At 39.1% G+C, this 60,948-nt stretch overlaps 1 protein-coding gene and 1 long non-coding RNA gene across 2 annotated transcripts in view; both read left to right on the top strand.

Moving 5' to 3' along the window:
* Positions 1-2,273: 2,273 nt before the first annotated feature.
* ABCB5 (ATP binding cassette subfamily B member 5) lies at positions 2,274-37,295 on the top strand (the record flags this gene model as incomplete). The annotated part of the gene is made up of 28 exons (XM_082044606.1): positions 2,274-2,325; positions 4,502-4,589; positions 4,706-4,754; positions 5,825-5,978; positions 6,429-6,495; positions 6,730-6,921; positions 7,934-8,105; positions 9,086-9,210; positions 11,554-11,731; positions 12,651-12,764; positions 13,628-13,738; positions 15,417-15,542; positions 16,781-16,984; positions 18,225-18,395; positions 21,496-21,657; positions 22,111-22,344; positions 24,300-24,446; positions 24,889-24,993; positions 25,776-25,853; positions 26,977-27,060; positions 28,989-29,192; positions 30,038-30,138; positions 31,566-31,706; positions 32,205-32,361; positions 34,017-34,214; positions 35,141-35,347; positions 36,412-36,558; positions 37,075-37,295. The coding sequence occupies 28 exons, from the start codon at positions 2,274-2,276 to the stop codon at positions 37,270-37,272; spliced, it is 3,966 nt and encodes a 1,321-aa protein (XP_081900732.1). The 3' UTR covers positions 37,273-37,295.
* Positions 37,296-56,858: 19,563 nt separating this feature from the next.
* The window catches only part of LOC309436611, a 4,685-nt gene continuing 595 nt past the window's right edge, over positions 56,859-60,948 (top strand). Inside the window, exons 1-2 of the long non-coding RNA XR_014183380.1 lie at positions 56,859-57,031; positions 57,514-57,598. This is a non-coding gene — a long non-coding RNA (uncharacterized lncRNA). The remainder of the gene's footprint in view (positions 57,032-57,513; positions 57,599-60,948) is intronic.

Here is a 60,948-nt window from a genome sequence, read left to right as displayed (position 1 = left end):
AATGCTTTGCTGAGGAAATGAGTTCTCATTTCCAGCTTGTGTTTTGTCGTCTTTTAATGGGGTTTCTTGTTTATTTGTTTTTAATAATGTTGTGTTTATGGTTAATGTTTTTTTAAAGTAAATATATCTTCTAGTTGATTCTGTTATGGCTGATGTTAATTAATGAAACTTGACTGTGTTTAATTTTGCTCTTCCTGTCACTAAACACTTTTGGACAGAAGAATAAACACATGGAGGCATAGGTGAATGTTGTCTGTATAGAATAGAATACTCTCAGATGCAGTATTTTCTGAAGTTACACAAATTTTTTTTATATAAAAGAATAAATAGTATTTCGTCTCCAAATCACATTGTGGTACTTCTATTGTAATGCTCCCCCCAAAATTACAAGGGCATTACTGTAAACTACCATTACTTATGTTGCTTCTCTGCCTTCTTTTATTGGTGGGAGTTCTCTATGCTTGACATGAGCACGTTTTAGTCCAGAGCTTTTGATTCTGCAAAAATGTCAGATTGTGCTAGTTTATTTCTTATTTAAGCACAGAGGAGTCAGCTGTAATTAGACTTTGAGTCCATGTTTCTCAGTTGGTTAGATCAGGAATATTTTTCTAGGCCACTATTTCTTGCTCCTTCTTTTGTTCATTTTCTTTTTTAGTTTGTTTGTTTATGGTTTTGGTTTAAGCCCCTTTGGAGATGTTCATTAACCTTCATAGAGTATAACATTACTCCCAAAGGAAGAAACAGGGGGGAAAGAAGGAAACAACTTTCTCCTCAGCACCCCATGCTTCTCTTTTCTGCACTGTCAGTTGCTTGTCCTGTACATTTCACACCCCCTTTTTGGACTCTGTGCAGGAGATCCCTGATGCTTTTTTTTCCAGGCATGAAGAGCACAGAGCAATGGATCTGAATCATAATTGACACTTTATTGCTACTGTGTGTGAATGATAATGAAGCTTTGAAAATTGAAAGTGTCTGTGTTTCAGAGGTACCAAATGCTCTCCAGCTGCCAGTGATCCCAAGTAGGTTGTGTGGGTACCTAGCAGCTCTGGAAGCTGGTCCCAGAATGTTTTTTAGGTTCATACTACCTTCATTTCTTTCCTTTGCTATTGGTGTGCTCTGTCAGCCCCACTCTTATCATCAAATCCAGGAATTTGCTTTCTAAGTGGAATGTCCTTGTGTTTAAAATATTATATGTAACAACAGTTTCTTCTGAAAATGACAGTTAATTGCCTCTTTTAACAAAAACTGAGACATTGTGAGGAGTTGTTCTTGCTCTCATTGAGATGAATAAGAAAAACCTGTTGCCTTTGAGGAAATACTGCATACAGTGAGCCTCGGGGCTGGGACAGTGGGGTATTTCAGCTTGCTGTTCTGTCTCTTCTACTAAAATCTGTAAATGCAGATTCTTTATGGCTACAGAAGCCAAAAAATTTCATAAGTTTTCTAGAATGGAAAACACAGCTCCTAAGGTGCCTTATGCAGGCTTAATGCTGAGTCTGTAATAGAAAGCCTGGGTAATGCTAATGAGATAAAGTACTTTAAAAAGTAATAGGTCTGATATGTAAGAGTTTACATTTAAGGTCTCAGTGGGCAGAAGATGATGATGCCTAACAATGCCTTTTCTTCTGAGATTCTTTCGGGGCATCATAACCAATATGTAAAATATTATCTGAATCCTGTGGGGAAGGTAGAAAAGGAAAGCTTAAATTAGGCCAAGTCCTAAACTTGTTACTTGAGAATAACTTCAGCTGAATAAGTAGTTCAATTGTTTGGGGCTTGGTTTGGGACAATGGCATTTAAGTGGATGAGAAAATAACTAGGAGCTTATTTTTCGTAAATGCTTTCGAAGTATTTAATAAAGGCGTTACTCGAAGCAAATTATACAGATCCCAATATGTACGGGTGGCAAAGCTGAAGATCTGTTATTTTTAGGGTTGTGCAGGAAATCAAATTTGCTTATGTGATTTTTTTTCTAAGGAAAAAAAAAAAAAGCCTCACCACCCTCTGAGTTAATCCAAAACAACAGTCTTACTTTTGCCAAAACAAAACCCCACACAATTTGTGGGGAAGAAGTGGAAATTAAATGAGCAAAATGTGATTCTTAGCTTCTGTAAAAACAATAACAAATCTAGCTACTTTTGATCTCAATGTCATTTAAAAGTGGGAAATTGAAACACTTCTTTTGATAGTATTTATTAGTTCAAATCCACCAGTGCATCTTTACTCTTGGCTGAAACTCACCATATGTAGTGAAGCAATTCCCCCAATTCGAGATGACTTTGCAGGTACCTTTCACAAGTTTGAATTTTTTCACAGGATACTCTGGTACCGGTTTGCAGGGCTGGAACCCTACAGGCTGTTGTTGAGGGCAGGAGCCCACAGATCCAAATCTCTTTGCGGGTCCCTCTTTCTTCTCTTCTCCTGCCCGGCTGCGGCACCGACCTTCACCTGCAAACCGCGGGAGGGAAGGAAGGAGGGGCAGAGGGCGCCCGCTGCTATAAAGCCCAGGGCCGGGGTGCGGGCGGGCCGCCCCGCAGGGACCGGGCGGGACCGGGCCGAGCCAAGCCAAGCCAGCCAAGCCAGCCAAGCCAGCGGCCGGAGCCACCGCGGGGCTGGGGGCACCGGGCACCGTACCTGGGTGGCCGTAGTCACCTAAACGTACGGGCACAGCCTCGGCTGTAAAGGTAAGCTGAAATAACGGGGGGGGGGGAGGTGCGGAAATCAACCACACAGCCAGAAATCTATCAAAAATTATGTTTAAAAATAATAATTATATTTTTTTAATGTCAGGTTGATTATGCCTTTTGTCATCGTTAGCATTCATGTGTGGTTTTTCACCTTTCTTTTCTTTTTTTAACCTGTGCATATGATACATCAAGAAGAAAAGCCTAGGAAAACTTGGCACATTAGTCATTTACTGCCTCTAAAGCTGGTGTACACCATAACGCCTACATACATCTTTAGTCTTTATAATTATAATAGTGTTGTGGCTGTTCAGTAAGTTTTAATCAAACACAAGTTAATGTGGGAAATCCTGTTTTCTGTAATAAATCATCCACAATACTTTGTATACGAGTGATCTACAGATTTAGCCTAAGAGGCTACTAAAATACCCTGCTGATTTAGGTTCCATTGTAATACTTTTCACTGTTCTTAATATCTCATTAAAATTAGTTCTTTATCATGCTGTTATGTATTTCACTTAGTCTTTATATTGAAGTAGGACAACATTGAGATCAAAATATAATGACTTGTGGAAAAGCCCACAAATATTTTAATGTGAACTCTTTAAATATCTACTATTTCTAAATGTTTTGTTGCTTTTTTTTTAATGTATATTTTGATTAATGTGAATTTATCTCACAAGCATACAATAAAGAAAAACAATGAAGGACTATCTTGAAAATCCCACAGAAAAGGACCTCTCCAATGCTGGTAAGCAGCATGTATGAAAGGCATGTGTGTTTGAGGAATGTATTCCACAGCTTCAAATCTGAGGGACATTATAAGACTTTCCTGATTGCCATAGTGGTTTTATAAGAAAAACCACAATGATTTCACCATGAATTAAAGCCACCACCCAGAAAAGGTTTGTGCATGAGTCATTCCACCAAGTTCAATAAAATTCATTTACGCAGGTAAAGCTATATAGGTGGGTCCTTGCCTGGGCATGAAAATGCTCCTAAGATAAGCTCAGTAAGGTGAAAGAGCAATATTGCATTCAAACAATTGTTTAAACCGGTCTTCATAGACAAACTGTCACCAAAAAGAGCATCTGAAAAATTCTATTCATAGTGAGTCAGCATGTAAAGTGAAGGTAAATGTAAACTGGGGATGGCTGATGTGTGTTGCCATTTTGTCCCCGTGCAATTCACAGCTGGCACCCTACTATGATTGCCCATCATTTTCTTTATCTGCTTATGTTCCATTTTAAGCATTTAGAATCATAAACTTTCTGGGATAGGATTCCTCTTTTGTATAGATTGCTAAAACCCCTAAGACATAGGAGGTGGGTTGTGTGGCAACTACTGCAATACAAAGAAGTAATGAGGATGGTTATCACAGGCAAAGACATGATTCTTCAGTTAACTTGCACCTATTCTGTGTTACCTACACCCATTATAACCTTCACTGTAAGCAATTCCACTGATTTCAATAGGACTTCTCCTGTCTTGCACTCTGTTGTGTAGGTCTTTGCAGAATCATTGCTTAATTCTTGCTTTTAGTCTTTGATAGCCTTTCTGTATTAGTATATATTCTAATTATATAAACAAAGTTTGTTTCCATCTTAGAAATGGAGCTGGAAGCTTTTGTCTGGAGAGGAGGAGGTCAACTGAAGAGAAAGGAAGTTTCAGGAAAAATTTAACACGCTGTTCCAAGAACATGGGAAAAACTAAGTTTCAAATCACAGAGCAAAATGCAAAAGAATCAGCAGTGAAAGTTGCAAGAAACTGGTGCAAATTATGGGTTATTATGTTAATGTCTGATTTTTATTTCACAGAATCTGCAAGCAAGGGATACGACAACCCTTCTTTCCAACACGATGAAAATCTTGAAGAAAGTGACCAGTTAAAGCCCAAGAAAAATAAGTAGGTATTCTTTGAACTTAGCACATTGGCCACTGGTGTATTGAGTATGTGGTGGTGGGTGGTTTAATATGGGTTTACTAGAAAAACCTTAATTAGTCTTCTATATTTTTCTCTAGGAAGGAAAATGAGAAGATTGACAAGAAGGCGGTTGGCATTTTTGAACTGGTTAGTGTACTGTTTGATGGTTGGCTTTATTTTTCTTTTTCTTTATTTATGATTGTTAGTTGTGTTTTTTATGAATTGCAATTAATAAGAAATCAAAAACCAGAGAAGATGCCTGACACCTATTCATGCTAGACCTCTGTAAAATTTGGTCTTTTAGATTAAATTCCCACCTCAGTGGACCGGTAGCACTTACAGCGGTTCAACCTTAGTGCTGGAAGAGGATGAAGCTCACCCCTGCTGAGGCTGATCTAGGACGAGTATACAGCATAGACCCTTGCTTTGGCTCTATTTATAAAGGATTTATCCTGTGTTTGACATCTGAGAGTTCTGCTGTCTGAGAGAATGAGTGGTACAATTTTCTGTCAGTTTTCTGTACAACAGCTATTGCCAAATAACTCTTACACAAGGACTTACTTATTCTGGAATTAGAAAGGTTTTATGATTTTCTGGCTTATTCCATGTCCATTTACACTTTGGGAGAGGGTTAGGGCATTCAGGTTTCATATCTGATTTCAGATTAACCACATCTGGGAATAGCTGTTACAGTTTAAATTCACATCCTTGTTTAAGACAAACAGACATTCAAGGATAGACAAGCCTTAAGATACATTCTCTACTAGTAGAAATAACCCAGGTGCTGGTTGATAACTCACTCTTGTTTACATTTCAAGGGCATTATCTTAGTAAATGTGTAACTTATGAGAACACAAAATGTAATATATTGTACAGAGAAGATCATCCCTTAGAAACATGTAGGACATGCACTTTGGTTTTTTGTTTGGTTTTTATGTTTGTTTGTTTTTTTTTTTCCTGCTGAGTTGAGGAAGAAAAATGTGTCCTGTCAATATTTCCTTAGCAGCCCTACTGAATACTGATTTAAAGATGTATGTGACCTACTACAAAACTCTTCTCATGCTTCGAGTTTTCCTTTAGTTGAAGGGTTGTTGCTCCTTAGAATACACAGGCAGAAATAAAGCATGTTCTGTAAGTCTGCTATACTGTCACAAATACATGAACTGTCAGGCATAACAACACTCGTTTGCTTTTTTTCTCTTTTAATGCTCACATAGTTTCACTACGCTGATTGGGTGGACATCCTTTTGATGGTGATTGGTTTGATCGCAGCTGCTATAAATGGTACTGGATTGCCACTTATGATAATTATCTTTGGAGACATGACAAACAGCTTTGTGCTAAGCGGTGTGAGACCAAATGTGTCAGAAGGTAAAAAGTTAAACTTAGACTTCTCTATGTACCAGTTATGTTTCACTACAGGGGCTAAGATATTTCTCCAGACTACACACTGGTGCACATCTGAGCAGGTATATAATGAGGAAAATTCATCCTGTGGCGAATGACCAAATTGTTTTAATCAGTCTTTAATGGCTTTAACAGGACAAAAAGCAGTGCATTGGCTGTGCTCTTTATGAATGAGCTTCAACTTCGATAAAATAGGAAAGAGCATGACCACCTTCTGTATCATCCATTATCAGTTGCTGTAATTACTAGAAGTTTAAAAAAAATAGATGCATATTTGCCGAATGATTTTGTATTTTACAAAACCCAATTCGCAAAATACAAAACATTCCCAAACTGATGACCCTAGATTGCCATGATTTATCTTCAACATATAATACTTTCGCAAATATTACTACTACTTTTTTCCCCACACAGATACTTCAGTAAATAGTTCCAGCTGTCCATCAAGTCCAAGCATAGATATAGAAGCTGAAATGACCAAGTAAGAGTCTTTGCAGTTATGCTGTTAACACAGTATTGGGGGGTTTTCTTTTACTGTATTATCTCTTTGAGCAGAAGCCAAATGTTTGCCTTTTCAAAACAGTTTCCCAATAATGTATCACAGGCTTCAGTATTTACTTTGATGGGGTAAATGAAGACTAATTGTTGCTTTGTGTGTCTAACTTCTCTCACAAAATGCAGTGGGGTCATGTAGCCTTTTGTTCCCTTATCACAGGTTTGCTTACTACTATGTGGGAATTGGATTTGCTGTGTTGGTCCTGAGTATGATCCAAGTGTGGACGTTTTTGATTGCTGCTACGAGGCAGACAGCCAGGATCCGGCAGAAGTTCTTTTTTGCAGTACTCCATCAGGAGATGGCTTGGTTTGATACTACCCAGATAGGAGCCCTGAACACCAGACTGACAGAGTGAGGGCCCTGTTCTGTTCATTTTTGACCTCTCCTCCCTGCACACCATCCCCCCTACCCCCCACCCCCTCCCCCCCCTGCCCAGTATGATGTTTAAAAGAAAACTGCCATTTATCTTCTGTGGAATAGCCCACAGAGTTTGGTTTGTTTTGTTTGTTTGTTTTTTTAAGTATGAAATATTACATCTCTGAGGGAGAAATTCATTATTCTTTTCAGCTTTATTTGTGCAGTTTGTGTGATATGAATTGGAAGGTTTTACTGGGAAATCCCTTGACTTTATAATGTCCACTAAGTGTGTGGCAGACAGTACTAGATAAACAGCTCTGCTGTCTCCAGCTAGTTTACAAACACTGAAAGCTCTGACACTTTATTGAATGGATATGAGCTTGCATTTACATCCAGCCATATCTCAGGCTGGACCCTGTCCAGTCAATTAAACTCTTTGAGGCTTTTCCATAGACTTAAACAGACTGAGGGATGAAGACTGTGTGCCCCAATATGCAATGGGACTGTATGCATGAACACAGACTTTCCTCCTCCTTTCCTCCTCCTTTCCTCCTCCTTTCCTCCTCCTTTCCTCCTCCTTTCCTCCTCCTTTCCTCCTCCTTTCCTCCTCCTTTCCTCCTCCTTTCCTCCTCCTTTCCTCCTCCTTTCCTCCTCCTTTCCTCCTCCTTTCCTCCTCCTTTCCTCCTCCTTTCCTCCTCCTTTCCTCCTCCTTTCCTCCTCCTTTCCTCCTCCTTTCCTCCTCCTGGTGACAGGGCAGAGAAACAGCAGAGAATGATGGAAAATACAGAGAGAGTCCTAAAAAATCGGAGGTTTCTGCTGTGTTTTGGCCACATAAGAGACTAATGGTACCGTTCAGTAGCTGTGGTTAGAAATTTTGCTGTGCCAGTTAGGAAATGGCAAAGCTTCTGACATTAGGCCACACAGCATGAAACGGGGGCAGGGTGGGGGTAGAAAGAAAGGCATTCAAAGCTAACAAATATTTTTTTATTATTATTGTTATTTAAAGTGACATCAACACCATCCACGAAGGCATCGGAGACAAGATCTGTATCTTTGTACAGTTTTTTTCCACATTTCTGACAGGGATTATTATAGGATTCGTCCATGGGTGGAAGCTGACGCTGGTGATTTTGTCAGTCAGCCCTCTGCTTGCTGTGTCAGCAGCAGTTTGGTCAACTGTAAGTGAGTGGGGATCAATAAAAAAATCAAACCAGAAAAACATGACAACTCTTACGCACAGGAAAGGGGGAGGGTATGGGAGAAACCTCATGTGGTTTCTAAGTTGGGAGGTTGGCCCTATGCTTACGTTATGATTTCTGATCCTCCTGTAGATTTTCTCTGGGCTCCAAAGCACACAATTGTATGTCATATTCTTTTGGTACAACTACTCTGTCCTTGTCCCTTGTGATCTGATCTGCATCAGAGCATCTTCCTTGCACAGCAGTTTCATAATGAAGAGCACTGGGGAAGTCCAGGCAGAAGCTTGTGACCCTTATTCTTCTCTCTTAACAAAAATACTTTTTAAACTCTTTCCATCCACATACATGTGATACCACCTCTATTGCAAAAAAGTTTCATTCTGTGTACAGAGTAGACCCTAGGGGACACATACAGCTACTGTGAAATGTCTAGAGAGGTTTCCCTTTCAGATAGGGAAATATTTCCCCCTGTGATCTGTTGTAGCCACATTAATGAGCATGGCTTCTATTCCAGAGTGGTTACTTACATATAATACTGGGGGGTGTTTTACTACTTGTAGTATTTCAAATAATCTAGGAAGAAGAACATTAGAAGTTGTAGCAACTACCTTGCTGACTTCAAAGTCTTCTGGTGCTCTAGTTTCTAGACACCTCAGGCACCACTCAGAACAGCTACAGCACACCTCCCTGACTCCACACATATCACAGTGTAGTCCTTAGGCTGCCCTCAGCTTGGGAGGAAGGTCATCATCTGATGCTTGCGTAGTCTTTCACTTTAATGAGGACACACTGAGAGAGTGATCTGGATTTAGGGGAAATTTGGGGCACAGAGAGGAGCTGACACCCCCTCTTTCCTAAAACCTCATCTTGTGCCTTGACCACTGATCATTCCTATTAATCAGTACAGTGTGCAAACCCTTTTGGTAGGCTGCAATAACATCTGTTTTTCAACTTACCAGCTCCTGGCATCCCTTACTGCTAAAGAGCTGTCTGCTTATGCCAAAGCTGGAGCTGTGGCAGAAGAAATTTTGACAGCAATCAGGACTGTTGTGGCTTTCAATGGACAGCAGAAAGCATTAGCAAAGTAAGTTTTTGAAATAATAATTATATATAAAATAAGTTTGGCTGTGAGTTGGGTTTTTTGTTTGATTTTTCTTTTTGTTTGGAGGGGTAGGGGAATGGTATTCCCCGTAGTGTCACTTTATCCTTTTATTAGTGGACAGCTCCCTTGAAACTAAAGATGTGTAGATACATCTAGTAGTGAATAAAGGCTATTTGGTGTTATCACAGCAACGTAGACTCAAATTTCTCCCCTGACACAGATCCGGAGTTGAATTTAAAGTGAAAGTGGTGGGAAGGTTGTCTTTACCTACTAGTCAAATGCAGCAAAGCATGTGATTAATTGCTTAACTCCTAGAACACGCGTGCTGCTGTTCTGAGCTTTGATTAATGAGTTTACGTTTAAGCTTCACTGGATAACAGTAAAATTAAGTAAAATCACATCACTGGCTTTTATTACTTTAATGATTTGCACATAACACTAGTAGTTGACCTAATCCAGTGTTGGTGGTAGTCACATGTAAAAGGTGAGGTGGATATCACTGACCACAAATTTATTCACATATCATAACCAGTAACATTCAGTATAAAAATACAGGGCATCGACAATACCATGCAGTTGGGAAGGGCAAACTGGAAGACCTGATCCATGGATGTCTTCTATCCTTTTCAGATCTTATGTTTGCCCTGATCTTGTATGAATTTTCTAATGTAATGTTAGCCGTAGCTAAGGGTCCTATAGCCTGCTCCTGCATTTGTTTGCTTCCAAGGGCTGAGCTCGGACTATCTTGTAGCACTATATTCTGCTTACTGGGTTTTGCTCTTAAGTTGCAACAATGTTAAGACCCTTTCTGTTTACACAGTAAAGGCAAAAAAGCCCTAAAATGGCCTAGATCAGTTTTCCCTCCTGCCCCCATCTTCCTCTTGATTCCCGCAACTACAAGTGTCTGAAAATCCAATGGTAGGAGCTGCTTCAAATTACTTTTGGAGGAAGGGGAGGTTGAGATCTGAAGGTGAAATAACTGATACCCAGGTAATTTCATGCCAGTTAAGACCAGTTTTCTTTCTTCTACAGTTGACCAGTCAGCCTCTTCCACATCTTCACCTCCATTTAATGTAAAAAAAAAACAACACAGAACTGTTGCCTTTCATAGGAACATCTTCTAGGGAAAAACTGCTATCAGGAACTGACTAGGACATTTTGCAAACTGTGGATTGTGACTCCTACACAGCTCTTTGAATGATGGCCTCAGAGTCAGGAAAAACAATCTTTCACTGACCAAAAATGTTTATACTTGCAATGGACCTTCAGTCATCTTCTGTTTCTGGCAGTGACTTGGCTTTTCCTCTCTAATCAAGTGATCGTGTGTACTTGTTACAGTGCTTAAATACAGTTCTCATTTCCGTGGAGGACCTGCAACACTGCTGACTCGAAAGTAGGGCTTGATTTTAAGAACATGACCAAGCCAAAACATTTAAATATGTTTGAGTAACAAATACAATGTTGGTAGCATGTGAACAATTTACATGAACAAAATTAATGCCCATTGCATTAAGATTCCTTCACAGCTGACTGAATTCCATGTCTTCCTACTGCAGGGATGTTTGTGTAGAAAATATGTATTAAGAAAAAAGTGCAAGGTGCTGAGCGTGTTGCTGACAAGTAGAAAGATAGACTATTCCTAGGCTATGATTTCCATTATGAGCCTGAGTAAGTGAAAGCTACTAGCTGGAAACTATGAAAGAAAAATATGAACTGTCCTTAGAATAAATAATTCTCTCCCTGAACTTGTCAGTCTTTATAGTGGTTTCCTGTGTCCACTTGATTGCTGTATTGCCATATTAGTAAACTAACTTAAGGGAAAGATTCCTGACTTCCCATAATGGCCAGTAATGAAACAATACTGGTGTCAGAGGGAGCTCTGGCTTCTGTTCACTTACCTGCCTTCATCCATAATGCCTTTTTTAAATGTGGAAGACTAAACCTTAGCTTTGAGGGGTAATACTGATAAAACTTTTTCAATATTTCTTTTCAGGACTAATACAAATAAATGGCTCAAGAGTGGTATCTTGTCTTCCATCATAATAATGAAGTCATGCTACTCAATTGTTTCCTAAATGAGAGTGTTGTCAGCATATGTCAGGGCGGATTTATTCAAGGAATTAGATCCACACTAGTCCTGTATAAAAAAAAAAACACACCAAAAAAACCCACCACCCACACCTGTATTCACTTTCTCTTTCTGGGACTTTAATTACTTTTATGGCAGAAAACCTTTCAAATAAAAAAAAAAAAGGACACTGGGAAATATCAATCAGAATGGTATGTGGTACCTATTAAACTAATGGCTGCCTTATCCACTTTCAGATATGATGCTAACTTAGACATGGCTAGAAGTGTTGGAGTGAAAAAATCCATTACCACAAATACATCTCTGGGTGTTTCACAATTTCTTATCTTTGGATCCTATGCACTTGCATTTTGGTATGGAACTAAGCTCACTGTTGAGGAGAAAGAAAACTATGACATTGGTAACGTGTTAATTGTAAGTACAGAAATGCTGCTTTGAAAAATGCTCTGTAATTTCAAGAAAATAGTTATGCAAGCAGTGCATATAATTATTTCTATTTTCTGCCAAGTTCTGGCTAAATAAGCTGTGAGAGATTCATTTGATATAAAAGAACTGAAAGGAAGGCATTCCTCTTACCCAGATTTTGATATCACAAGTTTGAACAGGGTACCTGAAATTCCCACTCTAATCAACATGGAGGCAAAAGTACCTGCAGACAGTCATTTTCTCACTTGTCTTGGACCCTATTGTGGGGCAGGATGAGCAACATAGAGCTAATGATTAGGGAGCAAAGACAAGTAACCCGGACTGCCAACAAAATTCTAGCTAGGCGTTAGGACTAAACAAATCCCACTGGTGTGCTGAATGTGTATAGGGAAGTCCTCAACATCTCATTTAGCCACAATGTCTTCTCTGAATTTTGTTGTTGTTTACTTGTAAGCATTTAACTATATGTCAAAGTTGATAGTGGTTTTAAGGTATTTAGCTATCTTCTTGCCATCAAAAGTTTGGCTACATGCTTAACTTTCACACTGAAGTGACTTCTAATGTCCTGATTACTCAGTGTGGTTCCTCACAGCACATCAAGTTACTTGTATGTTGGTCCTACAGGTGGGCATATCTGGGAAGCAACAGAGAAAAATATTTATTCTATTTTTAGATTATAGAAAATGCAAGAGCATAAAAAAAAAATAATGTCACAAAAGCATGTGTTTGTAGTTACCATTCACCCCAGGAGAATGGAGAATGGACAGGAGCAAGTGTGAAACGCACTTTTTGCTTTTTGGTTTAATGTTCCTGGAAAGGCTGCACTAGAAAGAGTCGGGGATTTAACAGCCGGGTACTGGTGACTCTAATCACTGTTAACTGTGATGGCTCTATCTGTCTCTTGCAGGTGTTCTTCTCTGTGATTGTCGGAGCCTTCTCTCTGGGCCAGGCAGCTCCCAACCTGGAGAGTGTTGCTAAGGCACGTGGGGCTGCCTATGAAATATATCAGATTATTGACAAGGTAAGTATCTAAGTAGAAAATCCTTTTAACAAGATTTAAGTTTTTCCTTTTTTCCTCAAGAGATGTAATAAAACCACTCGAAAGTCCCTAGACCATAAACTCCATAGATGCCTACTGTTGAAACCCATAATATTTCCATTCCTATTTAAAAAAACCTACCCCTTTATTTTTTACAATGAATGCTGGAAAACCTGGTGTGTGTATCTGAGATTTATGGACGAAGTCTTTCTCTATATTCGACTTGCAACTACAGATGGAAAGTATTATAGTAAGGCACTATAGTATTTTTTTAAAAAAATACCTCTGTAATGTTTCAGCTGAGCTGGGATTTTTGGGGAAGGGAGGAGCTGGTGAAGAGGGTATTAATAGTGCTATTGAAAGCTATGGTAATATAAAGCTGCAGTGCTGATGTTTCCATGAAAAAGGGTTTCCACATTGTTATCTTGATCTTTCCATGTTATGCAGCAATTGGGTATCTGTATATAAAATATTTTAAACAAGTAGCACTAGAAAGTTCATGCAGAAATGGCTACATCATTCTTGATGTGAGTATAAAGCCCTCCTATTTAGATAACTGAGGGCCATGTTTTGGCTGCAATGTAGTACAGCTAGTTTCTGCAATTATAGATTTTCTGCTGTGCATTTTGTTGCATTTGAAAATGTGCTATATTTTCAAAGCAGAATTCACAGTTAGATGTTCCCCTGCATACAGCATCTTGTGAGTAAAACACAGCAGCTCTACAACAGTGTACTTCAGCCTACTTAAGCAGCTAAGAAAATAAAGAAGAGAACAATATATCCAGCTGAAATAGCAGGTCCAAATGTGTAATAACCAGAAATATATTTTAAAAACTTCTCTCTAGAAACGGCTTATAGATAGCAGTTCTAAGGAAGGCTACAAACCAGACAAGCTCATAGGAGAAATTGAATTCAGAAACATCCATTTCAGTTACCCATCCAGACCTGATGTTAAAGTAAGTGTTCATTTCAGATTAATCTACTCTACTGAAATTCTGAAGCCCATGTCAATGTTATTTCTCTAATCTTGTTTTTGTTGCTGAATGCAAAATGCATTCCTATCTTGGGAGACTGTGCACTATTGGGATAAGAATAATGTCCAAAGACAAAGACCTAGCTCTACTGGCACTGGCTACCTACTCACCATTCTCCTCTGCTGGACAAAGCTAATCAGAATGTGTTGCTCCTAGTCTGAATTTGTGTGAACAAGAGCATTGATAAACCACTTAAGATTTTTCAAGATCTCTCATTAAAACTTCCAGACCTTACACAGTTAAACCAGGAAGTTGCTCTTTCCAGCCCTTTGCTTGTTCTGAGCTGCTGTGATATCCCATGTGAAAAATGACCCTTGAGATAGGCTTTACAGCAATATGCCATCAAGTGAATTGAAACATATCATTCTAACTATACATTTGGAAGTCAAATGTTATTTTGGGCAGACATTGAAGTTGCGGTTCAATAATCTCCCCTTTCCAGGCTAAACCAAATCAAAGAGCTCTAAGGAGCCTAGTTATTATCAGTTTTAATCTTGGCAACACCTTACCTGATGAAAGTGAGTTAGAAATAGCCTATTAGGTGGTTGTGACTACTTGCATCTGGAGAAAGTATCAAGAATATAGTTCTTGTTTGATAATGCAGGCACCAGAATATCAGCTTCTTGGAGATAGAAACCCTGCTGGATGCAACACAGGGAGAGGAGAGCAATATTGCAACTATTTTAATTTCTCATTGCAAAAACACGTGTAGGCAAAATTATAAATCAGCCTGGTATAAACACGAAGAATTCCCACAGCAGCCAAATATTTTGGCAACTGCACAGCATTATTCATATATGACATGGACATCTTTTGAGGTAAAACGTTCCTCAACGTGAAAATTGCAACACGGATATCTTAAATTTGTAGCTGCTCCTCAGGTTGTTGAGGCTGTTAAAAATATGGATTGGGATTTATGAAGGGCTTCCCAGCAGTTACCTTCTTAAAACAGCCATTTATATTTTAAAACAAGAAGAAAACATGCTTGTTTCTCAGCAATAATGGTTAGCACCTTAGAAATATTTTTCTGTAAGGCTCATAACTAAGTGTTATGCCACTATCTAAGCACTGTAAAACAAAGGACAGCAAGAGAACCTAAGACTCCAAGCTTGCTACTAGATCACACAAATTGGAGAAAATGAGCTATGAAGTTTAGAGTACTGTGGCTGTGTCTATATTAGTTGATTTGAGTGTGCTTTGGAATTTTCCCAGGCACTGGAATGCAATGGTCTATGCAAGAGAACTCTTAAAATGTTTCTTGGCATGAACTTGGCCTGTTCCAGTTGTCAGTCTTCTCAGATAATTCCCAGGCTTGATTTGGTAGCCAGAAGGATCCAGGGACCATTCCCAAAAGGCAGGTTGTAAGTAGCCATCCTGTTTTGAAGGCTAATACCTTTCACAAGCATAGATGCAGGCTCTGTCATATCAGTGCCCCAGAATATTCCCAGGTACAATTACATTACTGATATTGCCATACCTTCAGACAGCGTTCCTTACTACTACCTTGCTACAATTACCTGGATAGACTTCTCCAATTCAGCTTGTCAAACTAAGATAACTTTTTTGTTCTTTTTTTTTTTTTTCTTTTCCCCTTCCTCAGATCCTCAGAGGTCTAAATTTGAAAGTTCAAGCTGGGAAGACCATTGCTTTAGTTGGTGCCAGTGGTTGTGGAAAAAGCACTACTGTTCAGTTGCTGCAGAGATTCTATGATCCTGTCCAGGGAGAAGTGAGTACCTGCAAGTGAACTGTAAAAAACTGAGAGCTATTAGGATGAGCACAAGATTCCCATATTGACAGAACCTTGATTTTTTTTTTTTTTTTTTTTAATTGAATTTGAGCATATGTCTTCATGGGTCAGCATTTCCACAGATTAAATTTCAAATTAACTATCTTTTTCTGTTTACTTGACTTCAGTACTCTCCTCCTTCTTGCAGTACTATGCCAGTATGGTAAATACCACAAATCTTTGAATAGGAGCACAATCTGAATTTAAAATTATTTTCATCTACAGTTGGCTTTTCAGGTTCAGTAAACTTTTTAAGTAAACAGTGCTCTGCTGTATTTTGCTTCCTTTTCATTAAATATAAACTAAAACATGGAGAGAGTTTTCCTATTTTAAATGGTTGTTTTCTTGGCTCATTTTTCTCTATCTGCTAACGCACAGCAAATTTTCCATTGTTATATATTGTATGTCTGCTCTACGACTAAACACTAGATCCAGTCAGTAAATGCTAAATGAAACTTCCAAAGGGGAAAAAAAAAAAAAATAAGGAAAATAATGTTATTTTTATACCTAATAGTTTAAGAATGCTGCATAGCAGTTGTTGCTGCTAGTTGGAACTAGGTAAACTTTTCAAATATTAAATACTGAACTATCACTATATAATGTATCAAGGCTGCTGTTATCAACACAGTTGTTTCTTAAACTTAGTGTTTCTGTGTCTATTTGTTCTTGCCCTCATGTGTCAGTTTGCTGTTCCTACCCTGTGCTGATGTTAATGTTCATAGGACCATATGATCTAGGTTAAAAATGGCAAATGATCCAGGTTAAAAATAATTTTCCCTACCCATTTAGTCAACTTGGATTATTTATTTGATCTGGCATAAAGCACAGGCACAGAGGCAATTGTGCAGCCACACCTGTGAGGGCAGCAAACTGGCACAGGGGCATAAGAAAAAGGTAAAAAATATGTTCAGAAGCTCAAAAACTCTTAAGCCAGCTTGGACAGTGTGGTTATTGGGAAGGAGGGAGGAAAAAAAGAACAACAACAACAACAACAAACCAAATAACCCCATAATATCTTCAGTTGTAACTTCTCCCCCAGCATAGTTTTCTGCTAAAGACAACATTTTTTAATTTTTTTCTTGTAGCTGATGCTTAAGTCACGTAATAGTAAATAATTAATTTATTATGAACAGAAAGCATTTTTTCAACATTTCTTTGACATATGCTTTTCCTTTCAGATTACCTTAGATGGTCAAGATATTCGGGCACTTAATGTAAAGTGGCTACGAGAAAATATTGGTATTGTGAGCCAGGAGCCTGTTTTGTTTGCAACAACAATAGCCGAGAACATTCGCTATGGCCGAGAAGACATTTCTGATGCTGAAATTGAGCAAGCAGCCAAGGAAGCCAATGCTTTTGACTTTATATCTAAACTTCCTGACGTGAGTTCATGAACTTCTTTTGAGTGTAAGAACGAAAGGTCCAGTTAGGCTGGTGTCCTGTTTCTGAGAGGGATAGCATGGGAATTCAAGTTGTAGTATAACTTCCCAAAATACTCTTACAGCCTCCAGCAGCTTTCAGTTCAGGGGCTTTCTGGACTAGATATTGTCTTTGTTTGGCTGCCCTCAGAGGATTTGTGCCTAAGTCTGGAAAAAATGTGAGTGCCTTAACTCAGGAGAAGGGAAGCTTTACAGCTGTATTATCATCCCAACCCATCTCAGGAGGCATGGGAAGAGTTGGATTTTGGATTTCAGCATCTTCTCTTTAAAAGAGCTTTGTCAGGAGCTGCCTGCATATTCAATAGGAAATTGGGAGCATAACTAAATAAGTACACCCTGAACCACGGCCATTTTTAACAGCTGGGAGCTTGAGCTCTCCTTCTGCCTGAGGTTCACAGCTTTGAACTCTATCCTGGCAGTAGGTGCCTTGCTCCTTTCAGGGTGGGAGCAGAAAGTGAGATCAGTCATTCAAAACATATCCTCAGGAATGGGTGGTATGACCTTCCTTTTGGTCCTGCAGTAAAAAAGATGTGGAAAAAGTTCCTATCTGAGAACCAATTTCAAATTCTGTTACCTCAGAGAGGTGCCCATCTCTCAAGCATGTGCCGTTTCTAATGTGTCAGGCTGTTCCAAGGTTTCTTCCTCCCAGGAAGAGTAATTTGATTATATGTACTCTTAAACAGCTATATAAAGAAAAAAAAAAAAATTACAGTAGACTTTGAGACTTGCCACTTCTGAGTGAGTGACACAGTCAGTAGGACCTGAGTAATGGCTCCAAAGTGGGTGTCTCGGGTTCAGAGGAGGAAACATTAGAGGTCCTGGCAGGTCACTATGATCCCAGACCTACTGGAAAGGTAGGCAGTCCTCAGCAAATGCAGAGATGCATTTTATGGGCTTGCCTTGAGAAAGCCCAGGGTTTGGAGCACTATCTGAGCAAGTAGTAAAGATTAAGACTTTAAAAAATGTTCAGTTTTGAGTTAGACATGTAAAGTATGTGATGGGGTAGGAGGGCTTGGCCAAGGGCTAGATGGCTGAGTATCATTGCATGTTTGCTCTACCCATGCTCATGTCAGACAGAGAAAGCTACCTCTAGTCTAGGAGCTGAGTCCTTATGACTGCACAGAGAAGCAAGGAGTTCATTTGAGTCAATTCACAACTTCTATTTTGTTTTCTGTTTCCTCAGAAATTTAACACAATGGTAGGGGAAAGAGGGGCTCAGTTGAGTGGTGGACAGAAGCAACGAATAGCTATTGCCCGTGCCCTGGCAAAAAATCCCAAGATTCTTCTTCTGGATGAAGCTACATCTGCACTAGATACTCAGAGTGAATCCATAGTGCAAGCAGCTCTTGATAAGGTAGGAGTCATGTTATTGAAGCTACCATAAAAGAATGCAACAGCACTTAAGAAAAATCAACATATGGTTTTCACTGCAAGTTTCTATTGGAATAATGAACACTGGAAAATAAAATTTGGATGGATGATTCAGTTTCAGGGTCTTAACAAGGGATTCAAACAATCAAAAATTTACTCAGTAATCATGCCTATTTGAGGGTTTTTTTAAAACTTATTACTAATTACCAAGATATGGTCATGTGTAACTGTAACTCAGATCTCTTGAGCTCCTTTCCTCAAATCACAATTATTTATTTGCTGGTGAAATATACCTCTTATCAAGGCCAGGTATGAGGACTGAATGATCTTTTTCAGGTAGAATAACAGAAATATATAATATAATGTAATGTAGTGTAATATTCCTAGTATTTATTCTTCATTGAATAGTTGTTTGATAACTTTCAGGAAGCTCTTGGGATTTAACCATTTTCTTTCTCTACAGAGACTAAATGCAAGTCACAGAACAAAAGCAGAGCCAGTTACAAATACTGAGTGTCTGTTCCGCTCTTGCTTTTTATCAACCTCACAGCTCTGGGGTGTGCACTACTGCAAAGGAGAGCTGCCTGAGCTTGTACCTAAGCCTCTGTCCCACCAACTCACAGTCCTTTCCTTGCAGCCCTCCTTCATCAGCAGTTTCTACTAGGACATAGTGGAGCCTAGAGGTTTTGATTAAAAAACAAGTTAATAGCTGGGCTGGAATATTGTTTCATTTGTCTAATAATTAAGCAAAAAATGCTGCCTTTCATTTCAGTAGTTATGAACAAAGAGATGAGTTACAAGCATGGCTCAAGAGAAATACAGAATTTACCACCTTCATTGCCAGTCAGTTTAAATCTGAGGTAAAAAGTAGCTGTTGGCTAAATTCACACAACTGTACTGATATTATTTTTGCATCCGTGTGTATAACAATACTATTAATCTAATCTAATTGGTGTATAGTACTATTGCTGTGAACTTATAGCTCAAGTAGCAATCTTTTAGTGTTTAATTTATCCCTCTTCTGCACCTTCTTTAATTCCATGATCAAATACTAACCTTTTCCAGAAGCTTTTTGCTTCATTTAGTGTATAACATCAAGGGAGATCACTCTGTTAAGGAGTCATTCTTCAACATGTTCCCAGAACACACCAAAATGAGCCCTGAATTGTAACTTATTTGTATTTTCACAGCTTTTTGATGTCCATTAATTTAGTCTCCAAATGGGATTTATAAATTTATTCTCAGCACCCCTGAGTGGAAAAAGTGGTGCTAATATCGTTTATTTATACAGCTGAGGAGCAGAGATAAACAGTGTGCATTTGTGAAGTTATTCTGAGCAGTCCTATGCAGATGTTTGTCAGATATCTTTGCATCTTTTAAAGCATTTTGCTTGCTCTGATTGCAGCTCCCAGCTGCAGTCATGAGGGCTTTGCATATTAGGGTACAGGCATGAAAACAGCAGCAAGATAGATCTCCTGTGACAGGCTTTGAGTGATTGCCATCAGACCCATGAAAACTTGGTGGCAGGTATAGGGAAAGAATTCAAATCTCCATGGAATTATTCGTCTACTGAAACTATCCTTGTCTTCTCCATGCCTGTTCCTTTGCCCATATGATGTACAACTTCTGTAGCAAGTAACTTAGAATCACAGAATGATTTTGGTTGGAAGAGATCATTCTTACAATCACAGAGTCCAATCATAACCTAACTCTGGCATTAAACCATGTCCCGAAGAACCTCATCTATGCGTCTTTTAAACACCTTCAGGAATGGTGACTCAACCACTTCCCTGGGCAGCCTGTTCTAATGCCTGATAATCCTTTGCACAAATAAATTTTTCATAATATCCAATCTAAACATCCCCTGACACAACATGAGGCCATTTCCTCTTGTCCTATTCCTTGCTACTGGGGAGAAGAGACCAACACCCTCCATATTACAACCTCCTTTCAGATAGGTGTAGAGGGTGATAAGGTCTCCCCCTCAACCTCCTCAACCCCAGTACCATCAGTCATTCCTCATAAGACTTGTTCTCTAGATCCCTCGCCAGCTTTGTTGCCGTTCTCTGAATTCTCTCCAGCGCCTCAATGTCTTTCTTGTAGTGAGGGGCCCAAAACTGAACACATGATTTGAGGTGGGGCCTCACCAGTGTCAAGTACAAGGGGACCATCACTTCCCTAGTCCTTCTGGCCACACTGTTCTTGACACATACCAGGCTGCTGTTGGCCTTTTTGGCCACCTTGGCACACTGCAGGTTCTGTAACTGTAGAATATATTTGTTGCGGGACATCTCCTTGGGTTCCTCCCCCTGCCTTCAGGCCACCATCTTCTCCAGGCGCCAGGGAGGTGGGAGGCTGTTCCCTCCAGCAGCCGCAAGCTGGCCTGTGCTCACTTGCTGCATGAGGACTGTGTGCGCCAGTGGTCTGCGTGTGGGAGCTGGAGAGGGACAGAGCATGGAACCCGCAGGCTTCAGCGGTTCTTGCTGCCAATCCCAGCAGGCCCCTGTGGAGAATGTATTAGCTGACAATTTGGGATGTAGCTTATTTCAAAAGACTGGGAGAGAGCTTTATGGAGTAGCTGAAACTCATTTCTGACCCCAGATGTGCTCTGTTCCTCTATGCTTTCCTGCTAAGTCTTGTCAGAAGTCATGCTAATGTTGTACTTCCAAAAATATGCACAGACAGTATATAAAGAAAATATCATTTCTTTATATATTAGCTATCCTAGCATTCTTTTGAGAAAGATCTAACTACATTCTCACTGTGGTTCCTTCCCATGTGTACATACACATGGAAACACTTTATGGGCAAATTTAACTCAAACAGTCCAAGTTTAGTACAAAGTCAAGTAACCTTAATTATAACTTTTAATACCTGCATTAGTAAGATTAACGTGAAAGTGTCCTTAGAGTGTTAAACAAGAGACATGAAACCGGGGGAAAAGTCTTTGTTTTCAGAAGGAGTTATTTCTAAAATTTAGATTTTTTAAAAAATGTGTATTATAAATTCCTAAAATAACTGATTTTTTTTCTGTGTTGTTTTCATGCACGTTTTAATATAAATTACCTTTGTATTTCTGTAAGGCTCGGACTGGCCGTACGACTATTGTGGTTGCTCACAGACTGTCTACCATTAAGACTGCTGACACTATTGCTGGATTTGAGAAAGGTGTCTTGGTTGAACAAGGAACACACAGTGAACTCATGTTGCAGAAGGGACTCTACTATTCTCTTGTAACACAACAGGTAAGGGCAAATTATTTTCTCTTCACAAAGTTGTGAAATGCTGGTATGTTGGAGCCATTTTCTGTCCGTAGGTCCTGCATGTTGTCCAGCTGGCAGCTGCTCAGCCCCTTTAGTCTGGGCACAGACACAGGCTTGGAATTCTAGGGGGTTTGCCTAGAAAAGTGTTTCACATTTATGCAATCCAATATGTCAAAAACGTGAGTAGAAGGTATAGACAACATATTTATGGCATAACCACAGAATTGTTAGATTCCAAGTAGATTCCATAGACTGCTTAAATAAAAAAAAAAATCAGATCCAAATAGTCTACTGACATTACACACTGAAATATATGTGGCCTATAGGCAACAGGGATCAGATGATTGAAACAACAGTACTCATGACAAACAAATTTTACCCTTCCTTCTTCCTGGTCAAAACATCTTGTGACTGTATATCATGAATTCTTACTAGAGTTCTAGCAATAATCTTGAAGATGGTGAGACATCAGAAGAAACTGAAGACACAGGGGCTGAGGAATATGAGGAAAATAACATAAATGATCTTGTGGAGGAGCTTCAAGATAATTTTGAAGAATCGGTGATCCCCGGAAAAGGCAGCATTCGAAGAAGATCCAGCAGACACAAGAGCAAGAGGCGCTCTTCTAAGAAAAAGCCCTCTAGAAAAAAGGAAAAAAAAGAGTTGGAGGTTAGTATTAAAACTATGGTTTAGAATTTTAGTGATAATATGTAAGCATAAACACAAAGCACATGATTTTAATTACTTCTAGAGAGCTGGCTGCCATGCAACCTTTACTCTAGTGCTATTACAGTCAGTACTCACCAGGCTGAGCATTTGCTCTAGGAATATGGGGATAATCATGCATGTCTTACCAAAAACTTCATTTTAACAGTATTGACTTTGTGTGGAGGTAGCTTGTGCTGTTGATTTGTTATGCTTCATAAAATTAAACATATTATTTCAGTGTTACTCATTATTTAATTCTATCTAATTAAAATGACTTGTGAGATTTCATTTGCAGGACTTTTTTTCCTCCTGGTACTCACTGTTGCAAATACTGGTGGATAATGTAATCCCTGGGCTGTGCATACCAAGTTTAAATGCACTTTGGAATATCATATTACCTTTATGTCAAACAAAAAATATCAAAACCGTAACATTTTGAAGTGTCTTCTAAGTAAAGTAGCCATTACTTTCTCTCTCTGTTTGTCTTAGTATATGATTTAAAACATCCTGTTCTGGATATTTTTATTCGCATAAAAGACTTTAGGTGACAAATGTCATATAGAAATAAAAGTCATATAGGAAGTTCAGGTTTTAGAAATAGAACTGTATTTTGTCAAAGCTGAGCAAAACTTGCTCAAGGGCAATCAATAGGACCGCATTTCTAGTAGACTCTGGATCACACCGGACTTTGGGTAGGCAGCTCAATAGAAACTTGATTTTGTTTTTTCCTGTTTTGTACTGCTTGAACTAAAGCAATTCTTTTGCATGAAATATATTGGAAGAGTTGATTGGCATGTTTTGGTGTGTGTTTGTTTTTACCTGACTTCAAGGCACTTGAAGTGAAGAAATAAAATGTAAATTCTGAGGTAAAACCATGGATCCTTTTAAATCTATGGAAGTTAGGATCTCATCTGTAATACAGTATCTGATTATTTAAAATTAATCTGGAAGCTTTTGTGTAATTTGTATCTATTAATATTTATTTTCACTAAAATATAGCTGCCAGCTAATACATATTTCAAATACTACAAAGGAGCTGGATCCATTGCTATTATCACAAAAAAGTTATGCAATTTCAAAAGATACCTTTTGTCTGTTTGTTAATACTGCTTAAGACTTCAGAGAAAGTAGTGGGTATTCATGTTCAAGACTTCAGTATTCATCACATTCACAAAAAATTAAGAAACAAAGCATCCAGGAGTTGTAACTATTTAAGAAAGCTCAGCCCACTTTCAGGATTGAGGCTTAGCCACCTTCATTCAGCATCCAAAACATGGGATAAAATAACCAGGAAGCAAAAGAAACTTCTCTTCCTGCTTAATATTTTGTCTCCCTTCCAATGTTTTCATTTTTTGCTTTTCCAGAACTCCCGCTGTGGAGGTATAGACACTTGAATGAATTGGTAAAGCATTTTTTGGTTCTTTCGAAGGAGGTTCAGGCTGACTCTTTCATGCTTTGGTAATGATGCATAGGCTATAGTTTGCAAAAGAGAAAGATGACCTCTCTACCCAGTAGCATTACTGCCAGCCCACTAGCATTTAGCTGAACCAAAGGGATCTTTTCTATGCTCTGAACAGTGAGACTTTCTGTTCTTTATAAAGATTCAAGTGTTAAAGTTGCTATTCATGGTGAGCATTGAAAGTCCTGTCTGACTTTCAATGACCTGTCCTGGTCCTTCTCCCCTGATGACTTAGCCTTTTGTTACATTTTTCCTCCAAACTTTTACAGTGCAGTTGAAGTTCTGGGACATGAAACAGCAAAGCTGCAGATCTCCTGCATGTTTGCTCACTCTGAGTGCACAGAGAGGGCTTTCAGTAGTTTACCAAGACAGCTCAGTACTCAAAGCCTAATGAACACCCACGGGCTGGGGAATATCATGTTTCCAAGGAAAACTTGCAGCCTTCCCTTTCCTGTAGGAAGAAAAACTCCCTGCTGTGCCTTACTCAAGAATCCTGGCTCTGAACAAGCCTGAGTGGCTGTATGTACTGCTGGGAGTGATTGCTGCTGCCATCTCAGGTGGAGTACATCCTGCATTTGCTGTTATATTTGGAAAAATCATTGGGGTAAGTTTTTTTGCAAATACACATTGCAGTCCTGAGTCTCCCTGATGCTCAGCCAGTTCTCCCTATGTAAGACTCTGGGTGGGATTCATTCATATAAGTGGATCCAAGGAAAATGGGATAAATATTGGTGAAGTGGCCCACTAGAGACAGAACCTGGTGGGACTGTGTGTGACTAGCAGAGGAAAGGAGGAACAATAGCTGGAGCTGGAGGAACGAATTAGGGAGATGTAGGTTAAATGGAAAGCTGGACTGTTTTCTGGCCCTCAACAGAAAGTTGATTGCAGCCTGATTTCAGGATCCAGGATACTTACTAAGAGAAATTGAAATAGACAAGTTTATTGAAATGAAGACTGGTTTATGTAACTGGCACTCCTTGTCTGTGTACTCATTTTTGTGTGCGTCGTGGTGTTTTGCTTTTTTTTTTTTTTTTTCCCTTGCACAGGCTTTTCAAGAAACAGATCCAGAAAAGAGGAGTAAAAACACTTTGGTGCTTTCTTTAATGTTTCTTTTACTTGGAGTGATTATCTTAGCAGCATACATAATCCAAGTAAGTGTCACTACACTAAAATGTTAGAAGTTCTTAACTCCCCAGCAGGTTGCAGGTATAACTCATGTCAATGCACTTTGAGAAGCGAAACACCAATCAGAGCTTACAAAAACATGCAGAAATGCCAGGGTTCTTCCTGAGATATGTGGGTTTTATTGATGTGTTTACTTGAAGACATATGTCAGTATTTGCTGTTGCTTTAAATGAGCCACTGAAGGCAATGTGGATTCAGCATGATTGAAATCAAAGATGAGGGTCTGGCCTTAAGTCAAAGTTAAGACTGACGTTTCTTACTGACAGTCTGTAGGCTCTTGCCAAAGTATAAAATAGACTCTTTCCATAGCAGACATTCTTTTTCATAGCATCAAACAAACTCCATCATTTGCTGTTGTCTTACGACTGCTCCGCAACTTGCAGAAAATGTTTACTGCACATTGATGTCCATATCATAAAATCTATTGGTTTGACTGCTGTAAGAGAATGTCTCTGGTAGCAGTCAGAGTAGGGAGGCCAATGACCAGATAGGCAGATTTATCTTCTAACGCTGCTGAGGCATACGAATAAGACATTACAGCAAAGCTCCTGCCTTCTGTGCCATGTTGCTTCATTTCTGTGGGAAAATAGAGTTTCAGGTTCCAGGAAAGTGAATGGCAATTTTCCCAAGACTTACATGTACACAGGGGCTTGCAGGAGACTTTTTGGTGTCATTGCTTTTGTTTTGAGGCTTTATGAACAGAGTTAAAGCATCAGATGAGAAAATGTGACTCTCTTTCCTCCCCCAGGGATTCATGTTTGGGAAGTCTGGGGAATTACTAACAATGAGACTTCGCTCTTTGTCCTTCAAAGCATTACTTCAGCAGGTATGAATTATGCAGCTAGTCTATCATGAGAGCCAGATGGCTTTTGCAGACTATTACAAGGTACACATTGGGTTTCAATTGTGTGGTCTGTAGAAAAGAAAACTAAAACATGTCTCTTCTACTACTAGCTTAGAAAAAAGTACAACTTTTTCCAAAAGTCTCCTGTCCTGTGTACAGTTTAGCTCAGTGCTGCTACTGCAAATAGTCTAATTTTGAATGAGTGTTATTGCAAATGTGCACACTTCTGACACATTCATGTAAGCACAGTTTGCAGCTGTGTGTGCAAGGATGACCAAAAATGTTTAATCTCCCCTGGCTTGAGTGGTCATGGTGCAAATATGTAAGATATAGGTTTAAGTCTAATCTGTTTAGTTCTTTAAATTTAAAGCTACATACTACAATCCATAGCAAGCAGACAATCTGATAATTTTTTACTGCAAAAAATTCAAATTGCCCTATTGCCTCATTACCTATGAGAAGAATAAAGTTACTTGTATTAAACCCTTCCTGTTAATTTGTGCAATTTCATGTCACTTGCACAGGAGTTCTGAAAATGCATAACTTGTCACCTCACACACGCATTTGGGATCAAGAAGCTCTTCGTTCATAGAAACATCTGAAAGGGACTAGGACAGGGAAAAATTAGTGACTAGAAAAAAAAACTGCCACAGCCTTTGGAGGTAAAAGGGCCTCATTTCCTTTCTGTATGTATAAATATAGATAAACCTTGCTTTTCTATAGTTACTGAAACAGGTAACAAAAAAAGAGAATAGTTAACCTCTTTAGGCCCAAGGAAGGACTGATTGAAAGGGGCTTATAATACAAGTTTCTAAATAGGCACATTCAGAAGAACATTACAGCTAATAACACTTTTATTGTGATCAGTTAGATGTTCACAACAGAATTGTACTTTTAAGGTTTTTTCTTTTAGTTTACTCGGAAAATGCTGACTGCAGATGAGGAATATTACAGTTAGACATCATGACTTGTGCTTCCATTTCCCTGTATGCTACCTGAGCAGGAAATGTTTCTTCACTTTATTAACAATACCGATAAATCTGAAATATGGTAAGGACATGTAATTTTTTTAAAGAAAAATTAATAACAATGTCTTTTCTTGCAGGAGATTGCATGGTATGATGATCAGAAAAACGCTGTTGGTGTTCTGCTAACTCGGCTTGCCACAGATGCTTCCCAAGTCAAAGGGGTATGCTGATTCTTGTTTGCTTGTTTGTTTGTTTGTTTTTTCTAACTAACACTAATTGTAGTTTCCAAAGGATACTGAGATTATTTCAGAACACAAGGCAGTAAATCTGCCCCACAGACTGGCAGATGTATTTATATAGCATGCTGTTGACACCTTGGAAATGGCTTCCCAGCTGATAAATTATGAGAACTATGAAAAAAATCAAGCAGATGTTCATGTAACTTTCATTTCCCTCCCTTCAAATCTTAAAGCTAAGTATATAATAACTGTAAACCATTTTACTATGCAAAGTGAAATCTGTATGTGCTGGGGACCAGAATCAGTAGACCCTGGGTTTTTACACTCTGTGATGGGTGTCATCTGAGTACCATGAAGAAGTTGCATCTGCACATGATAAAAATCTTTACTGACCTTAATGAAGATAACTCTTCTTCCTATTCCCACCAAATATGCTTCACATACAAGCAGGCCAAATGGTAAGAAATGGCCCAGCATTAATAAAGTACACCAGGGAACATGATGACCAAGGGAGGGAATGATTCAAGGTGCTGTTATGGGACAGATGGCCACTGGCAGGAGAATATGGCAAATTCTGCATAGTCCCTGATCATCTGCCAAATGTCTCTGTTTCTTCCCTTCTACCTGAAAAAAAAAAAAAAAAAAAGTGGGAAGAGGGAATCACTGCAAGGCTTGTAGGGAAAAGTTTTCTGTTTTAGTGTCTTTCTGTCCTTCAAATTTGTGCATCAAAAACCCTTTAATCTCTAGGTTTTTCAGTCTTGGTAGACTTTGTTTCTCTCTCCTGTCCTACTTCCTTATGAGCTAGTAGTGAGAAAATAGTCTTTGACAAAACTTAGTCATTTTCATTTTTAAAAGTTCCAGTTTGTTTCAGTGGCATTAAACTATTTCACCCTATCAGGACAGGATATCAGAGGGATGCACAAGGTCCCCTAACTACAAAAGCCAGTTAAGGGCATGGATTGCTCTCCAAAGCTATTGTGTTCTCTGGAGCACTACAGAGTGTCAGTAAATAAGTACCGTGCTTCATGCTGCGCTGGCTGAAGTTTCCAAATCCATCTTTATGTACAGCCCCTAGAACATATGGCAACAATTCACCTTGGCATTGGTTTAATTATTACTATTTTAAATTTTATTGAACAAGAAAAGTCTTTTCAGGGCAGGAGTCTTTGGCACAAGACAGAAGAATTTTTCTTCCCACCCAAGGATTTTTGTTTTTTTCCATCAAGACGAATTTTGGAAGATGAACTATTTCCACAGGGTTGATTTCAGACCTTTTCTCTGCAGAACAGAGCCCACCCAGATGCTTAGTGCTAATCATCTCTCATTTTAAAAGTTCTTGATGAAAAGGTTACTTAAGCTGTGGGGAGATAGGAGTTCTTCAGTATGAGTTCATCTTTCCCACTTGTTATCCCTGCTGAGATAAAGCATTTCTGCAGGGTGGCCAAATTCAGGTTTGGTTTTTTCTGAGAACACAACCCCAGGTGCAGCAGTGTGAGAACCTGAAGATTAGTAGTTTCCACCACCACTAGTGGGCTGGGTCAATGAATGACTGTTGTTAGAAGCTCCTCTAGCCTAATGCTGGGCACTCACCCGCCAGCGTGTTCTACTGTGACTGTGGCCACAGTCTCTTGTTCCTCAGGTAGAGTAAGTCCCAGATATGTATTTCATTAAACAATTGCCATGACCAACTGTTTAGACTCCTTTAACCTCTCTTGAAATCTTGAATGCTGGCAGGTAAGAGGAGCATCTAGGAACAGTTATGTAAATAGGTGCATAATGTCCACACACGTGATCACGTGTGGTTTCATTTTTCCAGCTGTACCACTGGCCTTGACTGTGTAGCAATTTCAAGTGGGTAACAAAGGGAAAATCTAATTATGGATATTTGGGGGTTTCTGGGGTTTTCTTAGGCAACTGGAAGTCGACTTGGACTGATGACTATGACTGTCTGTACCCTTCTGACTGCCATCATTATTGCTTTCATATACGGCTGGCAGTTGACTTTGCTTATCCTGGCCTGCATTCCTTTCGTTATTGCTACAAATGCTGCGAGTGTTAGCGCTGTGTCTGGTCATGCCGCCAAGGATCAAAAAGCTTTGGAAGAGGCTGGAAGAGTAAGTTCTCCAATTTTAAGTACATGGTTATGGTGTGAGATCACTTTAAAGGACAACACTGTAGCTGTATTACAGCTGACTCAGTTATCGAAGATAAGTGAAGGTGGGAGAGGAGAGGACAGGACAGGGTGGGGGATGAAGGGAATGTTTATAATATCCCCAAGAAAGCAAAACATAGATAACACAGAACATCTGTAAATTAGACTATAAAAATGCATTTGAAAGTCTCCACAGTGAATTTCTGGGCAGGGACTGTTGTAACAGCAGCAGCCCTGGCACTGCTGCGCCTTGTGCCTGGGGTGAGCAGCATCACTCTTCACTGCTCTATGCTGCATCCAGAGGCATTGCAGGGCTGAGCCACAGAGCCCTGACATTGCTGCTTTTTTATTCCACTATGAAATATAAACCATTAGTGTGCAGAAGGGTTTCAGGCTACTGTCTTCATTCACCTGATAGTGCTTTTCCAGGAGACAGAATAATCTATGAGAAAGTGCCAGCTGTGCCCAGATGATTGGGGTTTGTTCCTTTTTCATTGGATAAGGTTTAACTAATTGGAGTCACAACCCATGGGTTAGGGCAGGGGCTGCTGATGCTTCCTGCATGTGGTCCCAAGATTCTGAACTCAAATACATTGTTGGCTTCAGCCTCCCATTGTCTTGTGACTGTGGGGTGAATAATCTCATTGCTCTGGGCTTTCCTTCACCTGGTAACAAGACCCCAATCTCCTCTCCTAAGCAAACACTTTCTGATCTAAAATAATAAATGCTAGACAAGAGACAGCATTTAGGAGGTATGTTGTAGATTGAAATTGTAAGGGATTATCTCTTATTTATCTCCCAATTTAGATTTCAACAGAATCAGTTGGAAACATAAGAACTGTAGCTTCACTGGCCAAGGAAGAATTATTTTATGAAAGATATGTTGCAAGTTTGAATGGTCCATATAGGTGAGACTTTTTTCTTTAATAATTCTTTCTTTGTACATTTTAGTCTTTCAGATTTATTGTAAATACATTTATTGAAAACTGTCCAATACCCACAAGATTGAGAAGGATATCAATAACCATGTACATAGTTTTAAAATGTGATCACTTGGTATATTTTAATACACATTCTTAAATGCAGAGTGAAAGAATATTTGCAGGATTAGCCTTGTCATTACGCAAAACTTTATAAACTGCACTCTCTGCTTATGTGTTACAGAATACTGTATTTGCTTGTATATGCCTAGAATATAGGTGATATATATATATATATATATATATATATATATATATATATATAGTATACTGGATTGATACTAGTTAATGCAGGAACTGACAGTTAACTCTCATACCACAGCCTTTATAACATAAACCAGCTTTATTCCCCTCATATGACTTCGAAACCTTGAAATGAACTTCATATGTTTCCCTTGTTTGACCCTCTACATCTCACTGTCTTGTTTCCATTAAAACACATTTGAATCATAAGGGATGCCAGATTTTTCTAACTCCATTTTACTTAAAGAAAATAATCCAAAATCCAATTCGTTTCTTTCCTCCTTCAAGGTAACTAACATAAAAGAAGGAATTGAAAGTAATACATTATATAACCTGTCCTCAGCCAAAACAGTGTTAAAATTCAGTGTCTAGTGAACAGGTAATACTCCAAGTTGTGGACAGAATGCTCGCCTGAACTGTCAAAGGTCTCCAATTTACAGCTCAGACTAGAAAGGAGATTTCTGTTTCCTCAGAGAGCATCCTAAACCATGAGGGCAGAGAGTACTCCAGATTCTGATTCAGTGTGCATTCCATTTAGCTACACAAAATGAAACTTCTCCACAAGGATGGATTTAGAAATAGAGGCTTAGTCCAAACCCCGGCAGGGATACCCAGCAACACATCCCTGTTCCAAGTCGGAATGAGAGGTCCCTGCTCGGTTGGAAAGACCTGGTGGAAAACCACAGGCAGCTCTTAGCCTGGGCTGGAGCCTGCTTGTTTTCTTAATAAAATGGGTCACATGTGGTAGTTGTGTTGGTTGGTTGGTTTGGTTTTGCTTTTTTGTTGTTTTGGTTTAGTTTTATTGTGTTCTGGTGACCTGCCCTGATATGATAAAGCAAAGGAAGAGATTTAAGATAACACAACTGACAGTGAAGTATCTCATTTCGCTAACTTGCTGTCCTTAGGGCAGGTCCATGCCACAGTGCAGGATGCTTTTAGAGTATGGCAGTGGCTGCTCCTGTGTGTGCGCATATTCTGAGCTTGTTGGTTGTGTTTTCAGGGGTTGAGTTGTATTACTTGAAAGCTTTAACTCATAAATCTGGCCATCCCCCAGCCAGTGTTTGCTGTTTCTGTTTTACAAGTTATTTACAGAAAGTCTCTTCCTTTATCAGAGATTCTCTGACAAAAGCTCCTTTATATGGATTTACCTATGGAGTAGCTCAAAGTGCAAACTACTTTGTTAATGCAGCAGTCTTCAGATTTGGGGCATGGCTCATTGCCCGTTGTCTGACCAACTTTGAGAATGTGTTTATGTGAGTATACTTTATAAAATGTAAACAAACAAAAAAAAATACACAATAGTGGTTTCAATGTTTCAATGCATGCAAATTATTTCATCTGATTACAGAGGTAATGGGGTGTAGAAATTCAGGAATTCACATGGGTTGGGACTGCAGTTTGGACAGAAGGGTTGTTTTGGGGAAAGGTGTGTATTTGGGCAGTGAAGAAGCAAGCATGTGGCTGTGCTCGGCACACCTACTCTGGAGAAGTCTTCGCTGTTTGACATTCCTTCAAGACAGAGGGTAGTGCATAGAGAAGTGATGTGACACCACTGCTCATATACGAAGTACTTCTAGGAATAAACAGAACTTCCTAATACCGGATGACATCTTGAGGGGTGAGGAGCTCCAGAAATGTCATAATCTAAAGATGATTTAAAAATTTATTTTGAGGGTTTACTTTAAACATGAGGAAAACAACCCATTGTTCTACCTGAAATGAGTGCTGGTGCTTTGTCTCATATTTTTTAGAGTCTTCTCTTCCGTCATATTCGCAGCTATGAATGTTGGTCAATCTGCTTCCCTGGCACCAGATTATGGCAAGTCTAGAATGTCAGCTCAAAGAATCTTTCAACTTTTGGACAGAAAACCTCTAATGGACAGTTATAGTGAAGAAGGTAAAAAATTGGTAGGTATTTTTTCAGAAAAAAACCTTGAAACAAAATAAATTAGTAATGATTTATTGTCTTAAGATCGTATTCATAGATAGATTTTTTGGGGTTTGGGGGGTTTTTTAGGATGTCACAAAAGACAGACATTATATAAAATAGTGGTACTGCCTTGTTATTTTTAATGGGTCATATTTTTTGGTTTTTGGTCATAAGTGTATGCTCTTAAATGTAGTTTTGTTCTGAATGAGCTAAAAACAAATATTACTTTTCATTCTGACCCACCTCTTAAATGGTTTCAGGAAAATATTAACAATGTCAGTTCCATTCGCAGTAGCATTGCCTTTTTAAGGGTTTACAAGAGAAATGAAATACAAGTGGATTTTTCTACTGTTTAGGTAGATAAGAGAGACTAGCTCCTTCAAAGACAGAACAGTTTTGCTGAAATCCATCCTCCTACAACTGTGGAAACTCTTACAAGTAAAAATGTGCTCTTGTGATGTCAAAACTACCTTAATGAATAATCTGGTTTGCTCTGAAGTTGGTGGGGAGGGGAGAAGGCAGGGGGAACAACAAGAAAAACAAAAAATGACAACAGGAAAAAAAATCACACTCGAAAAAATCACCTCTAAAACAAAATTATCATTAAGGAAACTGACCTCAGCACTTGTCAAATCTCTGCATGAAATGCTTTATGTTTACATGATCTGGAAAGATTTGTACATCCATCGAAGTTTAAAATGTACTTCCTGTGTAGGTTTTAGATGGTAGACCCTATTCAGGAAGCATTAAGCTCATACACAGGATTTTCAGCCTTTAAAGTTGTGAGCACATCTGCATATCTTCTTGAGCCAGGGCCCTCCAGCACAGACATTGAAAGATTTGGCAGAAGATACCTGGTAAAATAAAACTTAAATGAAAATATTGCTAATATAGACTGGACTAAAATACCAATGATGCCTGTGATGTCTGCAAAGCAAAGCTTTGAGCCCATTAAATTAGATCATCAGCTACTGTGAGACACTGTGCTGGTGGTGCTGCTGGTATGGACATAGGGCTTGTTCCTACCCCAAATGATAGGAGAGATAATAGCCTTGATGTGTGCCCCCTTCCTTTCACTTGAGTTTAGAAATTGACCTGGCTAGAATGGCTAATTAACAACTATAATTGCTGTTTAAAACACAGCTTGTCCTACAGCCTGTAAATTACCTCTTAAAGAATTTAGCACTGATATCTAATTAGCCGATCTTGACCTTGTGTTACATTTGTTCAAATTGTGCTACCTGCAATGTGAGGTCAGGAAAGCAAATGCCAGAGATTATATCAAGAGTAGAAATGCTTCAATTACATGTGTCAGAAAGGAAAAAACGTTAGTGTTGTTTATTTGTCTAAAGATATTCTTTTCAAATGTGAAGTAAAAAAAAATATATAAGAGATGGCATAAAACTCTTTCTCCAGAAGGATCTAGTAATTTACATCTGCAAATCATCCCATAAATAATGATACTACACTCAATCCAATATGTAATTTAAAAAAAACTTCAAAAGCAGTTTTGAAAACACCCTCTCAAACTTTCTTGTAAGTTCTCTCATTTCAATAATCAAGTCTTACAGATGTTATTATAGTTAAAGCTAATAAATGCTAATATGAGCATGTGAACTCTATTACTTTTCAGGGCAATTTTGAAGGCAACATTGAATTCAGAAACGTCCATTTTGTATATCCAACAAGGCCAGAAGTTCAGGTTTTGCAAGGACTCAACGTGAAGGTTAACAAAGGACAGACTCTGGCGTTAGTAGGAGGCAGCGGCTGTGGCAAAAGCACATCTATTCAGCTCTTGGAGAGATTTTACGACCCATTGGAAGGACAAGTGGTAAAAATAGACTTGTGTGGCTATCAATAACAATTAAATCTACAGAAGCCTCTGTCTTATGAAGTTTCAGAGGCTTTAAATGATTGTAACAATACCTCTGGAGAAATGTCTTTTTTAAAAGGTGTGAGTTACTGAGGTTGTGGCTCCAGTGGAGCTGAAGGCAACCTCAAGACCCCTGTCATTGCCTGCCCCCTGCATCAGACACACATGCCAGCATGGCCACCCAGGTTGGCACAGTATAGTGGCTCAGGGCACTGATCTCAATGGGGAAGAGAATGACGGGGTCACGCTACATCACCTCCCCAAAGCTGCTCACAGCCTGGTCACACAGGGGCATTGTGTTCATGTCATTCGCTTGTCAAGTGTATAAGTCATCTCGTTAATATGAATTCACACATTAGGGACATAGCTACATGATTCAGGTAGTACAAATGTAATCCCACAGGGATGCTATTGCATCACCATTGGAGGGTTGCAATGGGCTTTATGATGAAGGCCCCATCCATGGGTATAGAAAGCCCAAGGAAACCTCCCTGGAGGTTTTATCATTGAGTTAAAGGCCTAAAGCTGTGAATATTTATTGCTGTGTTCAACTTCTTCAGGACAGGCTTTTCCATGAGGTTTCCAGTGCTTCTTGTGGTCAGTAGGGCTGGAAGGACTGCAGGAACAGCCTGCGATCTACACTGTGTCTCTGTCTGCTGGGAAATGGAGGCAAAAACACAGACAAAAATAAAAACTACTGAAAGGAAATATTTCATCTATACTGCTGGTTCTTTTCCATTTTGCATGCAAAATTTGCTTAGTTTCACTGGCAATCTAACACGTAACAGGCTTCCTCTTACAATTCATGTTTCCTGTTTACAGTGTGTATTTGTGGTTGAGCTCTGTAGTCAACTTGGCATAATTTGTCTGTTGCTTTTTTCTAGTTGGCAGATGGATTTGATACCAGATCTTTGCAGTTACAATGGCTGAGGTCCAGATTGGGCCTGGTGTCACAGGAGCCCATTTTATTTGACTGCAGCATTGCTGAAAATATTCGCTATGGAGACAACAGTAGGGTGGTTAGTCAGGAGGAAGTTGAAGAAGCAGCTAAGGCAGCTAACATTCATTCCTTCATTGAAAAACTGCCAGAGGTAAGAGATAGTGACCTTCTATTCACAGTGATATTAGAGATTTGGAATGATATAGAGAAATCTAGGTAACACTCATATAAATGAATTAAAAAATAAACATTTTTGTTTCCCTCAGTAGGAAAAAATATAGAATTTATGTTTAAAAGTGTTGGTGTGTTTCAAGCTTTAAATCCTCCTTGGTTTATTCAAAAAAAAAGCACTGATATTCGAATTAATATAGGGGTAGACAAAATAGAATATGGGGGGAGAGAAATAAGAGGACACTTTATGTACAAATAAGTCCTCACAATTTTTTTGGTTTTTTTTCTTTTTATATTTGACAGCAAAAAGCTTCTCAAATTACTCTTAGGAAGCTTTTTTTTTTTTTTTCTCTGAAATAATTCAGTAAAACTAAATGCTCTATTTCTAATTGGATGTGCATGCACCCAGAGTGTTTCTTAACAAATATGAAGGGGCAATAAATCAAAAGAGAATGAGAGAATGACACAGCCCTTGACCTTCATGCTTGCCAAGATTTTGGTTCTAACAAGGCAAAATATTCTGATAGTTGCTTTTCACTGTAGTTCTGTGTAACTTGAAAAGGATGCAATGATGCTGAAAATTATTTAATCTTCATTACTACTAATGACATTTGGGATTCTTTATTAACTAGTAATGCAGGATCAAGTTCTTCATGTATATGTCATGAAGCACTAAATCTCTAGTTAATCTTAAAATCATATGCTCCTGGGCAGGTGTTTGTGGACAACTTATCACTGTATTGCTGGTGGCACCATTGAACACCTATTCCAGTCTTTAGGGAAGAAAATTTTCAGACCAGATATAAATATGTGTGGCTATAAAGCTGTATATATAACTGTTTATACTAGAGGTGTTTATAAAACCTTAGCTTTATTAAAACCACTTGCACTATTCTTTCTTTTCAAGGTGGAAATACCTAGTCATTTTTATAGCCACACATAAAACTACTTTTCTAATCTTCCTTCTCTAACAGTATTCACAGGCCTTCTTTTTATTTTTTTCTTTTTGTTTTTATTTTATTCTTTTTAATTTTTAACATCCAGAAATATAATACCCGAGTGGGTGAGAAGGGAACACAACTTTCTGGAGGTCAAAAACAAAGAATAGCAATTGCCCGTGCTCTGGTTCGTAATCCTGCCGTTCTGCTTCTTGATGAAGCTACTTCTGCTCTTGACACAGAAAGTGAAAAGGTGAGTAATGATTATTGTATGAAATATATATGTCTATGTACTTGGCTAGTTGCTTTCTGTAAAATAAAATGAAGGCAAACATGTTGCAAATGCTCAGCCGTGAAACAACAGGGTGGGTGTATCACAGTAGCTTTTCCAGCTGCAAGCTCTGAACTGAATGACACTAGGAAGCTGTGCATATCTGCTAAATAAACAAGTAGAAAACCCCAAGATTTTAAGTAGAAAACGTCATGAGGAGCTGATACTTTTTAGCTGTATTTGATGCTAAATATAAAATTTGTGTTCTGACCCAAACTGGATCCCCAAGAACCCACTTCTCAATGTCTCATTTCTTTGATCAGTCTCACTGACCTCAGTGAGCAACCCTGTTGAGTGAGGGTCTCATGCATGCACTGCCTTGTATATCTATGGGAAATGTATTCAGGTGATAACAAAGAGTAAGAAATCAAATGTGGTTCCTATGACAAATGAAGGTTTTCCGGTTGCTAACAGCATTTTCATGATATCTGTGTGCAGATCGTCCAGAAAGCTCTGGATAATGCCCGGCAAGGTCGAACTTGCATCGTTATTGCTCACCGCCTGACGACCGTACAGACTGCAGACATCATTGCAGTGATCCAGAATGGCAGGGTGATTGAGCAGGGCACCCACAGCCAGTTACTGGCAAAGGAAGGACAATACTATGCCCTTGTAAATGCACAAGTCTCTAATTAGCACTGTTTGCACATTTTTTTACTTTTTTATTTTCTGGGAAGACACAACAAGCTTACAGAGAATTAATGTCTGTGCTGATGGAGCAGGGACCGTGCGTTGCAGCCTGGTTGCTGTAGCCAGTGTAGCCTTTGCCTCACACACCCATGGGGATGAGCAGTGCATGCCTGGGGGTGGGTCATGGAAGGTGCACGGGGGACTCCCAGGGGCGGAATCTGCTGGGCAGTTGTGGGGATTGTATGATCTGGAGGGAATGAGACCTGAAGTAGTCTCATCCACACCATGGCTGAAGTGGGTCACCCTGTTCTTGCTGTTCCCCCAAACCCTGGCCCATATCATGTGCCATAGACCAAGGCAGTACCAGAGTATGACAGTGGTTAAGCACCATGGATAAGCACTGAGCTGGTGCTTGTGCTTGCTCCTTGGATTTCTTCACCAGCCAGATGAAGCCATAAAGTCATCTTAATTAAAGATGACTGTCATTCTTACTGACTGCTGAGGTTCCAGATAAAGGCATTTGTATTAAATTTAGAGATAACAGGTTACATGTGAGGGCTTGTTGGGCTTTTTCCCCACTTTTGCTACATTTCTAATATTACTGTGCTTCACACATTTCTTGGAGATCCAATATTCTATTTCAGACAATAATTGTAATAGGTACAAGCTTTCCATATACAGATAAAGTGACATAAAATATATCATTATTTTATTTAGTATTTTTTTATTGCTGACCTAACAGGTTTTAATCAGTCTTTGCATTCATCAGGGTAATTTCAAAAGTCCTGCAGGACAGTTAGAATGGCATCTTTTGGAGTGGACTCATGTCAGCCATGTAAATAACTTTTCTTCAAAAAAATAAAAATAAAAGTGATTTTCAATATGAGTCCTTTATTTTGAATTAATATAGTGCTTAGAGACTAAGTGGTGGACTTGGTAGTGTTAGGTTAATAGTTGGACCTGATGATCTTAAGGGTCTTTTCCAACCTAAGTGATTCTATGAACAATTTTAAACACTGTTTGAAGTGTTGGCAAAACTTGTTTACACATGTGCTTTAATAATTGGTTATTCCTCAGGGTGCTGCAATACATCCTTCAACAGTTGAAGAATATGTGCTGTGTAGTCAGAGTGACTCAGCAGCTGGTTTTTTTTCTTTTTGGCTGGATAAACCCAATGGCAGCATTTTAATTTTCCAAGGGTTTGCACGTGGCTTTGGGTTAGGATTTATGGCTTGAAGTACTTTATAACTTCCAGATAACTCTGCTCAATTGTAGCAGACAAAACTTACAGTAATGACTATCTCCTTCGCTCATTTCAATTGTTTTCCGGCATCAGGATCCATGAGGGGAACAAAACACACAAAAGAAAACAAATTCTGGTCTCAGCTTTGCCAAAATAAATACAGTTGCTCTCCCTCACAGTTTTTCTCAGGGATTGTTACAAGAGAAATTATCACTCATTCAGCCACCCCTCTTGCATGACCTCTTCACTTTCTCGTGATAGGCAGATACTGCAGGAGACGCTGCCCTGATTACATTCCAAATTATCCAATGTAGGCTTCAATTAATTCCTTTTCCCTGTTTTATTTCTGCACTGGAGTTAAAATTATAAGCAGCAGAGTGTGATTCTCAGTTTTTAAAATAAAATATCTTCCATTTTAATCCAGAAATCTTTTGGGGAAAGAAAGAGTTATTTTGTACTTTTGGGTTAGATATATATATGGTTTTCATCACAGTTGTGATGAATAATGTATCTTTATAATATTACAATTCATTACAATCTATTGAAGTAACAATTAAGACAAAGTAAAAATGGGAAATTAATTTAAATAGAGATGGTTGCTAAGCTAAGGCTCTGTAACATAATGAATCACCTAACATCTGGGGCTAGTTAATGGAGCATCTGTGGAAAACACTGTATTCACATCCATGAAGATAATGAAGATGAATCCAAAATGTGCTTCCTTCCCAACAGCTTGGAATTATTTACTAGCACAGGGGCAAAAGGGGTGAGGAAATATGCACCATTTGACCTGGAAGGTGCTGAAAGAGCTGTAGCATGGTCAGCCTAGAAAAATAAGTTCTATGACTTGTGTTTCCCCTCATTTGCTCTTTCAGAGGTTAACATTACCTACCATGGAAAGAAAAGTGACTGCACTTACATCCCTTTTGACATGTTCCTCACCCTTGTTTACATAGAGCATTGTCATGCTGCAATAGCTGGACAGGCTCAGTACCAGCTATGTACGTCAAGGATTGTTCCCTGTGGAAAGGTAGGTGTGGATTTTGGCTGGAGCCAGAAAAAGCAGGTGCCGATGTCGTGATGGAGGGATTGTGTGTGCACTGCTCTGAGGTCTAGCAGCTAAATGGGGAAAGAGCAGTACCAGACAGATGTGCCTCAGGACACACTCAGTTCTCACAGGATTATAAAGGGGAAATAAAAGCCACGACTGAAGTAAATAACATTGATTTATTTAAGTTCACAAGTGAGATGTTACGTAACATAAGAACATACTTTACTGATTTATCTCACTACAAACATACTGAAAGCCACACATATCACAGTCTTGTTTAAAAGATCAGCTACACATCTAAGAAAAACACTGGACAAAAACAAGTCCTACCCAACACAAAAGAGATGATGAGCAAGGAAATAAAGCAAAATGCCAGCCACCTATGAGAATGACAAAAAAACACACTACTGCATGCCTGCTAAAAGACAGACTGAGCAGGATGACTTTACTGACTCCATGAGCTATAAATATATTAATATGCTCAGCTCGTAGGCACTAATAACAAACTCTGGTGGTTTAATTCGGACCATCCAAGTCACCTTCCCAGCTGGACGTGCCCATACAGCTTGCAGGCTGGCTCTGATTAAAAGCAGATCTAAATTCAGAGACAAATGCATCTTAGAAGCACCTTTTCAGCACCAGACCCTAGACTGATATAAAGATCAAAAGAATTAGTCCTGACAGAAAAGCCTATGAAGACACATCTTAAGAGCAGAGGATTCATCAGCCCTGTTGCTCTCTGTCCTGTGCTGCCATCTACCCTGAGTGCCAGAGTTAAAAGACTTCCCTTATCCCTGCCCAAGCGGAGCTTGTGTTCTCCAAACATGCCACAACATGGTGAGTCACTGCGGTGTCACTGGGGACCTCACCCCTAAGATGAATGCCAAGAAGATAGTGATGAAGGAAATGCATCAGCCCATGTTTGTCATGGAACACCAAAGGGCTTTTTCATTACTAGATGAGAAGCACTTAGCCCATACACTTGCTTTGTGCCAGCGCCAATCTAAGCCTCCAAGGGAATTATTAAGGTATGATGTCCCAAAAAAACTGAGCGAAGACTTCAGTGAAAGCATTCATAAAGGCATTTTGGAGAAAGAACTGAGAGTGTCTTAATGACTTGAGCCCACTGTAGTATCACATGCAGCTGTTAAAACTGATTACAACTTTGTAATCATTAGTCTAGTTAAAATGTTAATACTAATGCAGACTGAAGCCCCAGAGATGAGATAAGTAGTTGACATGTGAACTAGAGGGCACAGGACCTGATTATCCTTATGAGCCCAAATTGTTTATTGTCCTTTTGTTTGTATGATCATTGGAGTGTACCAGTCCCAGTGGGTGTGGATGTTTCCCATTCCTGGATGTGTTATTTCAGTCTGAAATACCTGACAGCAAATAGGGAATAACACTGTCTGCGGAACATTAAATTAATATAATGTTTATCATCACATGTTTTTTCCCAGATGTCTACTTTCCTCTACAGCTTATACAATTTCAATTTATATTCATCTAAAACCTGTAAAGTATGCGTCCTCATGAAGAAGGTACTTAATAATGCTGGTTGTGTGGCAAGAAGGAAAACTTTCCTTAAAATTTAAGTTCACCACCCTTGTACTTTTAGAAATGATCCGGATTTTTTTGAGAAGTGGGAAGAAAAGAACAATTAGAGTTCTTTTAGGATCAGCTGAAATACTAAATCAACGTGTCTTTTTATTTTTTTTTAACCTGGATTAGATTTAGAAGTTTAATTAAAATTTGGAGAGTTTGCAAAATTCTACTAAACAACCTGTGGCAGGCAATAACCGACCTGTCCTTTCCTGGCTACCATCAACGCACATTGTACCACTGACTTTTCACTTATGTGTTTGGAAGTGGGAATGTGTCTGGCTGAGGGAACTCGAAGGGCTTTTGTCATACTGAGCTTTAGGAAAATTCCTGTCAGACTTGGGAGCGGGCCTATTTAAATGTTAATGGTCGGGTTTTTTTCAGCTAATTAGGAAGGGATCGTTAAGGTCCGTTCACCTGACATTGCTGGAGGGTTTGAAGTGAAACTGCTCTCCTGGACTGTTTATGCTGTAAGAAAACAGCTGCTCTTGTAACACCGTTAAAAAAAAATAAATAAAGAGGGCGCAGGGAGGGGAGCAGATATTGATGATATTGATCTGCTAGATCTGAGATCCTACCAAATAGATACCAGTAGGACAGTTGATAACCTAGTGCCGATGGAATTGGGATTTCAAGGGTTAAATATCTTCTCTGGATGAGGTTTGTGCTTCCTCTTCCATGAAGAAGCATTTTGGTACAGAAATGCTCCAGCTCTGTCTGCATTTAGGGCTCACTTGCTACCTGCTACCAGAGGCAGTCTACACAAAGAACTCATTTTTCTAAGGAGGAACAACCAAAAGCAGAAGAGTTCACACATTTTTTTCTGGAGCCGTGGTTGTGTTTTGCTGAAGAAGGAAATAAAGTGACAGCTTTTCAAAGGTATTTCCAAGCTCTTCTGTTTGCAAATGGACTTGGATTATACTGGAGAAACATGGCTTGGCAGTCACTAAAGCTATATCCAAACTGCACATGAACTGGTCAAGACAGCGGCTGAGTCAGTATATTACTTGACCTCTTCTCATGTATCCATACTGCTGCATATAGGACAAACTTCCATAAAACACATCTTCTGCATGTCTGAAACACTACGGTGTTTCTAAGATCTAGGCAACAAGGCCATAACCAGAACATATGTAGTTTCTTCTTGTAAAATATCCTTGAGGGGCTTATTTTTAAAGCCCTGATCCTTGGATACTTGTAAAGGACTGATAATTTTCCATGCAAAGGTGGAAGAATACAGTTGTCTCGCTATTCTTTATCAGCTGACCTACAGATAAGCCTTACCACAGATTGCCCATCACCCTGACGTTTTCCAGGGTTATAGCTCTCTCTGACTGTTCTCTTCCAGTTGCCTGGGCTGTGTTTCTTCCTCAAGCACCTTCCCCAGCACACACAGCAGATGCTGCACCATGTGATCTGATGCATAAAGGCAGACAGAGATGAGTGGGGAAGTGCCAAAAGCAATAGTGATGCAAAAGGATTACTTTCTAAAATTAACAAAAATTTCTCAGCAGAAGACTGGTCATTGCTCTCAGTAAGTGAATCATTTACACTGGATTGCTTCCATCTGTCTCTGTGCTGTGCTTTGTCATCTAGTCCGCAGGCAGCTCTTATCTACCTGAGACCCTAGCAGTCATCTTCTCATTTTAGCATTTATTTCCTACCTGGCTCATCAGCAGTTACGACCAGAAACTATTTTTGAGGCATGTCTTTCCGTCTGGAAATAATAATTTGCTGTGCCCTTAGGGAAGCTCGCACATCTGCTCGAGTTATTCCCAGCCTGTCCAACAACATCAGTATCACATGCTCCAAAGCAAACTTGCTAAGCCTTCCTGTAACTCTCCTGAAGATGCCATTCTTTATTTTATTGAACGCTTTCACAGAAAGGCGTGTTAGCTCGACAAATAGATTTCATGGACTTGTTTGAATTGACCATTATGTATTTTCTTGCTCTGCTGTTTCCATAGAGGTAACACCCTCATTTTTTTTTTTAAATCATTATGAATGTGGTCTGTGACTACTCCCACCTCCTATGTAGTCCAAAGGAAAACCATCTCGCAGTTAATCACCACTAGACTAGATTCTTTCGGTATGGTCCTTGAGATCTGAAAGAATGACTTGAATTGCCTGTTTTTGTGGAAATAATCAGTCAGGTTCACCCCTGATTGCTAAAGGACACCCTCAGTATTCAATCCACCACGGACAGCATTACCAGAGAACACACATGGTATTCTACCAAGAGGGAACCAAGGGGCAAATGGGCATAACCATGCAACACTTACTACTTTACTACAGAGATTTAGGGTTGAAGCAATCAGTCCTAAAGCACTTTAAACCACTTTAAGATATGAGTCATCTGTTTCCAAATGTCTGAGCATACAGTGAACTACACCAGGGAAGTGCCTATTTCTTACTATAAATCTGAATGAGTCTCAGTTTTCATTCAGATTATACATTTGCATTAGGTGAAGGGAGGTCCCCTCTTAATATCTGGTCTTTCTTAAAGAAATTGCTAGGTTATCTTATCAGTCCTGCAAATATTTTTGGAGGTCCTGACCAGAACAGCACTAGGGAGCACACTTGCAGACTTCTTCGAGGAAGAGGAAGGGCCTCTGCAGCATAGGAGGGTGAAGTTTCTTCATCTAGGTTTTAACAGTTCCAGAAGGTTGGCGTGAAGACCAAAGGTTCAGGAAACAGGAATTATTTCTCCTGAATATGTAAGATGGAAATTTACAGATTGGAGAAGCATCCAAAATGCCTCGTAATAATGAGTGAAGTAGCAGAATCTGGATTTTTTTCCCTCTTGGATGGTGTGAGGGGAATTTTTAAAAAGAATTTAACATTTTCAGGAATCAAAATAAATGGTGTCTCTAACAATCCCTTACATAGCCTGGCTTTTATGAAACCACACTAAAAATGGTCAGTGGAGTTCCCATTTTCACATCTGCTATTTGTATGAACATACACCTGGCAATGTAGTGTGTGTGTGGCTTCAGAGGAAACTCAACCAAGCAACTATCACTTCATACAGCACTAATGGTCTTGGTTAAAAATCTAGTATGTGTTTTGTTTACAGTAAATGAGGTGCATATCAGCAACAGTGAATATGAAAATGAAATTTTAATGGACTGCTTTTATGATGTTAGAGCAATGTGAAAAGACATCTGTAATGCAATTCATTTTTCAATATTCAGTAATGTAGTTTTAGTTGCAATAAATACAGATCCCAATAAAGACTCACATGACTATTTTCTTCAATTTCTTGTTTCACAAGTACTTGGAGACCTAGAGCAACTTTTTCCATTAATTCATGCTAATCCTTTTGGAACTTTTCCATTGTTTTGTTTTAATGTTTTCTTTCTCTCTTTTTTTTTGTTTTGTTTTGTTTGTTTGTTTGTTTTTTGGTTTGTTTTTTTTTTTAGTATATTTTAACACCTTGCTGTAATTACTTTACACTTATACATGTAATTGCACAGTGTGATAATGTATATTGATTCTGATTAAGTTGTCTGCATCCACTATCATTAAATAATCTTTGCATCTATCACTTAATTGTTTCTCACAAATAAAGAGTTATGGATCTGCTTTTTCTGAGCTAAAATGGCTAATCTGCCCCATTTACAGAAAAGAGAAAAGCATGAACTTTGCGATACATATGAGTATACTTATATGGATATATAGTTTTGTATTTATAAAATACATATTTATATACATTTAAATACATCAGAGATTTCTTCATGGTGAGAAGTTTGGAAAGAATCCAGGCAAAAATTGAAATGAATCATGGGAAAATTCCATTTGCTTTCAGCATTTTAGTTCAATCTTGCAGAGTCAAAAGCAGCTTTTTCTTCTGACAGTCATCAGGTTTGATGATGCAATCTGTCTTTTCAGCTTAGTCAGACACTTAAGCCATCACTCTTGACTCACATACTGCACTTGCCCACATGATGTTAGTTACTCACGCATATTTATTCCATTTTCAATAGATAAACCTTTGTTAGCTTTTATGTCTAGGCCTTTTAGCCATACCGCCTGGGAAAGTAATTAAACTGCTTGCACTTGAAAAGCCCAGACAGCTCAGGCTTTGAAAGCAGCAGCAGCTCTGTCCAGACCCCAGAAGCTGCCCCCTGGCTTCCACGAGAGATGGTATTATGAAAAGCCACACAACCTAAACCAATTTCTCTGAAAACATTTCTTAACAGCAAAATTAAACCTCTCCTCATCTCCATGCTTTGCCAGAGGCTTGCTTTCTTCTAGAAAACATAGCTTTCCTGTGAAGGCTTCCTATTTTCATTCTTCCCCCAGCCATCCCACAGTTGGACATCATCTCAGAAAAACACAGGGACAGTAGTGCCCTGCTGCTGCTCTGAACCCCAGTCAGTGCTCAGAAAATGCTCAGCACAGAAAGACGCCAGAAGTGCCACCCACCCTGGGCCAACACCCCCTCACTGAGTATCCTTAAAAACTACATAAAACCAACAGGAGAAACATCCTATCCTAGTCTCCATTACACAGTTACTGCTAAGTACCGGTAAAGAACGATATGATGTGCGTGACACTTAAAATGCATCTCGTTGAAGTTCAGCACTTGTCATGACTTCTTCAGCTTGTTTTCATCATTATGGGAGTATAGTACATCTAAAAATGTATTTTATCCTCTTTCCTGTTAAGTACACTCAATCATGATGGCACCAGGACTGGTAAATTCACGTAAACATTCACATGTGTTTATAATAAACTTGTGCTAACACAAGTCATATTTAAGCTGAGTCTCAGGTTTTTTTTAATAAATAAAAAAAAAAGAAAAAGCACAAGCATGAGAAAACAGGCAATGATAAATGTTTCTTAATGTTACATATAACAGGTTGTGTTATTTGATTATGTGTGATTTGTGACTAACAGCATATTGTTAAAAACTACTGCATAATATATATACTTTTTTTACATTAGTAGTTCTATTTGTTTTCTTCAAAGTCTGATGGAATTTCCTTCACCCTCCCTCATTTCTTCTCAGATTGCCCCATGTATTATTCAATGTCTCAGCTGCAAGCGCTGCCACAGAGTTGAAACTAAACCACCCTGATAGCTCTGTCCTTCACTAAGACTAGCAAGGGCCCACTTGGTGAGACTGTACTTCTGGAGATAGCATTTCCCTGGAAAATGAGGTGCAAAAAAAAAGGCTTCATTTACTGGAAAGGGAAATATGGATGGTCAGATGAACTGTTAGAATGGAAATATTTGAGGACTTATGTACTGAGATGCATGTAATGCATGTAACCCCAGTCTGATGACAAATCAAAGTCAGAAAGGGCTTTGCTATACTTGTTACCATATTTACAGTTTAGACAATTACCTCTAAAATGTACCACCTTCTGTCGGACAAGGCAGAGTGAATCCTGTCCCCAAATGAGAGCTGTCTAGGAAAAAATAAAACAGGAAAAAAGCCCCAAATCTTAAACACTTGATATGCATGATTAGATGAATACACACAAGGAGAAACGTCTCCAAATCTCTCCTCAGGACTCTGCACTATTTTAACCTTCAAAAAAACTTGGAAATGATTTAAGGCTGAATTGAATGGTAGTCAGATATGTGTGTTTTCTGGAAATATTTCATGAAGTTCAAGCGGTAAATTATGTTCTACAAGGACATTAGCCATACATCTTTCATGTGTCCTTCCCTCTTTCAGCTGATCACATTCACTTGTCCTATCTTGCTTCAGATTAAATGGCAAATCTGTCAAGTGAGGGGGAGGTATTTCCCCAAGTTGTTTATGAAATGACCAGCACCATTCAGCTTCAGTCCTGCCTGAATTCTTTCAAGCACATGAAACACAATAATCAAGTGTCTTAAACAAAGAAGTCCTACACATGAAAAGGGTCAAACTCCAGAAGTGGTGAGTAATGATGCTACAGGAAACTAACATCAGACAGAGGATTTCTGTCCCGTATGGTTGTTCTCCGAGTGATTAGTAGTAGAGATTTCAAAAGGTCATATTTTTCTAAGAAGCCTCATTATGCTCAGATCACAAGACAGGGGATTTTCTCCGTCAAGTGACAGCTGAGATAAGTAATGTGTCCACCCAGTCCCAGGTTTCGAAGCATGAGGGTCTGTCACAGCCCGTATCAGCCAAGACCGTATCAGGAGTGCCTTGAGAAGACAACAGGGAGGCGAGCTATGTCTACAGGACCAGTTACTTTGCTAGATATGCCACGATCAGTGCCGGCATGTGTATCAGAAGGTTTCCAAAACTGGTTCAGGGTCTTACCTGACACCATTAATTCTGCCACAGCAAGTTCTTCTCTAGCAAATTGCAATTGCAAAGCCATTGCAAAGACATTCTCTCTTGATTAGAAACAATTTCTACAGGATTTTTGGGTTTTTGTTCTGGAAATGCTGAGATGAAGAGCTTCAATTCTCTCAGAAACTTCTTATGGCTAAAACCATTTTCCATCATTATCTGTGAATAGTTTTAGCTAACCTCTGCTGCGCTTTTTACTAAATAAAATATATATCCAAAGCTGATCACCCAGTCCTGTTTCTAACAAACTAGAGATGCAACTCTGTAAGGTAACTCCCATGACAAGGGGAACCTGATGGGGAAGGGAGTCTGAGGAGAGGAAACCAGATTAATTGAAAAACTTGAGTTGTTCATGTTCTGGTTGTGCTCTGCAGCACATCACATAGCCCTTCTGACACCCTGAATGAGACTGCTCTGTCCCTAGCTGTGCCTGCCTCAGCTGGGAAAATTGATTTGATTTAATAACCTGGGCTGGGGAGGAAAGGCTTGAAAAGCCCCTTTTGCACTGGGGAGGCTGGGCTGGATCCACAGCATCTGAAGTTGGCAGCAAGAAGAGCTTGTGCACCTTACAGAGCCCTTCTCATCCAGCTGAGCTGCAGAGCACCCTGACGGTTGCCCCACCTATGCTCACCAGGCTGCTGAGAGAGGACTGGAAAGAAAGATTTATGGAAAATTGATGGAGACAGATGTGTGGAAGAGGAAAGGTAGGACAATGACAGGAAGCCACAGCTTCTGCTCCCCTATGCTTTTTCCAGGGCTACCCCAACCTCTGGCCATGGAAGCTGACAACTGCTGCACGTCCTCGCGATGTCTCTCCCAGAGCTCACTCCACAAACACTCATTTTGGTGTGATGAGGATTTCAGCGTGATAAGGATGGCTGTGACGCTCTGCACCTGCACCACCCCAGGGGACTCCCCTGAAGCATGCGTCACAGGTGGGACATCCTTTCCACCACCTTCTCCCAGGGGACAAAGCTGGGGTTCAGGGCTGCTGGCAGTGACCTCTTTGGGCCTTCTGAGCAAGTTTGACCCTTCTGACATTCTCACTCATGGCACAAATTTGGTCTGGAGAAGAAAGTAGAGGTGTCACCTGTTTTCATCCATATTTGGGTTGGTTACCTGATCTTAACATTTTTACTATTAAAAAAAAAACAAACAACCCACACAAAAACTTCCTAGTATTAAATAAAAAGCCACTCTTTCTCCTTCCCATATGCCCACAAAACTCTCAGTGCCTTTTAGTGCTCCAACAGACAGTAAAATATTTTTAAGTCACTATAAATCAGTATGTTTTTAGCCAAAATAGGTCTTGAGCAATGTTTTCGTGAGAAATTCTCTGGATCCTCAATTCAGGAAATATCTGAGATTCTTGAGGAAGAGTCGTATTAGTGGGGCAAGGTGATGATACTCAGCCTGTACCTCCAGCTTTTGTTCTTGGGACTACAAAGGTTTCAAGATAGTTTAAGTTTGAGATATTCTGGCTTTTGACCTAAGTGTAGCAGCTCACATGCTCCACAAACTAAATTCTAATAATTTACCAGAAATGTTTTTTTTAATTAGGACAAAGTAAAGGGGAATTGGAAATAATATCCCTTACTTAAATTCTCATATATTATATCCCCTTTTTTTTTTTAGCATACACTTTGCAAGTTGCATATGATATGACATAATTGGGGAATGAGAGGAAAAGAAAAAAAAATGCAGGAGGATGAACCAAAACCTTCTCATCAGTTGGACCTTTCTGCGTAGTTCACAAGGCAAATTCCTCAGGTCACAGTCTCATCTGTAAGGATTTTCCACTTCCCCCACTCTTGAGGAGAGCAGAGGCACATCAGCACACACTGACACCCACAGAGAACTGAACCGTCTGATAAGAGATTGCTTTTGTTCCCCACAAGCTCCCACAAAGGTATTCAGTACACAGACCAGTATTTGTATTATGCTGTGAAGGGAAGGATTTAGGCCAAAAGAAGCTGGCAGCCATGGCTTTTTAATGAGCCATGTGCTGACAGACCTGGTTGTGAGCTGTTACAGATGTGCGCTGGACAGTCTAATGAGATGCAGGAAATTCAGTAGGCCAAAAAACCTCTTTGGATTTTCTGGTTACACTGGCAGGATCAAAACCTCTTGTGTTCTACCTGGCATCACCAAGCAAGGGTTATACTCAATGTGCTTAATAAAAACATTACCATTTGGGGTAAAGGCACTGATGCACGTTGATTGCCATAAGGGGCAATAAAAGAGTGGCTGAGTCATTAGCCAAGAATGAGAGCACAGGCAGGCAGAAATCTGCACTGGCACATTAATTATAGTAACAATTTCTGTGATTCTCCTGCTACATTACCAGAGATGCAGGAGCATGAGAGGAGGCTGCAGCATGGAAGGAGATGGCCAGGATGGTGTAGCAAGTAAGGGGAAGGAAACCCCTGGTGAGAGAAGAAAACCCCCAGAAATATTCTTCTCCCTGTGGAACGGAGTCTCCAGCTGATGTGTTCAGCACAGAAGGGGTGCCTTTTCCCGGTGCTTTAGCAGAGGAGTATTCTGGCATTTCTCTTGGAGCATGAGTCAGACACAGGGGCTGCCAAAAAGCTGTGCCAAGTCCTGCTCTCTGTTATATGTGCCCACAACAACACAGCACGTGAGCAGATATTATCTCAGTGCCAACTGAGGCATTGGAACGGCTGTGGACTGCTCTGCAGCTCCTCGTTTTCACCTCTGTTATCTCTGTGAAGTCTGATTTTCAACTGTATTGCAGATGATATTGCTAATTGCCAGACCTGCAAATTCAAACAAATCAATGGTAAAGGTCTACTTTGTTGTTATGTGACAGATAAAACTTATTTTTAACAATCTCACTGATGAAACACTAGCCAATGGATGCCCCAGTTTACTTGTTCTTTGTCATACAGACAGGCATATATATAAAAAAACACAGACAAGAGTCTGTGAGACTAAATAGGACACATACACAGACCTTTCCCACCACAGCTAGGTCAGACGGCATTTGCTGAAACTATAAAGCTGCATAAGACATGCAACAGTGACATCTATTGACTCATAAACGTCGTGCAGATCCCTGCTTGTTTATTCTCCTGAAATATTTTTAGCTGCATTAGCAATGCCTTCAGTGTGCATCCCACACTGTTGCAAGAGCGCATTGCCGCTCACAGGCACAGGCCCTGCAAGCTGACGGGGCTGCTCGGTAAAGAGCTTCTTGGATAACTTGCCATTACAACACATATACATTTAGTCTCAACTATGAACAGCCTATTCTCTTTGCACAGTATAAACTGCAGATAGTTCATGCTTCTGCAAATCACACTCACGGTAGATTCCCTCTTTTTGGTGTGTTTTTGAGTTTTAAGAAAGTCTACTTTTGTAAATCTTCATGTGTAGCAAAAACGTCGTCTTGTGACATATTGGGTTGCAGGAAGAGAAGGCAAAGACTTCACTACAAAAATGTATTCTCTCTTGGGAACCCAGTGGTTCTCCAAGACACAGACAGTTCAAAGCAAGACTGCAAGTAAACCTGTTTCTTCTTTTTGTCTCTAAAGTCCTTGTGACTGTGTGTCCAGCCCTAGGGAACTACAGTGATCTTCAAGCTTCAGATTTGGAAGTACTGGGTTAGTGTTTTCAGATCACTTGATTTGCCAAACCCACCCATTCCAATGTGACAAAACTTACACCAGAGGAGTAACCTAAGCTGAGTGAGATCACACATCATGAACATTACGAAATCTTGCGTAACAAAAGCAGAGGAAGGGACTGTGAGGAGACTGGATTTCCGTCGCTGTCACAGTCATTGCTGTTGCCCAGGGAGAAGTGGTAGCTGATTCACTGCTAATGATGAAGAAAATAGAGCACAAGCAGAGACAAATGCTGCCTCCGATATCAGAAAGTAGCTTTCTTACAGAGCAATGTAAGAAAACCCCCAGTGAGCAGTTGGGTCAGTAAAACTGTGTCATCAGAGCTATCCTGGGTGAACAGTCTTACGTATGCAGCACATGATAATACTCCCAGGGTTACAGGATTGTCCCTCTTTTCATGAGTAATCATCCTGCTAGGTGTCATTCTCACTAAGGAGTCCCTGAAGCTGAAGCTGAAGACAAGGGAAAGCACATTCACAGATGTTTTGACAAAGCTTCCTTGCTTCATTCCCTCCTCTTATTTTTTTTTGTTTTGTTTTAAATTTTTAAAACTAAAATATTGCTTTTTTCTGTTTTCTACAAATCTCATATATTGGTTGTATTTGTGAATCCAGACATTCAGGTTTGAAAGGTATCTCCGAACTGGAGATACTTGATCCTGATTATAAACTGAGAGACTGTTTTAGAAGGTAAAATGATACTTATATGATCAAACATCATGAAGGCAAGAAGCCAGAGTAAGACGGATACATTACAGATGACTTGTATTTCTGTATAAAATGCCCATCAAATTGCAATATTTTCTTCATTAATTCTGCAGATAATCTTGGGTTTTTTTTTTAAGTCTCTACAACTGTCTGGCTGCAGAGACAATTTGCTGAGGTTCAGAAAAACACTCTGTGTCTCCTCTCTGACTTCTTTCTTATACTTATGTCCTTTCTTGATAAAGCGGGCCAGCACAGTAGTACATGGAAAGCCATCAACCAAAGCATCCAGTCACCTGCATGCGGATTAGAGGTACCAGCCAGTGAGAGAATTGTTAAAGTAATATTAACATGGAAACAAATGGGTGGGAGGAAGAAAAATCAAATCAAACTGCCACAATAAAAGGGTAATTCAACAGCTTTTCTACTTTGCTTCAAACTTAGCTTGGTGTCTCTTCCTGGGGTAACAAATCTAGTTTGACCTTGGACTTGGGAAGAAGTCCTTATCTGTGGTTATGTTGCTAAAACAAAGTCTTGACAGATACTGACACACCTGCTGAATTTGGGGAGCTGGCATGTACAGTCATGGCTTGAAGATGGACAACATTATTGCAAGGAGAGGCAGACATCCAGTTGTTTGCTTTTTAGATTTGGTTCGGGTTGGGTTTTTTAGTTCCTTAACTTTTTCCAATTTCCAACTTTTTCCGTTCTGCAAAGAATGTACTTTGATAGGACTGAAACACAAGCTCCCCCTCTAGCAATGCTCACCCATATGTTTTGCGAAGATCAAACTAAATTGCGGAAGAAATGTCCTAAATAAAAAGACTATTTCAAAATGCAGCAGATCCTTCCACAACCCAAATACAGCAACTTTCATAGTTCTGGAGAGAAAAGGCTTGTCATTTAATAATAAATTATTGTATTGTTTCAGAAAAACATCTTCCTGCTCCAAGCTCCATGCTGTCCTCAAACACATTTTCCCCATCATCTAAAACTTTTTGTTGAAGTAGGAAGCTAATTTTTATGGCTTATATTTGCTCTTGGCAGTAAGGGAATGTTTATTTACATCAGTATTTTCTTGTAAATTCACTCAGACGTGGGGGAAAGAAACGTGAATCCAGAAAAGCTTCTGTATAAAATTGAGAAGTTATCCCACTGAACTTATATTTTGGGAAACTATTGATTATATGCTCAGGGCCAAACATTTTGCCAAGAAACACGGATCAGATGTTAATAAGAAAATCCTTTCAACATATTGATTGGAGAGTTGCCAGAATTTTCAAATGCTGTTTGAGTCAAGAGTATTAATCTTCAGGAAAGGAAGGATCTGGGTTGAATACATTCAGAAAAGAAATATAGTTTGTTGGTGTGTTAAAGGAAAATACTAAAAGAAAATAATATTCATAAGCCTAAAGTGCATCTATAAGCATGCAATTACACAACATGGAAAAACAGATCTCGGTTCTCTTTATAAACAAGTTCCAGTCTAAAAGCAAGGAATTTACTAATGCATGAAGAAAATACCATATACCAACGAAAATTTCTCTATTCTTTCTGAAGGAAGACATATATATATATATCAGGAAGAAAATATTAATTTTATAATACATACAGTGTGTAAGTATATTTCAAATACATTGATGCATTTAATACATTTAACATATTAAATGTTCTATAAGTATACACTATATAAATATTTTATAAATGTGTTGTAGTATTTACTTTATTAGAAATATACAGAAGTGTGTAAGTAGGTCCGTCACTTCAAAAATTTTTTTTATTAATTTACAGAATTTTGCCCTCTCTGGAAGACTTTGCTCTGTGTAAGGTATCATTAATCCCCATAAAATTGGTAGACATCAGTCTTGAGTTGCCTATAGTTAGTATATTTGAGGAAAAGCAGAGTTTTTCTTTTTCTCTCAGTTTTCTTGTCTCTTATATAATCTTTTTTTGCTGGCAGCTTCTCCCAGAGCAGAGGATAAAGATTCAGTTGCAAAAGAAATTAATCAGAAAATTCAGATGAAGGCTGCCTTCTACTGCTTTGAATGGAACAAGGTTGCAGGTTGCAGGGCCATTACAGCTGGTATTTACACCTCAGACATCTATATGCTTCCTCTGTAAATACAGAAAGCAGCATTTTGCACAAAGCCAGCTCTCATCACTGCTAACTGAAACAAGAGGAGACAGAAACTGTCTTAGCTGGAAGAACCTAAAGAAAGTCATACAAAACTTATTAACCTTAGAAAGTATTCATAAAACCTATACATTATACCAAATCTGCTGAGTATAAGTAAATAGAAAGTGAAGGGAAAGATATCTGTCAAATAGAAGCATTTTTCAGAAGACTGTTAATGTAACCAGGGCTCAATCTTTGCAAATCAGATTGTGTGCTCTGCACCTCATGTGTGTTGTGTCAGTTACAATGATGTATTTATATGTGTGCAATTTAAAAATTAACAGTCCTAGAAGTGCTCTAATACAATGTAAAAGCACCAATGAAATAATAATTTCTGGTCTGAGCTTCTGGCTTTTATGCAACAGTAGTGGTATGAATCACCAGCACAAACTTCATATGCTATAATACACTATCTGAATTAAAAGAGTTGCAGATTTGATCCTGAGAAGTCTTGTAAATATGCTAGTGGGGATGAACCTGTTACCTTGTATTGCACCATTTAATAAATTATTTTCTGGATTTACTGGTCATATTCATCCCTGGGGTAATAGGGAAAATCTGCACCAGAAACTTTTAACAAGTCCTCAGTTATGTATTGAAAAGTTATTTTTATTTAACTTGGTGATTTAAAATTCAATTTTTGCTGATGTGGGAAGAGTTTATTAAATTAAATTACGAATTATAAAGTTGAATACAAATTACACAGTTCTGTGATTCCTCCTTATGTTCTATTGATTCAATAAAATAAATTTAGGATCTCCTAAACTGTTCACACAAGTATAGAAGATGACAGAGTCATTTCTAATCAGTTTCTTCACATCCAAATTTATTCATAATATCTGTTTTCTGCCAAGTAAAGCATGCGACATGCCTCTGATGCATCCAGAATGTCTCAGACTGGCTGTCTCCGGGCAGAGCTGCAGATGCCATTTCCTTTCCGGAACAAAGATTATTCGAGCTGAGCCCACGAGCTCCCTGACTGTGGTCATTTCCATTTCCATGCTGTCTGCTCCCTTTGTCATTCTGCCTTTCCCACGTACATGACATCATCAGCTTCCTGCAAAGCTGAGACAAGGTATTGACTTAGTAGTTTAGGTTGTGCCTACATTATGCAGTAATGGTGGAAGCAATTATGTACTATGGCCCTGCTGCTTCTTTCATTTTCTATCCATGTGTCTTGAGAACTACTTGATATTAGCCTTAATTTTTTGCAGCATCTCAATTTACTTGATTTGAGGTTGTTCTCACTTCATCCTTATGATCCTGACATCTAAAATACCACTAAATTTGGCGATAAAAGTATTTTTCCCATCTCACAGGTTCTGTGCTCACTTATAGTATCTTTTTTGAGATCAGTATTTGCCCTAAGGCTGTTTAATTCCTGGTAGCTTTTACTCCTCTGTAGAAGAACTTTTCAGGTTTCCTCCATATTCAGTCCCTGAGCAATACATCTCAACTGACTTCACTATTTATTCAATCCAACTGAATAAAATTCGTATTAAACTTCTTCAGTTAACATGATGAGTAGTGAACTCAGTGGAAGAATGGACTGTGATGGCTGGCAAAGGGTTTTGTTTATCTTGCCATTTTAAAAACATGTGCCATCTATTGCTAACTATGTGTTGTCAATCATTCTAAAATTGGTTCAGTCAAGTTTTTCAAAACTAAAATCTTTGGTCTGTTGTTATGGTTCTGCAGTATTTAAACAGTTAAATTAATGGATTAGTTACGCTCACACATTTTTAGAAGTATCATCTTCAACCACTTTTCAATTGCTGCCTTAGAGATTTCTTTCCATTCCCACTTCCCTGAATTATAATTGAAAGCAAATAGGTGTACCAGTTTTTCTTACTCTATATTGCTTGCTGTTGTTTCATACTGCTGCTCATTCTCTCTCTCCTACTTCTGATTGTTCTTGTCACCAGCCGGGGAAGCTGTTTGTGAAAGCTATGGTTGCTACTAGCATTCATATAGGTGTATCGGCTGGGGTATCACCCCGCCTTTTAGCATGGTTTGGATAAATTTTCTTTTTAAAACAATGTTGTATAGTTGTGTCATGGTTTTAATTTCTTCCAGAGGCAAAACACAGAGGTAAGAAACTGCAGATCCGAAGGTGTGAGAGGTCTCAAGAGGTTGGTTTCAGAGGATACTTCAACTCTCAAACTTACAATGTCACAGGAGAGCTTCAGTGGCGCTCATGGGACTCTTGACAACTGCGAGCAGTGAAGACTCAGGGCAGAACGTAATTATGACAACTGCCCCCTTGTCCACCATGCACAAGGTCAGCGGCTTGGCTGGATGACTTTAGGCTGGGAATTCCTGGACTGATTAGCACAACAGGCTACATCTTTCACAGAAGCTGGCAGGCAGATGGTCTTGTTCTTTGTTTCTCTTACAGGTCCCTGAGACCTTAATTTCATAATGTTTTGAACCAGAACTTTCTATATATCTTTTGGTATGATTCTTACTTCTAAAATAAAGGGCAGAAGTATTATTTCTGCATTAATGTACTGTCTGAATAAGTCAATTTTTCCAAGTTAATGTTTGCTGTAATAAACTGAAAACAGTACTCCAGTAGCTATCACAATGTGGTAAAGGAATAACAACCCAAGTTAAAAATAGGGTCATGCAAAATAGTCTCCCACAGCAAAGGGCAGGAAATTGGTTGCAGTTGAACTAATATTTCTCTAGAAATTATCCGTAGCTGCTATTTGCTATGCAGCTTCTGCACACCCTCAGGCAATTCCGGACGCCTTTGGAAAATCTTCTTAAGCTGCGTGTTCCACTGCCTGTATATGGAGAGGATCATGCTTGTAGTTTTTTGGTACAGAAGAAATGTTTGTCTTTGTAGGAGTGCTGTAGAAAGTGTCTTTTGTGTCAGATGACTCATTCATAGTATTTCTCCTTTCTGAGTAGACAATAAAGGAAGTGAATCCCAAAACAGGGAACTTGCACCCAGTTTTGTGAATTCTTCTGTCTTTGATGTTTTAAATAGATAAACAGAGGCAAAAGGACATGTGCAGTTCTGTACAGTGTAGGTAAGTATATTGGTCATAAGGTTTGTAACGATTTTGGGAAATAGATTATACATTCTTGTTGCATTCCAGAAGGACAGTTATTTTGTTCCTAGATAGTGAAATTATGATATTACTCTTTCACAGAGACGTATGAAGACTTTTCCAATCTCGTCTGTGTACCCTATATACAAATCATGCCCTTTCCAGTCTCTCACGGGTGAAATACTCCAAACCTATTTTTCATCTATTTCTGTGACAGATTTCCCCATCCGCTGGTCTTCAACAATTGTTCCTTTTAATCCAAGTGTAGCTGGGAGTAGGGACACTACAAGCAATAAGGATGTCAAAACTGGTATAATACAAGAGCTCGTATGATATTATATGTAAAGTTGTAATTTTTAGTGTTTTCTTATAGCTGCCACACCAACAGAAAACATATTTTTTTTTACTAATCATAAGATTTTCCAGTAAATAATAATCTCAGCATTACTATATTTTTGCAGGATAAATAGTCTATAGGCATGATGATGGGGAGGAAGAACAACAACAGTAACACACAAATTTTCAAGGATAATATGGATGTCAGTGGTAAGTAGGTTTATTATCTTGTTCTGAGTGACTTGTTTTCTTCAGTATCTCAGCTATCTGAAAAGCACCGACTAACATTTTCAGAGTAAATCTTCAGAGTTGATACTGAGACCAGCTAATGGTATTAGTGTTCTCTTTCCTGAAGTTGTAGCTAGATTTATTCCATTCCAATTATTCACTCCCCAGCTTAAATGAGTTTACGGAAGGGCCCCATCAGCACCACTCACACTCTACCTTTAACTGTCCTTACTTCAGTCATGTGTCAGGCAGAATTGAAGTATGACAGAAGAGAAAAGCACTCTTAGCCATATCAAAACGTATCTTTTCCTGTCTGGTATGAATATGGTGCTAGCAGAACTGAAATGGCTTGAAATGTGTGTGAGAAGTGACAGTAAAATTCACTTTCTATATCCGTTAAAGCCAAAAATATGACTTGTGAGATATTTATTTCACTGGGGAACATATGCAACATGTGACTTCATGGAAAATTTAATTTCTAGTTTCAAATACCTAAACAAAAAACTTCATAAGCTCTATAGGGACATCCCAATAGCAGAAGAGGAGAGTGGTCTCAGAGTATTTGTCACAAAATACTGACTCGTGTAAACATCACATCATTACTAAAGCCTAACCAAAGTTCAGGTTGCCTTTCCTCTGACAGCATTCTGCTGGGTAGAGTTGAGCATTTTAAATACACAGAGATAATTGAAGCTTGATTTGCAATTGCCACAAGATTATAGATGAAATAGTGAAGTTTACAATGTGGCCAGCTAAAAAATTATCTCTGTGCAAGCTACAGGACACGGCAAGTTTTCTATAAAACTTGATACAATAATAATTACTCATGTTAAGCCAACATTTCAGAAACACCTTGTTGTTGTCTTTTTGTTTTTAACATTGATTCTCCACAGAAGATTAGTAACACTGAAAACAATCTATTCATCAGTTTCTAACATTTCAGCCTCTAAAGCATTCTAAGTTTAAAATTTAATCATCTTTATATTTCATGCTGTCATTTTTTTACCTTGTTTATATTGTTATTATTTACCTTGTTTACATTGTTTTAACCATCTAGATGTTTGATGTATAGCCTAAGCTAAGCCTCTAAGCTCCCTTTGTAATCAATGCAGAGAAGATAAAGGTGCCTTCAGAAGGGCTAAATGCAAGAATGGAAGATGTTGTCATTTGAGGTAATTCTTATGTAGGTGGGATTAAGTATAAAAAGAGTTAATAGAGTTGAAGCCATTAATAGATATGAAGCCATTGAGTCATGCATATTCTCTACAGATCAATCTGTAACATGACAAAATGCAGTCAAGCCTAAACTCCAGTACCATGCACTCTTCCATGAAAAATGCATGAGACAGTTGTTCAGCTCTGTGACCACTTGACACATGTATGTATGTATATGTATGTATTTAATTACTTTCTAGTTGTTACCCAGGGAATCTGCAAGCATGTTTGCACATCCACCTAAAGCAGACAAACCATTACCTTATGATTCATTAAGTTGATGTCAGATTGCCCTATATGTCAGTCTGATTCAGAGATGATAGGCCATAAAATGCAATTTTGCACTCTGATAGGGGGTGTGATGTTTTCTGTAGATCTTCACCTGGAAGGTAGTGGAGCACTGGAACAGGCTCCTCAGAGATGTGTCACGGCCCCAAGCTTGACAGTGTTCAAGAAGAGACTGGACAATGCCCTCAGACACATGGTGTGAACTGTGGGGTTGTCATATACAGGAACAGGAGTTGAACTCGATGATCCTTGTGGGTCCCTTCCAACTCAGGACATCAATTCTATGATTCTATGAGAAACTGTTTTTTTAATGTATGTGGTGTATATTTTTTTTTCTACTTATCTGTAAAACAGTGTATCTCTAAAATTTATCTCTAAGTTCACTGAAATGAAAACCAAGGGATGAAGAAACACATGGAAAATAGAGAAATAGAGATCAACAGGGTAATGAGTACAAAGAACAAAAACTAAAGCTATTATACAAGGTGTCTGAGTCAAAGTAAATGCAGTTGAAAGGTTAGACTGACATTGGAGTGGGGCATGTGGGTGGCTTTATATGCCAGTCCCCAGTGGGTCACAACTGCCCCTCTGCAAAACCAGCAAAGCTCAGGGATGGGGGAGGGGAAAAAGAGGGGGAGGGAGCGCAACTTAAACCAAATACTGATTTTCTGCAGCCACCTTGTGTCGAAAATGGAAATTGCAGCTTTCAAAACCGGTGTTCTTGTAAGCACAGCACCCTGTTTCAGCAAGATGATTCACGCAAGTATAAGTTGAGGCTCATAAATGTCTCCGCTGTTGCCAGGCTCCTGCTCACGTGTATCGAGTTCTGCCAGTGGGCAAATACTCTGAATTAGGATGGATTTGAACTGGTACTCAGTTTCTAGGAGGAAATTTCATGTAGCAAGAATACATTACTTTTAGATCCCATTTCTCTGCAGTTTGAACTCTACAGAAATCAAAGGGGAACTTTCAATTTATTTCTATGCGCAGTCAGGTTCTATTAAAAAGTATTTTTTCACAGTGCAAAAAATGACAGATCTTGCACTCTTCTCTTTGAAAAGTGCTACCATTGTGGTTGAAAGGGGAAATCCACAGAAATTAGGAGTCAGAAACCCGAAATGGTAGTTGACTGAGCTTTAGGGTGCAGTCTTCTAATTCTTTAACTAGATGACACTAGATGCTCTAGACACAGAAAGTGAGATGCTAGTTCACATTAGATTAGGGAAAGTAAGTGCTTTGTCATTGACATAACCCTTTCTCCCTTCTCAAATCATGCATTTAATTTAAATTCAGGGAGAAGACACAGGTGACAGCTATCTTTTTCCATTATAGATTTGTAATGACGAGGATTGTTTCCCCATTCATGGCAAAAATCTGGCCACTGTTTTTCTGTGGCAATGTTCTCCTATCTTCTGCCTCACCACCACTGAAACATGATTTCCACTTGGCTCATCTAGCTAGGGGCTGGCACCATGCAATGGCCACCTGAGTGGATGAGCCCTCACTGTAGCACTCCAGACACCTAAACTGTTCTGAGTGTTTAACTAGCAACAGTTCACTCAGAAGGAAGCTGAGTCGGAGGCTCTTTGGAAGAAGCTTCTGTCTCTCTTCTTTGGTTATATGAGCAGGCTGCAGGTATGTTTGCTTATTGATGGAAAATTGGCATCTGCACTTAGGTGATGTGAATGGCATTCCTCCATAAATTACCAAATAATAAACCGTATGTTTCTTGTGTGGCAATGGAGGCCAAAAGCTTCCTATTTAAGGCAAACGCATTGCTTTCAGCCAGATAATGCTGAGCAATGTTTACCAGTAGCAAATAACTGGTG

Source organism: Streptopelia decaocto, assembly GCF_964273445.1.
Source record: "Streptopelia decaocto genome assembly, chromosome: 2".
Classification (NCBI taxonomy): Eukaryota; Metazoa; Chordata; class Aves; order Columbiformes; family Columbidae; genus Streptopelia; species Streptopelia decaocto.
The sequence above is the reverse complement of the archived record's forward strand: the minus strand, read 5'-3'. Positions and strand labels throughout refer to the sequence as shown.